Source organism: Pseudoliparis swirei, chromosome 24, assembly GCF_029220125.1.
Source record: "Pseudoliparis swirei isolate HS2019 ecotype Mariana Trench chromosome 24, NWPU_hadal_v1, whole genome shotgun sequence".
Taxonomy (NCBI): Eukaryota; Metazoa; Chordata; class Actinopteri; order Perciformes; family Liparidae; genus Pseudoliparis; species Pseudoliparis swirei.
The window spans coordinates 26,122,434-26,194,522 of record NC_079411.1 but is presented as its reverse complement, the minus strand read 5'-3'; the positions used below and the strand labels follow the sequence as shown (position 1 = coordinate 26,194,522).

The 72,089-nt window shown below is 43.9% G+C and overlaps 4 protein-coding genes across 4 annotated transcripts in view; 3 read left to right on the top strand and 1 right to left on the bottom strand.

The window, feature by feature from the left end:
* rnf38 (ring finger protein 38) overlaps positions 1-14,281 on the bottom strand; it is a 26,475-nt gene extending 12,194 nt beyond the window's left edge. The window contains exons 1-2 of the mRNA XM_056410157.1: positions 14,210-14,281; positions 12,458-13,163 (exon numbers count right to left, since the gene is read on the bottom strand). Coding sequence (XP_056266132.1) covers positions 12,458-13,076 — 619 coding nt within the window. The 5' untranslated portion in view covers positions 13,077-13,163; positions 14,210-14,281. The remainder of the gene's footprint in view (positions 1-12,457; positions 13,164-14,209) is intronic.
* A 9,293-nt stretch (positions 14,282-23,574) lies between these two features.
* On the top strand, positions 23,575-26,204 carry zgc:195282 (uncharacterized protein LOC100192223 homolog). Its single transcript, XM_056409602.1, is given in 5 exon segments — positions 23,575-23,617; positions 25,688-25,733; positions 25,735-25,780; positions 25,899-25,953; positions 26,194-26,204. Coding segments are annotated over 5 exon segments (201 nt in total).
* Positions 26,205-29,534: 3,330 nt separating this feature from the next.
* pi4k2b (phosphatidylinositol 4-kinase type 2 beta) lies at positions 29,535-44,665 on the top strand. The gene is made up of 12 exons (XM_056409918.1): positions 29,535-30,083; positions 36,181-36,329; positions 36,495-36,569; positions 37,158-37,238; positions 37,461-37,580; positions 38,393-38,524; positions 39,547-39,700; positions 39,906-39,970; positions 40,324-40,426; positions 41,785-41,918; positions 42,018-42,077; positions 43,457-44,665. The coding sequence occupies exons 1-12, from the start codon at positions 29,720-29,722 to the stop codon at positions 43,628-43,630; spliced, it is 1,611 nt and encodes a 536-aa protein (XP_056265893.1). The 5' UTR covers positions 29,535-29,719; the 3' UTR covers positions 43,631-44,665.
* Positions 44,666-70,450: 25,785 nt separating this feature from the next.
* Positions 70,451-72,089, top strand: part of cpz (carboxypeptidase Z) — a 9,288-nt gene continuing 7,649 nt past the window's right edge. The window contains exons 1-4 of the mRNA XM_056409994.1: positions 70,451-70,662; positions 70,961-71,012; positions 71,120-71,442; positions 71,889-72,089. The exon at positions 71,889-72,089 is cut by the window's right edge and continues 15 nt beyond it. Of these exons, the coding sequence (XP_056265969.1) occupies positions 70,569-70,662; positions 70,961-71,012; positions 71,120-71,442; positions 71,889-72,089 (670 nt within the window). The 5' untranslated portion in view covers positions 70,451-70,568. The remainder of the gene's footprint in view (positions 70,663-70,960; positions 71,013-71,119; positions 71,443-71,888) is intronic.

The window sequence follows — 72,089 nt, the reverse complement described above, 5'->3', positions numbered from 1 at the left end:
GAGAGAGAGAAGAGACTGGGAGAGAGAGACGAGACTGGGAGAGAGAGACAAGACTGGGAGAGAGAGACGAGACTGGAAGAGAGAGAAGAGACTGGGAGAGGGTGAAGAGACTGGGAGAGAGAGAAGAGACTGGGAGAGAGAGAAGAGACTGGGAGAGAGAGACGAGACTGGGAGAGAGACGAGACTGGGAGAGAGAAGAGACTGGAAGAGAGAGAGAGACTGGGAGAGGAGACGAGACTGGAAGAGAGAGAAGAGACTGGGAGAGGGTGAAGAGACTGGGAGAGAGAGACGAGACTGGGAGAGAGAGACGAGACTGGGAGAGAGAGAACAGACTGGGAGAGAGAGAAGAGACTGGGAGAGAGAGACGAGACTGGAAGAGAGAGAAGAGACTGGGAGAGAGAGAGAGAAGAGACTGGGAGAGAGAGACGAGACTGGGAGAGAGAGAAGAGACTGGGAGAGAGAGACGAGACTGGGAGAGAGAGACGAGACTGGGAGAGAGAGAAGAGACTGGGAGAGAGAGACGAGACTGGGAGAGAGAGAACAGACTGGGAGAGAGAGAACAGACTGGGAGAGAGAGAACAGACTGGGAGAGAGAGAAGAGACTGGGAGAGAGAGACGAGACTGGGAGAGAGAGACGAGACTGGGAGAGAGAGAGAGAAGAGACTGGGAGAGAGAGAAGAGACTGGGAGAGAGAGAAGAGACTGGGAGAGAGAGAAGAGACTGGGAGAGAGAGACGAGACTGGGAGAGAGAGAAGAGACTGGGAGAGAGAGACGAGACTGGGAGAGAGAGACGAGACTGGGAGAGAGAGAAGAGACTGGGAGAGAGAGACGAGACTGGGAGAGAGAGACGAGACTGGGAGAGAGGTTTTCACAACTGAATTCCTTAATTCATATTTCCTCTCCAACCTTTAAAAAAAATTAATGGATCGAGTTAAATAAAGTTCACATTAGTGACAGGGTTCTTACACATTTTGACCAATGGATTTCCAGGACTTTAAACCAAATGTCCATGACCAAACTGAAATCTCGGTATAAACATGAAAAATGTAGAAAATGTTGCGTATTGAGAGCTATCGCTGGCTTATATTTTGAGCGTCTTTCTTTAAAAAACATATTAATTATGTTAAACTCAGCGTAAATGATGTGATTATAACACATTTCCATGACTTTTTCAAAACTTTTATGATTGAAGTTTTTTCCAGGACTTTCCCAGGCCTGGAAATTACCATTTTAAAAATGCCATGACTTTTCCAGGTTTTCCATGACCGTACGAAACCCTGTAGTGGGCTAAAAAAAAAGGGTCTGTTTTCACCGAGTGCTGGTGATGCGTTCGTGGGACTCGGCTCGTTTAAAGCGTCTCTGTCCGACGCTCATTCAAGCGTCACAAAAGGCAAACGCACAAAAGGCACACTTCTCTCTGGCTCTCTCCGAAGGCGGTCGCATTTTTTCTCTCCCCCCCCCTTCCCATGACCTTCCCTGCTTGGCTTCTCTCGTCATGTCTTGTCTGTCTCTATACTGGAGAGACTCTCTACGCATCGCTCTTCGAACTAAAAACCATGGACGTAATCAACTGGTCCTTAAACGCACTGACACCATCTTCTCGACGAAGCTCGGGTTCGGGGAACCTGCCTGTCCTGCTGGGACGAATGTTGCTGGATACACGATGGACGCTGGGCGTGGCGGGTCTTGTGCTCAGCACCACTCTCCGTGGAGGACGTGAAGACATCTACCTATTCGGAACTATGATTACAGGATTTCTGCTGTTTGGATTTGGCGCTGCCCTGGCTTATCGGAAAATTAAGGAAACGGTGACAGCTGTAAAAGCCCCTAAGGCTGCCCGACATGATTGACGTTGGGTAGAGTTGTTGGCACTCAGACTGTGGCATTAAACCGCCAGAATGATAACATCGTGGAGAAGCTGACTCTGCAAATGAAAGTGGATCGATTTGAAATCCTATTGGGAAGCGGGAGGAAGATGGAGGAATAGTGGTTGCGCAAAATTGAAATGCAGCTACTGGAAGACCAAACAATCCCAATCTTATCTGCTTTGCTCCCTTACCAGGACGGGCCTTGGCCAAGGCCGTTACTGGAACAACAACTCCCGAAGATCACTGAAACGAGAATCTCTCATTCCTTCCCCTATCCACAGACACCTGTGGTTGTTTTCTCCCAGGACCCTTCAAGGCTATCTCCATGGCAACGACCATCTTATGGACTGAGAACTTTGTCTGTTGTGGCCTGGGGAGGACGACATAACAGGCCACGCTTACGAACTTAACATACACTGAAATGCATTCACTACCCCTCCCCATCCCACGCCTCGCCTGCTTCGCCCCCAGTGTGACAGGACGGGCCTGTGATCGGCGCTGTAATGGCTGAAGGACCGGGCTGGCTGCTTGTCGGTGCTGGTCACCTCCTGCCCCAATGGCTGGGCTTAGATCACCCAGTCTTTGGCTTATCTCCCTCCCCCTTCCTACTCGTTGCAATTTATGTTTAAGATGTATGTGCTTATGTGCTAAGGTGTTTTTCCTGCTCCCACACTGTACCCTAGGGAGCACAAGGTCACAGAGTCAGCACAAGGTCAGTGAGACAGCACAAGGTCACAGTGAGTCAGCACAAGGTCACAGTGAGTCGGCACAAGGTCACAGTGAGACGGCACAAGGTCACAGTGAGTCAGCACAAGGTCAGTGAGACAGCACAAGGTCACAGTGAGTCAGCACAAGGTCAGTGAGACAGCACAAGGTCACAGTGAGACGGCACAAGGTCACAGTGAGACGGCACAAGGTCACAGTGAGTCAGCACAAGGTCAGTGAGACAGCACAAGGTCAGTGAGTCAGCACAAGGTCAGTGAGACAGCACAAGGTCACAGTGAGTCGGCACAAGGTCAGTGAGACGGCACAAGGTCACAGTGAGTCAGCACAAGGTCAGTGAGACAGCACAAGGTCAGTGAGACAGCACAAGGTCACAGTGAGTCAGCACAAGGTCACTGAGTCAGCACAAGGTCACAGTGAGTCGGCACAGGCCTCACGTCTTTGTTTTCTACACATTCAGAAATATGCTTTACTTGCTCCTGCGTGTTCAACATTTTATAAACAACCCGTCTAATGTTCACACGTTCGGTCTTGTGGGAGATTTTTTTGATTATGTTGTATGTCAAATACATCAGGATAAAATTATATTATGTAACCCTAACTCCAATAATTGCCAGAAATGTGGGACTTTCACACACTGGCAACGATTACTCAACTATTTAAATCAAGTTAATGATACATTTTTTAAAGCAATTCCATTTAAACCAAACAATGATGTGTATCTGCATATTTACACTCAAAGTATTGACCAATGAGTTGTGGTGTGTGTGTGTGTGTGTTATTTTACCAATGTTGACAATGCCTTGTGTTGACATTGATAGACTTCGTGCGGGGAGACTCCTCTTAATCTACACAGTGCGTTTAATCCTTTTGTTGTTATTGTTCCTATTCAATGACAACATGTTTGTGAGACGCGGTACTGACCATGTGTACGGCACAAAAGTGACAAAACACATGACACACACACAGTAATCCTGGATTAGTGAAGACGATGATCCCGCCGCCTGCATCACGGCTCAGACCTTCACTCCTTTGTTTTGCCACAGTCCTTTCATCTTTGTATCGTCTTTTCCGTTCATCCGGGGTTTTGTTTTGCCCGCCGTCGCCGTGGCGTTTAGCCGGGGACGTCCTCGACCACAGATGGTGGCGGCGGTCCACCGAGGGTACGCACTCCCAAGGGCACTCCAGACAAGTCTATACCTTCACGTTAGATACGAAGAGCGCCGAGCCGGAAGGGAAGAGACGCTAGAAGGACTTTTTGGAAGAAGAAAAAAAGAGCTTTTTTCTTTTTTTAACCCCTCGGCTGCCGTTAGTGGGATCTCTCCTGCTCACAGTCTCCTTCTTTGAAGAGAAGCTGTCATTGACAACAAAGAGAAGAGAGAAGAGACTGGGAGAGAGAGAAGAGACTGGGAGAGAGAGAAGAGACTGGGAGAGAGAGACGAGACTGGGAGAGAGAGACGAGACTGGGAGAGAGAAACGAGACTGGGAGAGAGAAACAAGACTGGGAGAGAGAGAAGAGACTGGGAGAGAGAGAAGAGACTGGGAGAGAGAGAAGAGACTGGGAGAGAGAGACGAGACTGGGAGAGAGAGACGAGACTGGGAGAGAGGTTTTCACAACTGAATTCCTTAATTCATATTTCCTCTCCAACCTTTAAAAAAATTAATGGATCGAGTTAAATAAAGCTCACATTAGTGACAGGGTTCTTACACATTTTGACCAATGGATTTCCAGGACTTTAAACCAAATGTCCATGACCAAACTGAAATCTCGGTATAAACATGAAAAATTTAGAAAATGTTGCGTATTGAGAGCTATCGCTGGCTTATATTTTGAGCGTCTTTCTTTAAAAAACATATTAATTATGTTAAACTCAGCGTAAATGATGTGATTATAACACATTTCCATGACTTTTTCAAAACTTTTATGATTGAAGTTTTTTCCAGGACTTTCCCAGGCCTGGAAATTACCATTTTAAAAATTCCATGACTTTTCCAGGTTTTCCATGACCGTACGAACCCTGTAGTGGGCTAAAAAAAAAGGGTCTGTTTTCACCGAGTGCTGGTGATGCGTTCGTGGGACTCGGCTCGTTTAAAGCGTCTCTGTCCGACGCTCATTCAAGCGTCACAAAAGGCAAACGCAAATAAATCCAGCTCCCTGAATATGGGCTCACTTGCAAATTGTCGGAGACGGCGGATCGAGTCAGAGACGAGTCATTCAGCCGGAGTCGCTCCGGAGCGACAACACGGAGGCTACCCAACAGGTTTCAAATGTTTGGATGACATAATGTTGACTGTTGGACCGACACGCGATTTAGTTTCTTCACTCGGGCCGAGCAGCCGGGGAGCGTTGTCCATTGTTCACTGTGGGGGGGGAGACAAGTTATTCTCCTGCATCTCTAGGACGATTTTAGAAAATGCGAATAGGGGCTATTACGTGAATATCACACACACACACACACACATGTCCAGTAACTCCTGTAAGAGTTCATCGGTGCAGCCGTCTATGAAGCATTCGTAGTTCTATGTATTTTCCGTGTGATTTTGTGTGTATTTTATTCTATTTTAATGTTTTGTTCCATCTGGACTGCGAGTCTCAAATAAAAGTGTGATTGATTTTGCTCGTATAGAAAACGGGTTGCGATTGTGAGCAGGACTTTTATTTATGGTGTATTATTCAAACCCGACGAAATCACATGTTTGGACTTCAACGAGTAAAAAAAAATAAAAAATGTTTTAAAAGAGCAATAAACTTTACACGTCTCACAGACTTAGCACTCCGCCATCTTCACTGAAAGAAAAGAGTGTGATGCTGCTTCTGAAGTGACAAAGTTGCGGGTGGTGTAAGAGTGGAGCGCGATAGAAATGTAGAAAAAAAAATTGAATGCTGAAATAAAAATGATTGTAGAGAGAAAACAACCAGGGAAGAATATGTGGCGAACAAGAATAAAAAAGGCAAAGTGGCGCTACAGAAGAGGACAACGATGGAAAAAATGTACATGAAAGGAGGAAACAAGAGATGGGAAAAGATAAAGAGTGTAGGGGGGGGGGGGGTAAGGAAGGCGACTGGAGGCAGAGACAGCAGTCGCAGAGAGAGGGGGTTGTGGCTTCCCCTCTTGACTGCTATTGATTTTCTGTACGCCTCAGAGTGCATCAGCTATTTCTATCCATTTCCTCCACCTCTCCCTCCCTTCCTCATCCCTCTCTCCCATCTGCACTCAGCGCAGACACTCTCCTAGCACCTCCTCCTCCTCCATCACTTCATCACCATCCCTCCTCCCTGCCACCGATCCATTTCCCTATCTGGCGGCCTGTCTCTCTCTCTCTCTCCCCTCTCCCCCATATACTCCCCCACTTCTTTATCTCACAGCGTCCACATTTCCTTGCCTTCCGTATCGCTCCATCTCTTCCCGTGATCTCCCTCGGCCTCTCCGCTTGCAGACTTTTCCTCCATTAAACTTCCCCCCCCCTTTCTCGTGTCACAAGCAGAAGAACACTGGGGGAGAGCGGGTGAAACGAATAAGTGGCGGGATGGAGAAGACGATAAGTGACAGGCTTACGAAAAAAAGAAAAAAGAAGGAGGGAAAAAATGCACCAGCTGAACGGAAACAAATTGGAAAATGGACGGCGACATTGTCGACTGCTGCAGAACTTGTAACCAATTTACATACAGAAAGACAATTTCAGCCAGGCATACGTGTAACACACACACCTCTCACATCACCCCTCCTTGTGAACACATGTCACAGCACACTTCACACCCGAGTGTAAAGCCGAGTAACAAGCCGGCGTACACGTTTAGGATGAGGCGTGCGTGCGACGTCTGCCCACCCATTACCTGCCCAACGCCGCTTCACACGGGCCTGATGGCAAGCTTCAGTGTGTGTGTGTGTACATTTAGAAATGGTACTGATTTTACCTCTCCCACTTCATCCATCCATCCCCCCTCCATCTATTTATTGTTCCGTCCTCATTATCTCTCATCATCTCTCCCTCTGTTGTGTTACGGCTGCAAGAGGTTGCTCCTCAATCATGCACTTCTTCTCTAGTCTTAAAAACTATATATTAATAATATATATATATATGGATAAATATTGCATTTATATATATATTGCATATATATATATTATTTATTTATATATATTTTTATTTATATATATGCGCAGGTCTTCCCACTCGGCATACTTGATTGTGACGTTATTATGGGATTGCTTGGGCCAAAATGAGAAAGCAAAGAAAACGAGACACAAAACCGTTTTTCCTCAAACCTAAAAAGTATATAAAATACAATAAGGAACTAAATAAATGCAATACTGTCCGATATACTTCCTAAACCAACCAATCGCAACCGGCTTGATTCACACAGCACCGCAAAAAAACAACAACACACTGTGCATTTTGTTCTACTGAAGGAAAGCCTGTGAGCTCCAGAGACCCTTTCTGGGTCGCCGCCAATTTATATAATTTGTGGCTTTAACTCGTTTACACGTAACCGCCTATATTTAGCCTGAGAAAGCCAAACACATATTGGTTGTGCGTCAATAAACGTGTTTCTTTCTTTGTCGTGAGTCACGACTGCAAAACGCACACGAAATATTTTCCATTCAAATATGCGTTTGGCTTATTCTGCATGTATGCATATGCTTCTGACAATCCTGTTCCTGCTCCAGGCCCACCCAGGGAGCAACTAAAGACACACACACACCTTATTTGTTCTCACTCCTTCTCTCCTAACAATCTCCCTCCCTTCCCGATTCCCCACTGAAAGACAGAAGCCAGCTGAGCCGGAGCATTAGAGGAGGGACGGTAACGCACGGGGAGGCAGAGACGGACTCGCAGGACATATTTCATATTGCATATTATCTTCCATCATGAATCTCAACACAGACTGAGCCATCAACCCACCGGGATCAGACAATCTTACCACAATAAAAGACACACACGGTGGCTTTTTTTGTGCAACAGGTACATGCGGACTGTGAGAAAATGTTTTAAAAAGACCGATATTGTCAGCATCTGCTAAAAACTCAACGTTTTGCCAAATTGTGACATTTAAAAGCAAGTTTTCTTTCTGTAAGTAGACAAAACAATTGTTGTCCTTGAGCAAGGCACTGAACCGCCCCCACAGTTGCTTCACCCTTAATAACTAAGGATGAGTTAAACACAGAAGAATTCCCCCACTGGGGGATGAAAAAAAAAAGTGTACATTATTACAAGAAGTTGATATAGGGAAGCACAAACACGTTATGTTGAAATGCAGAAGAAAAAAATATACAAAAATGCTGAAGATGCAAACTTTTGAGACAGATATTGCAACACAAAGAAACTGGAGTTCAAAATGAAAGCGTGAGCGAGGAAAGCGTTGTTTACAGGGACACAGACATGCCCTCAGACTGCAGTTACACCTATAAAACACCTATATGCACGAGCAGCTGGTTACACCTATAAAACACCTATATGGTGACACCTATGTCGGTGTAACCAGCCAAAAGCATCACGTCAACCTCCACGATCACGAGGAGGGATTGGACTTATCCGTCAACTCGTATTCATGTTCTACGTTAATGCATTTCTACATACGACCTGCATGATGAAAGCATTTCACTGGCCGTCTTTGTATAATCACTGGACATGTAAATAGAGCTTTGTTTCCTCCAGTGAACTATTTGTTACACAAATCCAGGAGGAGCACAACAAAGCGACGTCGGCGACTGCGTCGTTTACGACAGCGAGTATAAACTAAGCTTAAAGAAAAGGCGTGCTTGTTATTATCTGTAACTGAATCGTCTTTTAGGTTCAGTCCTGCCGCAGGTAACCATGGCATCAGTTGTGGCATCATAATAATATAAAGTCCAGTTATAGAGAGGATGTGAAAGAGTCCAGCAGACATGGGAAACAGGGATGTGCACCCATGACACAATCGAGCCACGTCCATCAAGCTCTCTCCCTCCCCCCCTCAGCCCATCTCTCAGCCCCTCTCTCCCTCTCCACCTCTCTCCCCCTCTCAGCCCCTCAGCCCCTCAGCCCCTCTCTCCCTCCCTCTCCCCCTCTCGACCTCTCCCCACCTCTCTCTCGCTCTCTCTCAGCCCCTCTCCCTCTCCACCTCTCTCTCTCCCTCTCTCTCAGCCCCTCTCTCTCTCCCTCTCCCCCTCTCAGCCTCTCTCCCCCTCTCCACCTCTCTCTCTCTCCCTCTCTCTCCCCTCTCTCCCTCCCTCCCTCCTCTCAGCCTCTCCCCTCTCCCTCTCTCTCAGCCTCTCTCTCAGCCCTCTCCCTCTCTCCTCTCCCTCCCTCACTCTCAGCTCCTCTCTCTCTCCCTCTCAGCCCCTCTCCCTCTCCACCTCTCTCCCTCCCTCTCCCTCCCTCTCTCCACCTCTCTCGCTCTCTCAGCCCCTCTCCCCCTCTCCCTCCTCTCAGCCTCTCCTCCCTCTCCTCTCAGACCTCTCTCTCCCTCTCCCCCTCTCAGCCTCTCTCCCCTCTCAGCCTCCTCTCCTCCCTCCCTCCCTCTCACTCTCAGCTCCTCTCTCCCTCTCTCCACCTCTCTCTCCCTCTCTCTCTCTCTCCCTCTCAGCCCCTCTCCCTCTCAGCCCCTCTCTCCCTCTCTCAGCCCCTCTCCCTCCCTCTCAGCCCCTCTCCCTCTCTCCCTCTCTCCCCCTCTCAGCCCCCCCCCCCCAGGGAATCCTCTCTTGCTTACCAACGCGTCTGCTTTGTTGTTTATTTGGAGCGACACGAGGAGAGCGGGGGAACCCCCTGCGACTTGGTTCGATGCAAGTGAAAGAAGAGTTTCTCTTCAAACCTGTAAGGGGGGGGGGTTGCCTGGAGACAAGACAAATGAAAGTATAATAATACAGAAACAGGAGTGCATGTTTCCACCTCTGTTGCTGGCAGATTGATGGAGGGGGTGAAGGTAGAGTGGCACTAGCGTCTGCCCCTCTGCTGCTTTGGGCAATCCATTAAAACGATCCCTCCATTAGTCAAATGGGAGGAGGCCGGAGCAAATGGACCGGAGGGGTGCAGAAAGGGTTGGACTGATCCAAAGGGGAGGGGGGGGGCTGTGGCTAAGAGACGACAGGCTGTGACAAAGGTGGGGAAGGATAGAATAGCAACGGCTACAGAGGATGATTTATCCACATAGAGCCATTTGGCATTCGGTGGGAACCTCAGCTCAAGTGCGTCTACATGTCGGTGCTTCTCCTGTACATTTTGCACAAGTGGGCTCTCTTATTTATTTATTTACCTCATTAGACACGTTAACGTCCTAAAATGTTACGCACAAGTGGTGTAAATGCTAAATGAGATAGAATGACAAAAAGACAATGAGAGCGCTACAAACTGAAGATAACGGGCATGAAAGAACGAGGCACAAAGAAACCAGAAGTTTCAGAAAGGACTACTACAGAGAGAGAGGGAGAGAGACACAGAGAGAGAGAGAGAGAGAGAGAGAGAGAGAGACAGAGACACACACAGAGAGAGAAAGAGGGAAAGGGAGAGAGAGAGCGAGAGAGAGAGAGAGGGAAAGAGAGAGACACACACAGAGAGAGAAAGAGGATAAGGGAGAGAGAGCGCGAGGGAAAGAGAGAGAGAGCGAGGGAGGGAAAGGGAGAGAGAGCGAGGGAAAGAGACACAGAGAGAGAGAGGGAAAGGGAGAGAGAGAGAGACACACACAGAGAGAGAGAGAGAGAGAGAGCGAGGGAAAGAGAGAGAGACAGAGACACAGAGAGAGAGAGGGAAAGAGAGAGAGACACACACACAGAGAGAGAAAGGGGGAAAGGGAGAGAGAGAAAGAGAGAGAGAGAGAAAGAGGGTTTGAAGAGAACAGGATATCATTATCTTTCATGCCGAACGCAGGTGACTAGCAGAAGGAGAATGGACTGAGGATCTCTCCATCTCTCTCCCAACAAGCAGGGCCTCTTCTGGAAATGGAAAGTGGGTCTAATAATAATAAAGGAAGGTGTGTCGTGTCCGGCTGGCCAGCTGCTTCGCTCGTGGAGAAGAGAACATTCAACTGTAGCTTCGCCCTGGAGGCCTCCTCTGGCCAAGTTTAATGCAAATTGCACTCAATAAAATAAAAAGCTAATGGAATCCGTTTGTTTGTATTTCTAAATTAAAAGCAACCGCTTTACTTTTGCAGCGACAGTTTCATCGCTTTCGCTCCGTGTCAGACGTTAGCGTTTGTATCACTTACAGATAAAAAATAAAAAAGGATAGATACCAATTCATACACGCATAAATACCTAGATTTCTTTTCTATATTACTGTTCTTTTATGCCTGTTTTTCCAGGTCTCATTGAAATTAATCCAGATAATGAGTGTCGGTGGAATCTCTAGCCAGTGCCGACCCCTCCGGATCGAAATCCATTTGGATGGAAATACAATCCAGTCATTCTACCCGTTGATTGGTGCTGTCCTCCATCACGGCCAGGCCACGGTGACAGAGTGCGGGTGGTAGGTCACGGCGGCCTGATGAATTCTGCAGAAGGCTACTTCACCGCTCGCTTTTTACCTTCCCGATGTCCCTTTCTAGCACAGATATACAAAACATAGAGCTTCATGATTTCCCTTAAAGTCCACAAACATACATTAAGGTGTCCCAGCCCACAGTTGCTCAGTCTGTGGTGGACATGCATGCAGGGACCTTTTGAGACGGCACAGACAAAAACATAAGCGCTGTAAGTCTGGTCAAATATTGTTGCGTACATTAAATTAAATATATTTCCCTGTGTAGTTGAATTATGTGGCCAAAACCAAAGATAAACAGCTGAAGTGACTAAGTTACAGCACGAGTTGCTTACTGAGCAAAATGACAGTGTATGTTTAAGTTATCATGTAAAATGAGTAAGAGTAGTTATTCTAAATGTAAACAGAATACTGTTGGTACATGAATCCGCCAAATGTATATAGTCTGTGTTAAATACTGTTTGTTTGGGCAATAATCCTTAAAAAGGTTAATCTCAACAACTAATCTGTGTTATGATTCGTACATAACGAATGCAACAAACAAACAAAAACATCTTTACATTGTTACTTTTTGTATTTTTTAAAAAGAACAATAAAGAAATATTCCCCAAAGCACCACAGAAGACACGCGAAACATGGCCCCCTCTTTCTCTCGCTCTACTGCAAATGCAGCGAGCGGCCTTCAGGTTTTATTCAACCAATGTAGATTTAACCCTTTTCCAAAACTTATCGAACCCTGGAAATAGCCTTTTTTTCTCAGGACTGTACAAACACCGCTTTCTATAGAGGCCATTGGCATCCTTTTTCATAAAACATGACATTGTCCAAAGTAAGGACGGTGGAAGATTTAGTCTTGTGATTTTAGGATGTGAAAACAGCTATACAGGAGCATGAATAGAAAAGAAATATATGAGGTGTGCCTGTTTTCTCAAGTACAGGTGACAGCGCTGAACTGTACAAGTTAAGAGAAAGACTAGCCTGTTCACACTGCACGGCCTGTTTCCTAGTCACATCAATGTGTGTGTAGTTTACCCAAAAGACATTGTGTTGAGAAAAACGATCTGGGAAACCAACTATTCACAGCAATTTGAGTCCACATCACGGACTACATTACTGCTGTTAATGTACCTACTATATGTGCACCACAGCCGTACTGCAGCTCTGTCACACACACACACACACATTATTAGAATACAACAAATGTGTTCACACACGCTGGTCCTGTTCTGTCATGGCAGCCCGCTCCTCTCAACTTGCCTCTGAAAACATCCCCAGGGCATTTCACACCCCGACATCCATCACTTCAACACGGCATGGAAAAGGGGAAAAATTCGATTTACCTCCATCGGTCGAGACTTCCACCGCAACGTATACGTATAGTTACACATTTACAATGACAAGCGGTGGACATTTACCTTCCGCGGGGATGCGGTGCGCTCCGGGAACCGAAGGCAGCCGGTGAATGCCGGGGGAGGCGTTACTTCCCGGGGCTCGCGGCTGGTTCTCCGGGAGATTGCCGTGAGCTCCAAACGGTGCGCAACCGGCTCCGTGTTGCTGTGGGTGTAGTTGCTGCTGTTGCTGCTGGTGCTGCTGGTGGTGCTGGTGGAGATGATGGTGGTGGTGGTGGTGGTTAGATCCCATGACTCCACTGCCGGTAATTCCACTGCCATTCCCGCCACCGTACTGCTGGTAATATCCAGACCGAGAACGCGATCGAGTCCTGGGGGGCTCCATGGCCATTTGGTGGGGGTGGAGCGGGTGGAAGAGAAACGAGGAGGACGCGACCGGCGACTGCGGCGGGGAGCCGCTGGTGGATCCCGGCAGCGCGAAGCCCCTCGCGCCGCTCTGGCTGTAGCTGTAGCCCGGTGCCCGGCCCCCCTCCGCGCCCCCGTACTCTGTCCGCTCCGCCGACTCCGCCGCCCCCGCCTCGTCGAATAAATCAGCCCCTTTAGGGACAGGCTCCGGGGTGGAGGGCAGCCGGGGGCAAACTCTAGGCTCCCGAGTCGTTGGCTGTCCGGTGGCTGCGATTGGCATTTCCTTTCGGGGGATTTCCTCTTTTTCCTCCTGAGTTTTTCTCTCTCTTCCTCTCACAGAAAGAGCTTTTTTTCTTCTTCTTATTCGCTGTTCACGAAGACAAAAGTTGGAGAGTTAAACTGAGCTCTTTGGTTCCCGTGTTCGCACTAAAACACTTCACGGGTAAAAAAAAAAAAAAAAAAAAGCCGTTATAAAACACATTTGTCTTCCAACTTTTGAAGTAAACGCTCTCACACTTCCCTTGAAGTTTGTCTACAAGTAACGTTAGTAAAAAATAAAAAAAACAGCGAGAAACTGGTTCAGCAACTAAACGTAACGTCAAAAAACAACGTCGTCCGTTACTAACAACGTCCACAATGTCGCGTCCTAACGAACCACCACTGTGACCGTTTTTGACAGTAAGGTGTAAGCCGACGAGGAGCCTCTTTCGCCGGGGGTCGTAAACGTCCGACCCCCGTGCGGTTCACATGTCGGTTAGCTCACAACAACCCCGGAGCAGCGAGTCCCCGGAACGCGTTAGCTCGATAATGCTAACGCGGAGGGGACATGCTAACGCTGGTGAAGCATAGAGGGGAAAAAAACGTTTGTAAACGCACATTACGATTATTCCTACAACAGCCGACTTAGCACGCTCGGTAGCTTTCTCATAGCCGATTCAAACCCCGAACTAAAGTTTAACGCAACTTTGTCCACTTTAAGAGCCATTTAAACTTGTTTAGCCAGTATGCGTAATGTCGTTTACCAGCGTTAGCTTGGCAGGCTCAACCAACCGCCGCCGCTCCTCCGCCGACCAACACGGAGAAAACCCCCGTCGCTAGCCACCCACGCCTCGAATCCCTTTAAATCGCTTGATAAATAGTAACCGAACAAAAAAAGGCTTTAAAGAAACTTATTCGCGATAGATTTCATTGAGTTAAGGTGACCCGGTGATGTTTTCCCAGCTGGGCGAACACGGAGAAAGATACACACACACACACACACACACACACACAAAAGTGGTCCAAGCTAAAATTACAAAGAAAGAACCACGGCTAAAATTAACACGATCTTAAGGAATGACCCCGCCTCTGAGTCTGCCATTGAAAAACGGGCTTAATTTCCCATACCGAGTAGTTATTTCCCCAACACCTTACCTGCGGTGTGCTCTCCTCGACTGTACTCCCGACTCGAATCTGTCGATAATACCGCGAGCCCAGCGTGTGAGTGTTTGCTGTATGCCAACGTGTGTGTGCGTGCGTGTGTGCGCGCGCCCAGTGTTCGCTTGGTGTCAGCGTGAAATGTGACAGACCGTCAACGCTCAAGTCGGATTTCACCAGGCGCGCCCAATCGATACCAGATTTTTTTTTAAAAGTGTTTGTAGTTGATTTGAACACACGGCTCTCCCACACGTTCGCCGAGGTGAAAATAACACGGAACTATATTCGAAAGTGTTTTTTACGGTTATTTTGCGTTCACTTTATTTCCAGAACCACGAGTTTACTCGGCGGTGTGAATTCGTCGCGGATCGGTACTCGACTATAAAGCCTGGTAAATCAGAAGCTGCGGATAGCAGAGAGAGAGGCAGGCTAAAAGGGGCTTTAAATTATTTATTTACAAATACCAAGGCTACCCATTGCAGCTGTTTCTTCTGGAGCTGAAAGTTCGCATTAAAAAAAACAGAAGTAGTTTTCTGTGATAGCAAAAGTTGCGTGCCATTTTTACAGTAGCTAATAAAAAAAACACAACAAAGAAATTAAACAGTGAGGTACAGAAATTAGGTTTATTCACCCCACGTCTAAAATAAATTGGCCTAATTAAATATTCACCATCTAGGCTAAACGAGACGAGCGAGTCTGCTTGTGTGACCCTCTTGCTTTCCTCGCGAGCCACATTTTTCACGGATAGAACAAGTTTGTGCATGTGTCCTCATGTCAGTATGCTCTGATGGTAAAACGTGGCAATTTCTCATAGTTGCATAGCAATGAGTGAGGCGAGAGAGAGAGAGAGAGAGTACTTGTTTGTTATGTCCTGTCAAAATCAGGATATGGGCATCATATTTAATATCTCTGACATAAACTAGTGTGAATGATGACTCCAGATTTTCTATGCATCGTCTGTGTGTGTGAGGGGTGTGATGGATGGCATATGAAGGGAAGCATGATATCAATCTGTATGTCCTCACACACACACACACACACACACACACACACACACAATCTAAACTCATCCCAGTCCATCTCACCTCCCGTACTATATTCCCTTGGTCTTGTTCTCTCATTTCACACACACTTCAAACCCAACCCATCAACACTCATCCTAATACACACATACACACACACACACACACACACACACACACACACACACACACACACACACACACACACACATTCTCTCCTCATTACACTCCCTTTCCCTACTTTGATGATATGCAAATAACTCCTCCTCCTTCCTCCACCCCCTCTCCCGCAAGCAGCAAGCCTATACGCACACACAGACACACACACACACACACACACACGCGCGCGCGCGCGCGCACACATCACACACAAGCTAATGCGCTGTGGCAGCGTCCACAGACAGGCGGGGAGGATCAATTTTTCACCCAGTGTGCTACCGATATTCTTCAGATAAGGCCACAGAAGAGGGGAGGAGAGGGGGTTGGTGATGGGGGGGGGGCAACAGAGATGCGGATAAGGGAAAAAATGTCGAGAGAGGGTGTAATGAAGGGGAGGGAGTCTGAAGAAAGGGTGTTCAGGAGAAAGGTTGAGTGGGAAACTGATGAAGGACTGGGGAGCAGTTATGGGGAGGATGAACACGGGTGAGAAAGTATAGGAGGGTGTGGAAAGTCTCGTGGGCGTGCGGGAGGGAGTGAGGGAGGGAGGATGAGTAAGTGGGTTAGGGGTTGGTAGGAAAGGGGGATGGGGTGCAGAGGGCTCTGGGGGATGGGGTAGGGGATGGATGGGGTGGTACGGAAAACGAGGGATGGTGTGTGTGTGTGTGCGTGTGTGTGTTTGTGGAGGGAGGGTTATTTTGCTGACGTGCTCTCTTATTGGCTTGTTCAAACGCTGGGGGAGGGGCGGCCACAAACCCTACTCCCACCAGCTGTAGGGAAGAGCAGAGAAACAAAGAGAGAGAGAGAGAGAGAAGGGAGGGGGGAGCAGATATGTGTTTTAATGTTGATATTCTGGTCTAATTAGATTCCTGTCAAAGTGGCGGAATGAATGGTGCTGATCAGATAGAAATGGGCGTTGTAGAAGAGGCAGCCGGCTTTGTTTCAGTTGGAGAAATATGTTGTTATAGTGCACATAAGGGCTCCTTGATCTATAATTAAATTTCACTTGAGAGGAGCAAATTGGCGTCGCTGTCTGTTATATCCACATTCAGACTTACATTTATTTGTTCGACGGGGAAAAAAAGAGCGAGTGCCTTCAGAATTTGAGATGACACACGTCGTTGCTTTGATGCCTCCAGGGCTACCACATCACTGGAATATGTTTTTTTAAGGTATATGTAACAGTAAAGATGTTCAAATGTTTTAAGTGGTTGAAATGTAGCCTATGTATACGGAACAGTACGACGTCTTCCTCGTGTCCATATGTGGTGTAAACATATTTACGTGTCCATACTAATCAAAGAATATTAATGGTAAGCATGGACAGCATAGAACAATAAATACCATTCCAGCACACACACAAGAAGGCAGATTGAGAGCCATGTGTTCACGGAGCCCAGCTGAACCTGGCCTGCTAAACCAGTCCGCTGGCTGTGACAGACTGACAGGCAAAGGAAATAAGAGAGGGTGGTGTGTGTGCGTGTGTGTGTGTGTGTGTGTGTGTGTGTGTGTGTGTATAGAAGATAAATTGAGACAAAGAGGGAGATTGACCAATGCAACCAGACATAAGGAAAAAAGATAGAAACGAGAGGGATGAAGCAACGTAGAGAAACATCTAAAGAGAAAGAGAGTGGGATGCGTACTGTAGTCATAAATGGAGACTTAGAGAGAGAGAGAGAGAGAAGGAGAAGAAGAAGCCAAGCATTCTGTGGCTTAGCCAGACATGGAGCGGTGGGACGTGGCTGGCTGCGGACCCTTTGGCTTCACTATTAAAGCAAGGACGAAGATAAAAAATCACAGTAAAAAAAAAAAAATGACATAGGGCAAAGAGCTATGCCAAGAATGCAGGCAAGAAGCAACACATTTGGTTTTTTTTTTCTTCTGCCCGTCTCTCTGTTTCCCCGAGCCGATCTAAACAATCGGGAACGGCCACGAGAGCCGAGCGCGATACGGAAAGGACCCAGAACGTCTCCGGTGGACTCTTGAAGTTTCATCGGACTCTTAAACCCCACCCCCCCCCCCTCTTTTTTTCTGGTTTCCTCTTAAGTGGCTTCTCATTCCACACAAGCTTCTGTTTAATACACTGTTAATCTTTATCAGCTGGTTCCAACTCTTCATTGAAACTTTACGATTTACACCCCAGAAAAGGAATGGTTCATGGCTGCATCGTTCAATCAAAAGGAAACATTTTAAATGCCTTGGTCCATCATTATTAATTTAATACAAAGTTCTGTGGGTTTGATCAGTGGTGCTCTGCATGCACTGAGTTTTTAATGACTTGCCCATCAGCCACACACAGTATGTGGCCACTACTCGTGCTAACATTTTTACATTTCAAGATCATTATCAGTCAACAGCCACAAGCAACTCTGTGAGTCTGTAGATTTTGTCCTTTTTTCTTCTTTTCTTTTGCATTATGTTGTCATGCTTTTAATGTTTCACGTGAAGCACTTTGAATTGCCTTGTTGTTGAAATGTGCTATACAAATACACTTGCCTTGCCTTGTACTTATGCACTCCGATGCTTTGAGCTCAATGATAACATGATTACAATCCTACTACAAAGCTAACCGTTGCCAAGTTTACAATCTTAGTTTGCTAACATTGAAGTAAAAGTACAGCTGAGATTGATGGCAATGTCAGGTATTTGATTACAAACCAAAGTATTCGACACATTAAATACAGAAAACGTATGAAATCTCCAGATAGGCTATTGTAAATTGTCGCGAGAGGGACATGAAAGTCTCAACTAAAACATTTTCTGTTGCGATATACATGAGCGTAAATATGATTTGAGAGATGTTTGTAAGTTTACTGTACAAAAGGCTAAAAAAGGGATTAAAAGAAGATGTATTTCTATTGTAGGGGTCCATTATGGAATAATGTTGAAATGGATATAAGAATGGTAAACTCATTTTTGGTTTTCAAAGGAATTATTTATAAAACAATTCTTGAGAGTTAGAAGTGTGATTGAAATGAATTTATATGGAAGATGTATGTGGATATATATATATATATTGTTTTTTTATTTTCTTTGTTATTTTTCTTTATTTTATATTAATTTTCTGATTTATTTTATAATAATTTAGGATAGGAATATATAAGCATTTTTTGCTTCTACCTATACCTTTTCAGTCTTTCTGTTTTGTATATTCTATAGAATAATATTGTATTTTATTTTATTGACTGAATAAAAATACACAACAACAACAACAACAATACACAACAGATATTTCACTGAATAAGTGGACATGTGACCTGTTGGTGGCGCTAGACGACAGGTGTCAAACACAAGGCCCGCGGGCCGAATCCGGCCCACCAAGTCATTTTATGTGGCCCCTGACGGCTTGAAAGACATCTGATCACCTTTTTTTCGAAGAATATCCTATCCTATATTTGAAGATTTCAAATGAATCGGATTTCTGTGATAATATCAAAGATATGTTCGTATGTACAATATTTCTACACTCAAATAAACAATAATCACATGCAAAGAGATTTATTTCACAATATGTTCGGGAGTAGTTTATACAGAGTTTCAGGTGCAACTGGCCCTTTAAGAGGGCGGCCATGATGCCGATGTGACCCACGGTGAAAATAAGTGTGACACGCTAGATGAAAAGTACCAGATTTCCTGACAATACAGCCAATGGTTGTTGAGGCCTTTTACTCAAAACCATGGCGGTCAGGAGATCTACCAACATGCGTAGGATTCATCCTTTGGAGACCATGAATGTTAAATTAATGAATGAATTTCAAGGCCATCCATCTATTAATTATTACGGTGTTTCAGTGGGAGCCGCCCAATGGGCCGACCAGCACAAGCTGGGCTAAGCGTCTCAACTCGGCCGTTACTGTGTTTACTATAAGCGGTTGTTTGTGTTAATGCTATCGCAACAACACATTGATGCAAGACGTTTAGTTCTTGGTGTTACCTGTTTGTGTTTGATATTTCATGTGCCGTGTTTTCCATTTGAAAGTCATAGCGGCATCAACACCTGTGTAATTTCTGTCACTGGCACACACACATAAACAAAGATCGTTCCTGCGTGGGTTTTGCTCAGAGACCATACAAAACAACAAAATATCCCATAATGCAATCTGACTGACCCATTTACTCAGATAGCTTCTAATCATGGAGTAATAGTCGCAATGCCACAATCATATCACTCGAGGCACGAGGGGACTGAGAGGCTTTGCCAGATTATTAATGAAAAACAAGGACTTGTTTTTCTGACTTTTCCATCCACTGATACCCTAAGTAGAGGATTATAGCCTTTTCGATCATGTGACTCCAGAAAAAGAAGCTGTCACAGAGGGGGATATTTGTGTGAAAACACCACGTCGCACCAACATATCTGACTTGGCGTGCCAGATGAGCACCAGAATGAAACGATAAAGGTTCAGGGATTTATTTTGGCTCGGGTTAGAAAAGATGCTTCAAAGGAAGCGAGGAAAAATAATTCGGAAAACGGATGTTTTCACGTCAACAACTACCGATATCAGAGCCGTACCCCAAAGTAAATCCCCTCAGAGGTCGTTTGGCTATCTTCATCTGTCGAATGTTTGAAACGCTGCTTCGTTTAGTTTAACCGTGAGTGTGTGTGTGTGTGTGTTGTGTTTCAAAGCTGATTGTGTGTGTGTGTGTACATGCAGCTGAGAAGTAACCCCAAAAGCCATGTCATATTCTGGGCTTGGGGGAGAAGGGAAGATGCCAAGAAGTGAAACGTGATGACGAGTGGGTGTGTGTGAGAGCGAAGGGGGGGGGGGATGCCTTTTTTGCTGTGTGTGTGTGTGTGTGCGCTCTCATATGATCAAGAGTGCACTTGTGTGTGTGAGTGTGTGTGGGTAGAAGGAATCCTTCCAGACGTTTTCTTTCCTCTTCCTGTGTCCCCCCCTCCCCCCCTCCCCTTCTAATTCTCCAAGCCGGCTCGGCAGGGTTTGGCCTCGGCGAGAGATCCGACCGACTCGAGGAGCCGCCAGTGTTTCCTCTCTCTCTCTGTTTCCACCACTCACTGAATGTTACTATAAATCCGGTTCACACACACAAAACATTCCCACATCTCTCCATCCAGTGTGTGTGTTTGTGTGTATCTCATATGACTTGGCAGAAGTGAACCATGAGTGTGTGTGTGTGTGTGTGTGTGTGTGTGTGTGTGCCAGTGCGAGAATGTGTGTGTTAAGAGTTTTTGGCAGTTTTCTCAACGGCAGCCTCACCAAAAAGATCCGCTGGGAAATGTGGGTTTTGAACGCCCCCTCTCTCTCTTTTCTCTTCTCGTTTCCTTCCTCTCTACATTTCACAATGACATCGCCTCAACACTCTGCTCTCTCTCTCTTTCTTTTCTAATTCCTCCCTTTTTTCTCTCTCCACATACACAACCTGTGGAGGTCCTCTCCGCTTCTCCATCTCGCTCCGATGACTCCAATCTTTTCTTTTTGTCTTCTTTTCTTCATATTAACTCTCTGTTTCTCTCTTTCAAAAATGATGACGTCACGGTTTGCTTGAAGAGACATTGTAAGGTGTGTGTGTGTGTGTGTGTGTGTGTCGGCCTCCAGTTCAGGATGTAACTCTCCTATAAGCGCTGTCCACACACAATGAATGCAGTGAATGCTGATGGAGGGACATGATAGGTTTCCCTGTAGGGAAGGCTGGTCAAATGAAACAGCTACTTGATATTCCATCTCTTTTGCAAAGCATGACACACAGGAGAGGCATGCTGGCAAATATGCAAATGAAGAGATACTTCATATGGCCTTCTGTAGTTCATCTGGAACAGACGTGATAGACGTATCTTTTTTATGTGAGGGCTGTGAAAATGTACCTTAAAACAACCAATGTTGTCAATACATGTGTGCACATGCGTGTGTATATATATATATATATGTTTCTATATATATATGTATATATATAATGTATTTATATGTATATATATATGTATATGTGTATATATATATGTGTGTATATATATGTATATATATATATATTTATATATATATGTTTGTGTGGATATATATATTTATATATATATATATATATACACACACAGATTGTGAAGTAATTAAGTACATTTACTGTACTTAACTTTCATTATAGGCTACTTTACACTTCATTTCAGAGGGAAATAATCTACTGTTTTACTAAACTATATTTATCTGATTACTGTAGTTATGATTTGGATATATATATATATATACATAATCATATACATATATATATGATTATATATGATCAGTTTATACAATAAGAGGAAGCAATGTATGACATTGTGAGTGATGGAAATATATATATTTTAAAAATAATTCTGAATACTGCTGTCAAATCACAATGACCTTAATTCGGTTTAAATAACTTTTTGGATACTTTCAAGTAGTAATTCATTCTTTTCTGCCTTATTTGGGCGGCTTTACCTTTAAAACATGTTTCAACATATATTGGTTTCATCTGCTGCAAAATTGTACATCCTTAGCTCATGAGCAATAACACTTCCATCAAGTTTCATCAAAAATAAAACTAGTTATTTCATAGTCCTGCTGACAAACAGACAAACAACAAACCAACTGAAACATAACAACCTTGGCAAAGGTAATAATGTGTATAAATATACATTTACAAGAAGCTTAATTACATTTTAAACAATATGTAAAGTGTTCATCATCAGTTGTTGACTATATAACCACTTCACAACATTGTTTTAATCACTAAATTCAACATCACTTTTAAACTGCTTTGTTACTAGTGTAAGTGATTTATTGCCCCTCCCTATTTACAAGTTGATTCCTATTCTTATGATGTATAATAATGATATTATAATAATAACATTTAAAAAATGACTCCATCGATTTATCGTCTCAGTCCGATAACATTGGGAGTTTCACAATAGACAGATTTAGTTGAACAAAGTTCTTACACACAGATATATTTTTTTATTTTTTTTACTTCAAAATATGACCCAGCCGACAGAATCAAGTACCATAACTTAATTATAACATAATCTCATCAGACTTCAGCAGCTCTGGAGACCGCCTTCACATTTCAACTAACAGCGACGACATCAAATGCCGACAAAGGTCATTTTTCACAACTTTTTATACTCACTAACATCAGCTGCAGATGTTTAACGAAATATTGTGTGCCGGAGTCAGACTTGCAATGGAGAAATTTAACCTTGACGTTTACCGAAAGTTTTTTTTGCAGTCGTTTGTGTCTTTCGGTCATTCATAAGCAGGAAACCCGTCCTATTGGCGGCGATGGGGATGGAACCGCCCAGACCTCCAGCCCAGGGGCCTCGTTCAGCCCGGGGGCCTCGTTCTCTGCTCCGGGAAGTTCAACAGAGTTCATCTTCTTTGTCCCCGCTGAGCTGAGGCCGGAGACTGTCTCCATCCATGTCTCGCTCATCTCTCCTCGGGCCCCCCCTGTCCTTCCCCGGGCCTACTTCCACCTATCCCGAGGGAATAACACACACACACACACACACCTCCCCCTCTGTCTGTCCCTAAAACCAACCCGACCTCACCCTGCCTCTCCCTCTGCTCTTTGGCTGCAGCCTCTTTGTGTGATGTCATTGAGGAGAAGTGAAGCCTTTTGGTTCGTGTGTGTGTGGGAGTAGAAAGTTGTGTGTGTGTGTCTGTGTGAGTCAGCGAGCATGTGTGTGAGTATGTGACAGGAAAAGAGAGAGAAAGAAAGTGAGTCAGAGAGGATCGACAGAAAGAAGGAAAGAAAGGCACGAGTGTCAGGTTTCTCTTTTCAATTCGGAGGCTCGACTTCTTTTTTTTTAATCTAGAAAAGAGGGCGAGGAAAGGAGGAAAGGAGAGAAGATGGCTTGGAACTTGAGCTGCTGACAGCTGTTTTTATCCCTCCTCTCCTCCCCACCGCTCATTCTGCCCCTCTCTACAGTTTCAAAGCACTCGTATAAACACACATATATACAACTGCCCGTAAAGTGATGCCTATATATTCTATTGGCTTCATATATGTTGCCAAAAAGAGGAGACGGTGCGATTAGAGTCTTTTTCTTCTACTTTTCGAATCACATCTTTCTCTCTCTCTTCTCCCCGTGACGTTTCACTCGCCACATCCTCGTTTTGACTTCACAGGACGCCGACATCACCGCCGTTCAACGCCGGTCCCGTCCATTTTATACACTTATGCTCATGCAGTAGATGCTCTCAATAATTATACACCATCATGGTGGGCTACTGTCCAATATGTGGGAAGCCTGTCTACTTTGGTGAGTGTGACCCCCCTAAATCTTTACTCTATATACAGGACTGTCTCAGAAAATTAGAATATTGTGATAAAGTTCTTTATTTTCTGTAATGCAATTAAAAAAACAAAAATGTCATGCATTCTGGATTCATTACAAATCAACTGAAATATTGCAAGCCTTTTATTCTTTTAATATTGCTGATTATGGTTTACAGTTTAAGAAAACTCTAAAATCCTATCTCATAAAATTTTAATATTTCCTCAGACCAAGTAAAAAAAAGATTTATAACAGCTGAGTGTTTGTCAAGGCTCAGGAAACCCTTGCAGGTGTTTCGAGTTAATTAGACAATTCAAGTGATTTGTTTAATACCCTACTAGTATACTTTTTCATGATATTCTAATATTTAGAGATAGGATATTTGAGTTTTCTTAAGCTGTAAGCCATAATCAGCAATATTAAAAGAATAAAAGGCTTGCAATATTTCAGTTGATTTGTAATGAATCCAGAATGCATGACATTTTTGTTTATTTAATTGCATTACAGAAAATAAAGAACTTCATCACAATATTCTAATTTTCTGAGACAGTCCTGTATATTCCTTTATCTTTTTGATTGTTTAAATCTCTCTCTGTCTCTCTCTCACTCTCTCTCTCTCTGTATTTATCTCTCTCTCCCTTGATCTTTTCTTTTACTTCTTTCGCCTGTAAAGGAAAAAAGTATTAATGAGAAAATTCCAGTTGTATTTTTATTTTTTTAAAGTGTCATAAAAGTCACAAAACTGTAAAAAAAGTCTACTTGGTAAAAAAAAAAGTATAACGACCAGGTAAAAATGTATACTATTAATAATAAACCTTTCTTACAGAATACATTAGAACCTGCCAAGCACAGGTGCAAGAAACAATGTGAAAAATGGGCCGCATTCCATTTCGTTGTAACAGCACTAAGTGCATCCTGAGACATCGTTAGCATCATTCGTTACACCTGTGCTATTCCTTCTGAAGTTAATACATCTGCCTTAAAAAGTCACAAAACGGTCAAAAAGCAAATGTATACTATTAATAATAAACCTTTCTTACGGTATACATTACAACCTGCCAATAATTTGAAAAATGGGCTGAATTCCATTTAGTTGTAACAGCACTAAGTGTACACTGAGACATCGTTAGCATCATTCGTTACACCAGTGCTATACCTTCTGAGGCAAGTTAATGTATCTGCCTTGAAAAAAGAGGCTTTGATGTTAATTTTACGACAAGTCACAAAACGGTCAACAAGTAAATGTATACTATTAATCATAAACCTTTCTCACGGGACACATTAGAACCTGCCAAGCACAGAAATACATCATTTTCCATTTAGTTTTAACAGCACTAAGTGCATGCAACTGAGACATCGTTAGCATCATTTGTTACACCTGTGCTATTCCTTCTGAAGTTAATATATCTGCCTTCAGAAAAAGAGACTTTGATATTGTTTTTGACACGCGCTGCCATGTTTAGTTGATTTATCTGTCTCTGCTCTCTCGTTGGAGGACAACAAGAAGGCCTCCTCGTTGGCTTTCACCTCTTACAAGCGTGCACACACACACACACACACACACACACACACACGAAGCACGCACATGTTTCCATGAACAGGATGTGGGGCTATAGCCAAATGAGCACACACACACACACACACTGCGTTCTGGGTTTCTAGTCGAGTTTCTCCCACACTCAGATCTCTTAACTGTTAAATGCACAGCAGCACTTTACAGCAAGTGTTTTATTGTTTTTATTTTACAAGCTATTTTTTTTAACTTTTCCGACTGAAGTTATAAAACCCTCTGCTGTGTACTTAACTCCTCCGTCAACACACTTTCTGGTCAGTGTGTACTTATGAAAACCAGCAGCCCGTATTCAGAACCAGACATTTAAATATCACTGTTTTTTTGTAAATGACTGTAAATTTAAAAATATAGCTATTTTTTCCTGATTTCAAGTGATTGTCCCAAATGTCAGTGAGTGCAGAGGGATCGCATGCAAACGCTAAATTCTTCTTTCTTTTTCGTGAAATATCTATAAAAACATGAATCATTATGTTGTGGTGCAGGTGAGAAGAAGAGGTCCTTGGGGAGGGACTACCGCCCTCTTTGTCTCGTGTCAAAAGTGCAACAGACAGCTGACGCCTGGACAACATGCTGAGGTATGTGTGGACAATGAGTGTAAAAGTAAAATATGTAAACATGTAAAAGTTTGAAAAAAAGAAAAGAAAAGTGATATACATGAATGAGAAGGATGAGGCAGTGTATTTGTATTTTCAGTATGATGAAAAGCCGTATTGTTCCCACTGCTACCTGAAGATGTTTGGTCCGAAAGGTACTGGCTTCCCACACACACACACACACACACACACACACACACACACACACACACACACACACACACACTTTCAAGTCAAACATGATTGTGTCGTAAAAGATATAAAAACGAAGAAAAAAATATAGAAATAAAAATGATTGTAAATTAATGAATCAATTGGGAACGTGGGAAAATAATCGCAAATTAAACACATGCAGTTTCTGAATGTCTTTTCTCTGTGTGAATATTTCTCGACAGGTAACAGGTGACATGGCACCGTGCGGCTCCTTCATAGACACCGGGCGGACATGTCATGACACAATAAATAGATAAATATGAACGATAAACAGATATCTAACTGTACTTGTCTATCATTTACACATCCACAAACATGAAGTATTTATAAATGTGTGATGACCACTTGGTGCCACGTGTAAAGGTGATTATTCCCTTGTATAATGTCAATTAATTTAGATTATATATTGTAAGTTTGTATGAATAAATGTGTTTTTTAAACGTCAGAGTGTCTGAGTGTCTGTGGTGTGGTGGACTTTGTAATCAGGAACACGGGGTGGATGTATATGCTCCCAAACTAACAAATAATCGAATCCCAAGACAACACACGTGCACATACAAGATAAACAGAATGAGTTGAGCTATAGGGTTCCCCCTCTCTCCATCATCGAGCAACCGGGGGAAAGCAGAAGGAAAGGAAGGAGGGAAGGAGGGATGGATGAGGGTGCTTGCTCTTGGCAGGGTAAACCAGATCCTATGCCAGCAGAATCTGCTGGAGTGGGTGCTCCAGTGAGGCGAAGACAGATCTCACACACACACAGACACACAGACACACACACACACACACACACACACACACACACACACACACACACACACACACACACACACACACACACACACACACTCACATGCATTCATGCACACTGCTGCCCCTGAAGCAGTGTGTCTTGTGACTGCTGCAGGAGGCTTGTCACCCAGTGGTGGGTGAAGTACATTGACACAAACACACACACACACACACACACATGTCGAGGAAGAGGTGTGCTGACGTGCTTCCCTGTGTAAAGTGTCATGTGTCACACGAGTGACATTTCAGGTGTTTGTCTTTGTAGGATGGGATACAGAAGGAAAAGATATGAAGGATAAATGAGGAAGAGGTGGAAACAATATGAAAGCTGAGAGACAAAGGAAGAGAGAGGGATGATGGGATTATTTTAACGTCTGCAAAGAGTCTCTCCAGCATGTCTTTGAACCTGTCCGTCTCCCTCGCATCCCCCTAGAACCTCCTTTATCCTCCCTTTTCTTCAATCCATGCACTCCCAACCCCCTTGCTCCTTTCATATCTCCTTCACCCCCTAACCCCCTATACCTTGATAGATCACATGACTGCTGTGATACCAGCTGGCTGACTGCTCATTTGCATGTGCTTCAGCTACTTCTCTTATTAGGGAGAGGGGTGGTGGTGCCGAGATATAGGTTGAGAGAGGCTGAGAGGGTGAAGGGAGAGCGGGTTGCTGGGTGATGGAGGGGCACTGTGTGGGCTGACATAAATAGAGGGAGAGAGACCATGGAGTTATCTAGAAAAGAGGGAGAGATGGGGGAAAGTTAAATACCGGAAGTCTCTAAACAGGTGCAGAGTCTTCTTGAATATATATTAGGGCTGTCAGCGTTAACGCGTTAATCTATGCGATTAATTTGGCCGCGTTAACGCACAAAAATTTTTTTTTTAAAACCGCGGCAGTACGGTTTGATACTGTTTCCGTTTTTAAAACAATTATTTCTCCGCGAAAATAAGGAGCAGAAATCAGTTTAACTCGTGGATGAATCAGTCGGGTTTCCTCCTGCTCCTCCTTCCTCCCGTCTCCCCCTCTGATACACAGAGGAACGGAGGGGCGACGTGTCGGGTGACGCGGCGCGGAAAGAACTCGTCACACGAAACCTTCACCGTGATTGGTCAATCCGTTTGTCTGTCAACATTTCGGTAAAAAACAACAACCAATGAACACTCAGTAAATCACAAAGGACCTCCACCACACAGGTTAGCATGGACGGATTAAGAAACCACGGGCCCCTGGGCCTGGACGTGTCAAGGCCCCCCCCCCCCCACCCGCAAAAAAAAAAAAAAAAAAGAGGTATAAAATGCCCCCAGCCTCCAGAGGGTTAACGTGACATATTTGAATGTCAGTCAGTTATCAAGGCCACTGGTTCTGCTGTTCAGTGTTAAAGATGACAGGACCAATGGGGTCTCAATATATTTTTTTTTTTTACTAATCTGATGTTTCACTGAAGAAACAATTTATCATCCACGATATTAAATACCTCGCTGGCACTTTATAGGTAGGAGCCTCTTTGAAAACACAGCTCTGTGTGAAGTTTTGTCTTTAAAAAGAAGGAAAACACTTTTAAGCGCGATTAATTAATCGCAATTTCAAAATGTGCGATTAATTAGTTACTTTTTTTTAATCGATTGACAGCCCTAATATATATATATATATATATATATATATTGGATATATATATATATATATATATTGGATATTATTCCAACATGTCTCCATGCATATATATATTATAATAATAATAAATGATGTCAAAAGCAAAGGCTGATGGGATATTTACACTTTATTAATTGTTTTAGCATATATATATATATATATATATATATATATATATATATAAATGAAGACATATATATAATACTCTGCACCTCTTTGGAGACATATTGGATTAATATATATATATATATAGGATATTATTCCAACATGTCTCCATATATATACATAAATAATAATAATAATAATAATACATGTCAAAAGCAAAGACTGATATTTACACTTTATTAATGGTTTTAGCATATATATATATATATTAATAATAATAATATATATATATTAATATATATATATTAATAAGACTTCTTTGTATGTCCATGTGTGGTCCATCTTAAGTTCCAAGGTCATGATCCTATCCCTGACCAGACAATGTGGACACGTGGTGAGGTACAACAAATTTAATAGAAGCATTTTTACGTTCAAGAAAAAGAAAGAAAGAATGTTTCTCAGGAAAAAGTCACTTTGCATGGGACTCGACACTTTGCATTCGTCTTCATCTGTGTTTCACTGTCGACATCTAGCGGCCATAGAGGGTAGCACATTTAAAAAGAAGGCAACCGGTGACGTGACCGGCATCAGGATACTCATGTGTCAAGTGTCTTGAACATAAAGTACAACATAATAAAAATACAAGTTATGTTTGTGTAAAAGAGCGTCACTTAGCAACAAAGCTTTCGCCCGTTACTTAATTATAATTTTAATAAGCTAAGATTTAGGGAAATAAAACCTAAAATTGTTATAGATTGTAAAACATTTAGTTCACGGCCTGCATTAAATATTTTCTATGTGAAGTTGACATGTGTGATTTCCATAATACATTTGTTTTTGCTAACGTCAAGCGCAAAATCTGACCGAGAAATTGCTCTTATGTCATAACATGACGCGAGTTTTCGGATTTCACAAGGAGCACGTGATGGCAACGTTCTTTCCAGAGGTGTTCGTTGCGCGCATGCGCAGTGATCAACTAGGAAGCAGAGCAGAGCCGACTATCTTGACGGATTATGTGGACATATCGGTGAAAGCAAGCGGCTCCCGAGGACCAGACACTCGCGGACAATAAAGGGAGCCTCTTAAAAAAAATGGACGACTGACAGCTCGAGGCGAAGTTGGCGTAATTCAGTGAACATCGAATTGTATGTAAAAACTGAGCCACAATGATGTCAGAATGCGACCCGACGGAGGCGGAGAGCAGCGAGCCCGCGCCGGACACCGGAGCGTCGACGGCGGCGTCGCCAGCTCCGAAGGAGTGCGTCTTTCACCCCTCGGACCCTCCCACGGTGTTATTCGACCGGAACGGGATCGGTTTGGGACCCGTGACGAACCTCGGAGGTGCCGTTCGTATTTCGGACTCGTGCGAGAGCTTCCTGACCGAGCTGGAGACGGACGGCTCCGGCGAAGAGGCGCTGTTGTTACCGTGCTTGGCCGGAAGCGCGTCGTCTCCGCGGGGTGTGGGAGAGAAGCGGAGCAGGCGGAACAGACGCAGCTCGTCGTCGGATAAAGACAACCTGTCCTCCCCAGGTAATTGTTTTGTAATTGTTTTTTTGTGTGTGCATCAATTCCATCGAGATGTCACTAAAGTACACATCAAAGTTCGTCCTGCTCAATAGGAGGTGTTTTTGGGTAACAGGTGTTTTTGGGTCACATATGGTTCAGTGCAACATGACTGATTATTGCTAGGTTACTAGATACCAGTGAACGTAACGTGGGTGACACTGAGGAGTGTTTACCCTCCTGTTACCTTCACAAAACCTCCAGAAAATGATTAGAATTAATATTGTTTCCCAAGTTTAAGTGTCAGGTACTTTACGTTTGTTTGTTGACGACCTAAATAGCCCTTTAAATAAATAAAAAAGTTGATATTTACCTTCGCATTGAAAATGCGGAAGGTAATGGTTTGATCGCCGTGTATTTATTTATTTATTTATTTGTATACGTGTTACTTGCATAACTCAAAACGTATTAAACAGAATCGCATGACATTTGGTGGGATGATTGGTTACTATCCGGGGACCATTTGATTAGATTTTGGGATCAATCGGGTCAAAGGTCAAGGTCATGAAAAGGTCAACAATCTTCTTTTTACCACAGCACGGTCATTTTTTATCCAATTGGCATGCAACTAATGCCAAAATGTTCATAATTCAATGCCCAATCTTGTGATATGCGAAGGTATGCGCTCTACCGAGTGCCCGTTCTAGTTCTTATATGTTTTACACTGAGAAAAACAGCCTGGGGTCAAATTGACCCTGAAGAACACAGATGTTGTGTACAGGACATTTAAAACATATCATCATGTGCATTTTAGGTTTTCCCAGTTGTCCCCAATAAATTAGGAAAAGTCATGAAATATGAAGCAAAAAAATTTATGTCAATCATTTTTTTTATAGACGTTAAACATTGAATGGGGTCGAATTGACCCCAAAGGTAACAGGAGGGTTAACCAGTTTATTGTGGATCCCCAATATCTGATTAGGGGACTTAAAGCGTTGGATAACTTGTTGCTCTGCCCTAGGAAAGCACTTTGCAACACTATAAAAACTACACATGCACATTATATTTAAATGCATTAGTTTTGTGTGTGCATGTTCTTTAGATGATGCACCTCCAGCTGTAATAACACGTTATCTCCTGTGGATGATAAGAGCTGGGGACCTTTGACCTGGTGACCCCAAACACAACGTGGAGGTTCAGCCACGGGTACAGACAGTACAGGAATAGTTTAGTGTCCTCAATGTAAACATGATATAATCATCACACTCTCAGAAATCTAGATGTGTCGTTGTTATTGTGTTTTAAAATACTTGTTTCCGTGTTAATAGCAATCCGGATCAAGCTAGTTTTTGTTACGCAGATGTCTTCGTCAGGATATAGACTTTAAAAATTAATATATTTATTATTGCATATTTGAAAAAGTTAAATGTTGGTGGAAAAACAAAGAAAAGGGGATCTATTCAGTATTCACCATGGAAGCGGCATGTATTCTAAAAAACACTCATTTGGATTTAACACCACTCGCCCTCATACCACCCACCTTTTTTAGTGTTTCCTTTTATATTCACTCACAGTTCTCTCTCTCTCTCTCTCTCTCTATTGTGTGTTGTTCTCTAATGTTCTATCCAGGCCAGAATTCTATAGCAACAGGTAAAAAAGACGCACTGAGCCTTCCCATTTCTTCTAACCTTTACAGTGTTAATACAATATCTCTCGGGGACTATTCGTGACTCCGAATGTGTACAGAACAAAATATTGTAATTCCAGACCCGAACACGGACGCTTTGTCGTACATAAAAGGTCACGCCACGCTCCGATGCAAATTCTGTCGGTTAAAATTCTTCCATGGAACAATGGCGCTCGGGCATGTGACTCCTTCTGGCTAAAATGTATATTCATACAATCTGCCAAACTGCATTGTTTCTTCTGTCCATACATGGCTTCTTTTCATCAGAGTGATGACTTATTGCAATGTGCAGGGAGAAATATCACCGTTGTCTTATTTTAAATGACGCTAAATACATTTAATCTTGCTAGATTTGCATACATTGAATAACGTATTCAACGTGTAACGAGTAAAACACGAATGAACTAGAACGGGCACTGGGTAGAGCGCATACCTTCGCATATCACAAGATTGGGCATTGAATTATGAACATTTTGGCATTAGTTGCATGCCAATATGGTAAAAAGAAGATTTTGACATTTTCATGACCTTGACCGTGACCTTTGACCCGATCAATCCCAAAATCTAATCAAATGGTCCCCGGGTAATAACCAATCAGCCCACCAAATTTCATGCGATTCGGTTGAATACTTTTTGTGTTATGCGAGTAACACGCATATAAATAAATATATAAATACACGGCGATCAAAACATTACCTTCCGCATTTTCAATGCGAAGGTAATCAAGACTTTGAGCTCGCAAATGGCTTTTGTTTTCCAGTTTGTATCAGAGTTTCAACGTCCCACCCGCTGCCAGCCGGTCTCTAGAGAGTGAAGACGCTCTGTTAAAAGGACCGAGGTCACAGAGGTGGACATTAAATATACACGGGGCGTTTATACAAGCAGCTTGTAGGTCAGTACAGCGAGGATGACGACGATGATGAAGAAGAAATAGACGCGTGTGTTTACTTTCACGCCAGAGTGTCCTGCCTCCTGCGGTCAAACTGCACGATGATGTAATCACAGACTTTCATCAACGGTACACTCCACAGCAAGCACACAGCTGAATAAACACACTGAATCTATTGTTGTACATTAAATGATTAAGGTATTATAATGCATCCGCTGTGTTTTACATACAGAGACATTTGCGTTGTAAATATAGAGGAACTCTGCCGTACGTTATCAGGATCTCTTTACGGCTGTTTTAAATTACACATTATAATTATCTTTATGGAAAGACAGAGCGGTTTTTATTAATCAATCAAAAATATACCCACACTTCTTGTAGCAGGATGGCAGACTGTCGTCATTAGAACGTGTGAATACACCAATTACACCGGTTCAGCTTCAGGGAGGTTGCTGCATTAACTTGTTACACGGCTTTCTAATGTTAATCATTTCAGATGGTATCGTGCCTTTGTATGTTTCCTTTGTAATATTTCTTCACCACATATATTCCTCCCACCACATGTAAGCTGTGTTAGTCCGTTAATCGTTAGCTTTTTTATACTATATATATATATACACAGCTGCTTTTGATACGATTGACCATTCCATTCTTATCTCTCGCCTAGAGCACTGTGTGGGTATCAGGGGCACTGCCTTAGAGTGGTTCAGGTCCTACCTGTCCCAGCGATCTTTCTCTGTTAGGCTTGGTGACTTTGCATCGTCTTCTGCCCCCCTATCCTGTGGAGTTCCCCAAGGTTCCATTTTAGGGCCCATTTTATTTTCCATATACCTTCTCCCCCTTGGGCTCATTTTTAGAAAACATGGCGTCTCCTACCACCTTTATGCGGACGACTCCCAAATATACATACCCCTAAAGAAACGCATTTGCTCTCTGACGCCCCTGGTTGACTGTCTCAATGACATAAAGGCCTGGATGGCGCGAAACTTTTTAAACATAAATGAGAGTAAAACGGAGGTAATTGTGTTTGGACCAAATGGCGATGTCCCCTCCATTGACCTGGGTTCCCTGCAACAGTATGCAAAACCCATGGTCTCTAATCTGGGCGTTAAAATCGACAGTGCTTTTAAATTAGATAAACAGATAAACTCTGTGGTTAAGTCCAGTTTTTATCACCTGAGGCTGCTGTCCAAAATTAAACCGGTTTTATCCGCTTCTGATTTTGAGCGTGTAATTCATGCATTTGTTTCTACGCGTTTAGATTACTGTAATGCACTTTATGCCGGCTTAAACAAGACTTCGCTGGCCCGCCTGCAGCGTGTGCAAAACGCTGCGGCTCGGTTGCTTACAGGAACCCGCAAGTACGATCACATCACCCCAGTCCTGTCTTCCCTCCATTGGCTTCCTGTCCACTTTAGAGTTCATTTTAAGATTTTATTGTTTGTTTTTAAAGCGCTTAATGGGCTGGCCCGTCAGTACATCTCTGACCTCATACAGGTGTACACCCCCTCAAGGGGTCTGAGATCGGCTGACCAGCTCCTCCTAGTAGTCCCTAAAACTAAGAAAATTACCAGAGGAGACCGGGCCTTCTCAGCAGTAGCCCCCAGGCTCTGGAACGACCTGCCCCCCCAGGTCAAATTGTCGCCCACCCTCCAAACCTTTAAGTCCCGTCTGAAGACCCACCTCTTTTCCCTCGCTTTCGAGTCAGTTTGAGCTATGTTTTGTATTGATTTCTCTCTATTTTGTTTGTATGCCTTTTATCTACTACTGTAATATTATATTTTATTATTATGCTATGCTTACTGTGAAGCACTTCGTTAAACCCTCTGTTTTTAATATGTGCTATATAAATAAATTGGATTGGATTGGATATATATATATAATATCTCAGCCGTCTTGATCCACCCAATTTCCATTAAAGGAAATTATATATATTTGTTATATATTTATTTATTTATTTATATATATATTATACCTCAAGACTGTGTATATATATATATATATATATATTTATAAACAGTATATGTATGTGTATATATATGTGTGTATATATCTATATATATAAATAAATAACACATATAAATAATTTCCTTGAATGGAAATATATAATTATATATATATATGTGTGTATATATATTTAGACGTGGTCATAAAATCCTCTCTGGCTTTACTTTCATGATTTAAATAATGTTAAAGTACATACGAGGCTTACCGAGAGCCAACTGGAGCAGAAGACGAGAGCAGCGCCTCCTGATACATTATTCCGGTGGCTCTTTAGCACTACTCCTGCACCTCGGGATGCACAGACCTTCAAAACATAAAAGATGCATCAGAATGTGGCTTTGAGGAAGAACTCCAGTGAAGGTTCTGCGGCGGGTGGTTTTTAGGTGGAAGGCATACACACATCACCCATCATAGGAACAACATGAGCATGATGGGAGTCCTTTGACAGTTCCAATGGTCATTAAAAGACTATGATAGGAACATGCAATGTGCTGGTAGGTGGGCCGCTTCCATAACATCCTGACATGCATCGACTATTTAAATGATCCGAGTCCCCGGTGTCGTTCTTTGTTTATCTTCCTTCTATTCTCCCATTCCCTCCTTTTGTATGTTCTTCTCGCTCAGACCCCCTTCAAGTAAATTAGCTACAAAGCTATCGTTGAGTTTCTCCTCATCTCGCTGTGACAAAAAGGCAAATTGACTCTCCTCCTGTCCTTTTGTCCTCTCCTCCTGTGTCTGACCGCTCCATCCCACTAGTGTGACTTAAACTGAGCATATGGAGACTTTCTGTCAGCTGACCACTATGTAGAGAGGGGTAGAGAGGGGTAGAGGGGGTAGAGAGGGGTAGAGAGAGGTAGAGAGGGGTAGAGAGGGGTAGAGAGAGGTAGAGGGGTAGAGGGGTAGAGAGGTAGAGAGAGGTAGAGAGGTGTAGAAAGAGAGAGAGAGAGAGAGATATTAAATTGCCCATGTATGTGAGAGACTAGCCACCTGTCCAGGTTGTAGCCCTCCTCTTTTTTTTTACAAACTATGTTCACTTAACAAAACTAATGATCTGATTTTTACTTGTAAAATGCAAAAAGGTAGTATAAATGTTTTTTTAAAATATTCACGCGCAGGTCATAACATGTTTTATATATATATTTGGTGTCCTCTGACCCGATGGTGCTTCAAGGTTTCCCACAACACATGAATATTGTTTTTAACTGCATGGCATAAATGTAACACCATATTTTAGAAGTGGTGAGATGACGCAGTGGAACTGTGCCTTTAAAAAAAAAAAAAAAAAACCCTAACCCTTTTTTAAAAACATCTGATTTCCCACAATATAATAATAAAACAAATTGTTTTTTAAGGTATTTAAAGACACTTTACATGTTACATTCATCCACCGTAGACACGGCTTCGGGGAGATACCAGGGTTAAGCGTCTTGCTCAAGGACACATGGACTCTGGCGGGGATTGAACCCCTGATTGAAAGACGTACCGGACCCACAGTCAGCCACACGTGAATATCGATCTGCATCATTCCGGTTTTCCCGCTCCAGGTGGCAGCGGAGACTTCAACCATTTCCCCGACGACCCCGAGTTTGCGGACATCGTCCAGAGGGCGGAGCAAGCCATCGAGAACGGCGTCTTCCCGGAGCGGATCTCCCAGGGTTCAAGTGGGAGCTACTTTGTCAAGGACCCAAAAGGGGTAAGGAGGGAATAGAGGAATCGAATCGCACCTGTACGGCATTATACACACACACACACACACACACACACACACACACACACACACACACATATTATCTCCCCCCATCCAGATGTGTCCAGCTGTGCATTCCAGCTGGTGATGAAATGTACTCTTGACTTTTAGCTGACTGTAAGCGGCCTCCAAGGCGGCTCCGCTCTGCTCTCTGCCAGTCGAGCTGCTCAGAAGAGTGCAGAGAAGGTGAGTTGGAAGGCTAACGGGAGGAAGCCGGAGCGGAGAGGCTCGGTAATGTTTTGACGTACACCGCCGCCGGGAAATATCGATTATTCACTCGTGAGCAGCGTCTCTGTCGCTTTACAGTCGTTGCAGTAACTTTGAATGCCTGCTTGTTCTTTAATCGTGTTCTTATTCAAATGAACGATGTCGCGGCTATCGGGGTTCGTACGGTCGTGGAAAACCTGGAAAAGTCCTGGAGTTTTAAAATGGTCATTTCCAGGCCTGGAAAAGTCCTGGAAAAAACTTAAATCATAAAAGTTTTAGAAAAGTCACGGAAATGTGTTATAATCACATCATTTACGCCGAGTTTGAAATAATTAATATGTTTGTTTTTTTAAGAAAGACGCTCAAAATATAAGCCGGCCTACGCTCTCAATACGCAACATTTTCGAAAATGTTCATGTTTATACCGAGATTTCAGTTTGGTCATGGAAATTTGGTTTAAAGTCCTGGAAATCCATCGGTCAACATGTGAAAGAGCCCTGGGTCATGTCCCTCTGTCAAATATGTCAAGAAAAGGAATAACCGTCCTCATCGTTCTCTTTTCAACAGAAAGTCGTCGGCGTCTTCAAACCAAAGTCAGAGGAACCGTACGGTCACCTGAACCCCAAATGGACCAAATATTTCCACAAGGTGCTCGCCGCGTGCCGTCTGTGTTTAAACCATCTGGACTAGCGTGTTGTCCTCTTTCTAAAAAGTGTCTCTCGCTCTCTCTCTGTCTCTCTGTCTCTTTCTCTCTCTCTCTCTCTCTCTCTCTCTCTCTCTCTGTCTCTGTCTTTCTCTCTCTCTCTCTCTCTCTCTCTCTCTCTCTCTCTCTCTCTCTCTCTCTCTCTCTCTCTCCCTCTCCCCAACCAGCTGTGCTGTCCGTGTTGTTTCGGCCGAGGCTGCTTGGTGCCTAACCAGGGTTACCTCTCGGAGGCCGCCGCCTCGCTGGTGGATACCAAACTCGGCCTGGGAGTGGTGCCGAAAACCAAGGTGGGAGCGCTGACTGCACGGCCTTATTATATATTTCTTTATATAATATAAAGAAATATATAATAATCCAGGTCAAGATTCTCCTCATACATACAAAGCCCTTCAGAACTTTCCCACCCTCAACCTCACATCTGCCAATGCCAACCTATTGCCCCCCCCCCCCTCTCTCTCTCTCTCTCTGAAACTCTCTCCTGGATCCTCAGACATACTCCTTCACTCGCAACTTTAAAACTGCACTTTATACTTGTGCATTTTACTTTAAAACTGCACTTAAAACTCTTGCATTTCACTTTAAAACTACACTTAAAACTTGTGCCTTTTTCCTTTTAAAACTACACTTAAAACTTGTGCCTTTTACTTTAAAACTGCACTTAAAACTCGTGCATTTTACTTTAAAACTACACTTAAAACTTGTGCATTTTACTTTAAAACTACACTTAAAACTTGTACATTTTACTTTAAATCTACACTTAAAACTTGTACATTTTACTTTAAAATTACACTTAAAATTTGTACATTTTACTTTAAAACTACACTTAAAACTTGTACATTTTACTTTAAAACTACACTTAAAACTTGTGCCTTTTTCCTTTTAAAACTACACTTAAAACTCGTGCATTTTACTCTAAAACTGCACTTAAAACTTAAAACTTGCTTATATTGTTTAAATCGCTATACAAATAAAATATAATACTCCAATCAGGCTAAATTCTGAACTCCTGTCAATGTATAGAAACCGAATATTGAGTGAACATCTGAATGCACCTGGGTGTAGACGTGCGGTCTCTAACGGTGGTAATCTGTTCTTCCAGGTGGTGTACCTGGCCAGCGACACGTTCCACTACAGCGCCATCGACAGAGCCAAATCCAAGGGGAAGAAGTACGCCTTGGAGAAGGTTCCCAAGGTGGGACGACACTTCCACCGAGTGGGCCTCCCACCCAAGGTAATTCAGTCGGATGACGCAACACTCGAGAAAGCACTGAGAAACGTCGGCTGGGAACTCTTCTCGTGTCGGGGCTCGTTCGGTCATGGAGAACCTGGAAAAGTCCTGGAATTTTAAAACTGTTATTTTCAGGCCTGGAAAAAGTCCTGAAAAAAATTAATCCCAAAAGTTTTGGAAAATTCCTGGAAATGTGTTCAATTCACATGTTAATCTACGCTGAGTTTTAAATATTTAACATGCCTTTAAAAGAATGGCGCCCATAATATAAACCGGCATTCGCTCTTTTATAGTCGCACATTTTCCGCGCTGCAAGTGAACGCACCGTAACTGAAAAGACAGATTTTTTTAACTTTTAATCAAACTTTTGTCTTTCATTCATTTGTGTCATTTAAGTTTATGATGTATGCTTTGGATTTATCATTGTTGGTTTAAATACGGCATTTTCTCACTTTTTAATGTTTAAACCGAGATTAAAAAATGTTTTTGGTCATGGAAATTTGGTTTAAAGTCCTTGACACCCATTGGTCAACATGCGTTTACTCCCGTGTGTTGCACCCCTTCGGATTTACGATTCATTCTTTATGTTATATTCTAAGGCTTTTTTAGGGGGATTAATTGGAAAAAATACTAAGACGACGTACTAATAATAATTACAGTACTGGCATACTTTTGTTTCATTCATAATTTCTTTAAATGTCCTACGTTTTGCTGTTGGTTGAGGGCTCAGGAAAGGGCAGTAAAAGGAATCTGTCACACTCTGTTCCCTGAAAAGGTTTATTCAAAATAAATGTTCTAGAGGAAGCGTGCATGTCATCTCTCTGTGATTGTGATTGTGTATTCTTCGCATTCAGCACACAAATTTCCTTAAAAACTTGTGTGCAGCTTCCTGTTGCGTCACCTGAGAGCCTTGTGTTGATCTAGAGCTTTGAGGAAAGGTATTCAGGGAATAAAACCTGTACTGCTGTCACAGTGACATGCTACATGTGACATGTGACATGTGTCGCGTGTGCTCTGGCCTCCAGGTGGGCTCGTTCCAGCTGTTTGTGGAGGGCTACCGCGAGGCCGACTTCTGGCTGCGGCGCTTTGAGGCGGAGCCTCTGGCGGAGAACATCCGGAAGCAGCTGCAGTCCCAGTTTGAGCGTCTGGTGGTGCTGGACTACGTCATCAGGAACACGGGTGAGGGTGCGGTCCGCGTCCGTTTACCAAACCCAGCCGTCACGCGACTGTGTCATCTTGCCCGTATTGACCGACGGATTTCGGACGACATCGTTAGCATCGTTAGGCCTTCTGTCGGTGTGTTGCACCGAGTTTATATGAACAGCTGCCCGATTCCGGTCTTCCCCCCACCTACACATCTTCCTCTCTTCGTCTTCCTCCTCAGATCGAGGGAACGACAACTGGTTGATCAAGTATGAGAAGCCAGGAGGAGACGCAGACCGACACAAGGTGAAGTTAAATCAATAATTACCGAGGGAGTGTTTTATGGAGACGATCGCGATGCATTAAACTGCTGGAGTGATTCATTTTCTTCATGGAACAACGATAATGCTGAACACACACACACACACACACAAAGCTTAAATGCACAACACGCTGCCACTCATTCACACACAGGGGCCCACATAGGCGGATAATAAATGGATATTGTCTGACTCCCCATCATAAATCATTATGTGCCATTTCCTGATAAATGATCTCACGGTTGTTCACCCATCTTAACGTTGTTCAGGTTTTCTGGGGGCGGTGTTTGAAGATCTGTCCGTTACGACTATAATCTGATCCTCTGTCCCTCGCTGCAGGATGCGGAGTGGACGGAGAAGAGCTCCGCCTCCTGCGTCAAGATCGCGGCGATCGACAACGGCCTGGCCTTCCCCTTCAAGCACCCGGACGAATGGAGAGCCTGTACGTCTCGTTCCTCCCTCGCCGCTCGGCATCCACGTCTTTTTTCTACTTTTTGTTTGCGCCTCGTCTCGACTGATAATCGGGGAAACGGCGGTTGTTGATTTGTTTGTCGTTCAGGCTTTAAAATGACATAACAAGACGAATCCATCACACGCTACCGGAGCGTAGAGGGAACACAATGATTTATTTAAATCACATTGTCGACAATGTCGTTAATAGAAATGGAGTCAATATTAATATAATTTTTTTTCATGAAACTTTGTGTTTTTCATATTTTTAGCTGTTCTCAATCGGACGGTTATTATCAGTTAAAGGAATATATTGAATATATCTTTTTTTTATTGCGCTTTCTTGTTGACGCTTCGATGGTTAGCTTAGCATTATGACGGGGAGCCTCCGGCCCGGGCTTTTTCCAAAGGTAGAAAAGGGAAATGAATGTGTAGCTTCTGTTATACAGATTGAACAAACAAGATATGACGTATTAATTAGTGAGATTTATATACTTATATGGATTTACTTTGTCAACATTGGACGGAGCCGTCTCAACGGGTTCCTGTTGCCAGTATGTTTTGCTTAGATAACCAGCTGCTGGATGTCGCTCCACCTTACCGACATGAGAGCGGTGTCAACCTTTCCATCTGAGCTCTCGATAAAGAAAGTCATTCATTAAAAACAAAATGTATATTCATATTTTATATTAATATCCATTTTTTAACTTATTATATTTTAATAATTATTTTAATAATTAACTTATTACATTTTTATTTATTTATTACTTTTATTTTGCATTTTCAACAAAACAGAGCAATGCTTGACATATAAATAAAAAAATATTTAAAAAAAGAACGGCATACAATTTATATTTATATTTTCATAATTATTTTATTAATTAACTTATTACATTATTTTTTATTTTTTATTTTCAACCAAAAAGAGCAATCCTTGACATTTAAATACAATTTAAAAATGTTAAAAACCAGCATACTATTTATATTTTTTGAATTATTTTAATAATTAACTTATTACATTTTACATTTTTTTAAATTGTGCATTTCTAACAAAACAGAGCAATACTTGACATTTAAATAAATAAACACAACAAAACAAACGGCATACTATAATTTTATATTTATATTTTTAGAATTATTTTGTAATTAACTTTTTCTGTTCAGCAGTCTCTCTTGGATTGTTTTTTGAGGGTGTTCTGGCAAAAAAAAGGGAAAAAAGACAGTTTACAATGAATAAAAAAAGCCCAATAGAAACCCAACTTCATATAACAAGTGTGGACAGACGTGAAAAGGGGAGGAGCTAAGAGGAGCTTTGTGGGAGGAGCTTTGACTGTTGCCTCTTTCCCTCAGACCCGTTCCACTGGGCGTGGCTCCCTCAGGCCAAGGTGGCCTTCTCCCAGGAGACCAGAGACCTGGTGCTGTCCCGCCTATCCGACATGAACTTTGTCCAGGACCTCTGTGAGGACCTCTATGAGATGTTCAAGGTGCCCCCCCCCCACCCCTTATATAACCTTCACTTTGAGATTATTTAATTGTTCTGCATCAGGACACCCGCTAACAAGAGTTATTGCTTCTCTCTTCAGACGGATAAAGGCTTCGATAAAACCATGTTTGAGAGACAGATGTCTGTAATGAGAGGACAGGTGAGTTTACCTTCTGCTGCTATTGTTGCTCTTTTAAAGGAGATTTTCAATCTCAATGAGGCTTTTCCTGGTAAAATAAATTTAAATAAAGGGACACAGACGGCAGACAGTTTTCACTCCCTCCAAACTTATTTTAACTTAAATCTTTTATCTTTTATATATATATATAATATATTTCTTGAAAGTTATACTGCCGTGCAATTGTTTTAAAGTGCGTTAAAAGTTGAATTTTTTTAATAGGTGAAAGCGTGACTTTAGTATACTTTCTATATCTTTACATAAAGTACATTTCTTTGATAGTATACTTGAAATGCCATTTTAAATATATTAAACTATATTTGTCTTATAATATATTTCTTGAAAGTTATATTACAGTACAATTATTTTAAAGTGTTAAAAGTTGATTTTTTAAAATAGGTGAAAGTGTGACTTTAGTACACTTTCTATATATTTGCATAAAGTAAATTTCTTTGATAGCACATTTGAAATCACATTTTAAAGTATATTTTTCTTATGATATATTTCTTGAAAGTTATACTCCAGTACAATTATTTTAAAGTGCGTTCAAAGTAGAATTTTTTTTTTATATAGGTGAAAGTGTGACTTTAGTATACTTTCTATATATTTGCATAAAGTACATTTCTTTTATTGTATATTAGGAATTACATTTTAAATATATTTAAGTATATTTTTCTTATGATATATTTCTTGAAAGTTATACTCCAGTAGAATTATTTTAAAGTGTGTTAAAAGTAGAATTTTTTAAATAAGTGAAAGTGTGACTTTAGTATACTTTCTATATATTTACATAAAGTACATTTCTTTGATAGTTTATTTAAAATTACATTTTAAAGTATATTTTTCTTAGAATATATTTCTTGAAAGTTATACTACAGCAAAATAATTTTTAAGTGTATTCAAAGTTGATTTATTTGAAATAGGTGAAAGCGTGACTTTGGTATACTTTCTATATATTTACATAAAGTACATTTCTTTGATAGTATATTCGAAATAATTTAAATATATTAAAGTATATATTTTTTACGCCTGGGCACCTATACAGGAAATATAAAGTTGCCTCATTAACCTAACCCGCATTACTGTAAATATTTTTATAACACATATATTTGTATATCCAGTGATCATATGTGTCTTTATGGTTTAAGACTGTACAGAAGCAATTAAGAAGTGTTATTAGCAACACCTGTGCAGACACACAGTCATGAAGGGCGTCACTAATTAGGTCACATAAGTGGAAACACCTGTGTCAGGCCCTGCAAGTTCATATCAAATCCACTACAGCTTTACAACAGAGATGGATCCTCTGAATGAAAATACCTGCATGCGTCGTGACCCCCGTTTCTTTTTCCCGCCCCCAGGTGTTGAATCTGACCCAGGCGCTGAAGGACGGGAAGAGCCCCATCCAGCTGGTGCAGATGCCCCGGGTGGTGGTGGAGCGCAGCCGCTCGGGGGGCCACGGCCACGTGGTCACGCTGGGCAACGCCTTCACGCAGACCTTCCACTGCAAGCGCCCCTTTTTTACCTCTTGGTAGTCGGAGAGGAGGAAGAGGAGGGGGGGAAGAAGATGTAGGAGACTGCGCACGTCTCTTTGCCTGGAGAAGAAAAATTAGGACACGGAGGAAGCGAGAAGGGAAGTGCGACGAGGAAGCCGCTCCACACGTCGCGAAGGGAGCGTGGGCCCGGCGTCTGTTTGGTTTCCATGGTGATCTGCTTTTCCACACAGGTGGGCGTTAGCTTATTGTTAGAAGGCCAAAATGATGATATTTGTACACACCCCAGAGTACCTACTGAAAGTACCTCGCAGAGGTCTCCTAGCGGTGCTACCGGCCAAAGAAATACTTAAACATCTGTAGTCCAGGAGGTTTTTTTGCGGGAATCTAAAGGCCTGGTTTCACAGATCTCTCTCCCTCTCTCTCTCTCTCTCTCTCTCTCTCTCCAGAAAGTGATTTATTTATTTATTTTTAAATGGGGACAGTGTTGTTCCTCCTGCCTGGGGGATTAAGTCTCAACATTTGTTTTTGCCTTGTAGGAATACTTACTCACATATTTCGACGAAGTGTTTTGACGAGTTCCTCCAGAGCCGCAGGTCAAAAGCCCCAAAAGTCTTCAGCCCTCACTATACTGCCAAAATCTGTGTGTGGAAAAGGAGGATCGAACCGCCTGAAGAAAACCAATATTGAAACTTGAATACGACAATTGTGGGGGAAGGAGGACCAGTGATGAAGATATTGTTTGAATGTAATCTGTTTACAGTCTTCTCGACAGATTGCTGCTCCGAACACATTTCAAAATGCGTGAATGCTGTAACGATGAATGTATCGGTTTGTTTGGCGTGTATTTAATTCATTCTCTTGAACCTCGTGGCACACGGGGAGGGGGTCAGCGCCTCACCGGGCCCCCTTTGTTATTCACGCAAAGAGAAACACTGCGATGTTTCACACGTGCTCGATGCGCCCTGTTGTTTTTTTCTTATGTATGCGTCTTGCAAATTTCTATTCCAACTCGATGATTGTATGAGATGAAAGAAGTTGTATATTTAACATGACAAATAAAATTTGGGAAATTTGCATCTGGTTTTGTGGTCTTCATACAATGCGGACGTGTTTGTCAGTGATACGGGAACCGTGAATGACTTCCTGTAATTTACTTATTACGCTCATATCTTCAGGGTCCGTACGGTCATGGAAAACCTGGAAAAGTTCGGGAAATTTAAAATGGTTATTTTCAGGCTGGGAAAAGTCTTTGAAAAGTAAAATTCATGGAAATGTCTTATTTATATGTTAATTTACGTGGTGTATATATATACTGAATGCTTTGACATTCTCATTGTTAGTTCAAATATGACGTGTTCTCACTTTTCCATGTATACACCTGAGATCTCACAACATTTTTGGTCCTGGAAATCTATTTGGTCAACGTGTGTGTGAACTCTGTTTTCCAAGTTGAGTCCAAGTTGACGATTTGCTTTACAAACAACTCATTACCTTCGCATTGAAAATGCGGAAGGTTATGTTTTGATAGCCGTGTATTTATTTATTTGTGTGCGTGTTATTCGCATAACTCAAAAAGTATTAAACCGAATCGCATGAAATTTGGTGGGATGATTGGTTATTATCCGGGGACCATTTGTTTAGATTTTGGGATCGATAGGGTCAAAGGTCAAGGTTATGAAAAGGTCAAATTCTTCTTTTTATCATAGCACGGTCAATTTCTATCCAATTGGCATGCAACTAATGCCAATGTTCCTAACTCAATGCCCAATCTTGTGATATGCGAAGGTATGCGCTCTACCGAGTGCCCGTTCTAGTTTAATAATTGTGTAGCTGTTTTCAGCATATTCTATCACTGGTTATGAAAACACCGTGGGAGTCGATGACCTTGCGGTGACCCTGAAACCTTGAACAGACGACTTCACAACATCGTTGTGTCTCATGCAACAAACATGGAGGCTTTGATTTGACGTGTTATCTCACGTGCGCCACAAACATGTGCAAAATGTAAACTGCCCTGATTAAAACATCATGAAAACTAGAATGGGCACTCGGTAGAGCGCATACCTTCGCATATCACAAGATTGGGCATTTAATTATGAACATTTTGGCATTAGTTGCATGCCAATTGGATAGAAATTGTCCGTGCTATGGTAAAAATAAGATTTTGACCTTTCCATGACCTTGACCTTTGACCCGATTGATCACAAAATCTAATCAAATGGTTCCCGGATAATAACCAATCATCCCACCAAATTTCATGCGATTCAAGAAGATTTTGACCTTTTCATGACCTTGACCTTTGACCCGATCGATCCCAAAATCTAATCAAATAATAAACAATCAACCCACCAAATTTCATGCGATTCGGTTTAAAACTTGTTTTGTTATGCGAGGAACACGCATACAAATAAATAAATAAATACACAGCGATCAAAACATAACCTTCCGCATTTTCAATGTGAAGGTAAAACAACACACACACACACACACACACCATGCTGCCCCTCGTAACATGACACCGGTGGAAGCTCATCCATCTGGACAGATGGAGAAGAAATACAACATGATTAGCACCTGTATCAGCAAGTGTGGTGTGTGTGTGTGTGTGTGTGTGTGTCTGTGTCTGTGTGTGTGTGTGGGGGGGGGGGGGGGGGGGCTTAACACTGCCACCTTGTGGGAAACATTCATTTAGCTGAATGTGCAGTAAAGGCACGTCTCTCAATTTTACTGACAGGTCTTCTAAAACAATGATTAATATTTATTTCATCAACGCCATATTTACATCAGTCATCTTTTGAGTAAAGCTAGTCGACAACTTTTTAAATATGAGTGCAGTATTCGAGGCTGTTGCTTTACGACACAATACACCTTTTGTCACAGCACACAACAGGTGGTAATAAATAAATAAAACTATTCCAGTGTCCCAGCTTGCACAGCACTTATTAGTTTTATCACTCATTAGGATTCAGCCCTCATTAGTTGTGCTATTAACACGGTGTGCTTTACCTGTTGCTTGATACTGTAACACACACACACACACACACACACACACACACACACACACACACACACACACACACACACACACACACACACACACACACACACACACACACACACACATTAAAAACCAACACTGGAGCAACCGCTGCTTTAGAATCGCTGACGACAGAAATATTGTGTGTAATGTACTTTTCTCTCCACTAGATGGCGCGCCTCACTTCCATAGACCAGTGGACTGCATTCAGGGTCAGAGAAACAGCTGGATCCAGAGACACGTCATATGAAGGGTGTGTGTGTGTGTGTGTGTGTGTGTGTGTGGGGGGGGGGGGGGTGTCTAATTTATATAATATCTTACCAATCAAAATGATATTTTAGCCTAAAAATAGAATATATTGTCCAAAATGTACAACAAGACTTGGACATTATTTGAGATGTTAAATGTACTGTGTGTGTGCATGTTTCTATGTGTGTGTGTGTGTGTGTTCCCTTCAGGACGGTGGTCGACAGCGGTCTCCTCAGACAGAATCAGATGCTTCCTCACAGAGTGAGTGAGTGAAGTGGTTATTTCTATTACTCAGTAAATCACACCCCATGTTGTTGTTGTTGTTGTTGTTGTTTCAGAAAAGACAATTCTGCAAAGAAGCGTTACAGAGTATCAACAGTCTTTAATCTGCTGACTTCTGCATGTCGTCCATAAGTAGACAGTTTGCACACTTGCTGTGGTGTTTGTATATATTACTTATATCTATATATTTATATATATATATATGTATATATATATAATACGTATATTGCTGTTTAACCTACGTCTCCTCTGACGCCTCCCCACACCCTCCACTCCCTGACTCTCTACAGTCGCCTCTTACATTATTCAAACACATTCCAGAGGAAAATATATTCCACTGTATATATTATATGAAGCTCAAAGAATTTCAGAATAAAAGCCCTAAAAGAAGAAGCTGTGCAGCGGTATGTTTTGTCTCCGTCCATCTGCACAGCGCTTTGTTCACGTCTCCTCATCCCGTCTGCCTCCCACTGGTTTGTGAGCCATCACACACACACACACACACACACACACACACACACACACACACACACACACACACACACACACACACACACGCTGAGAACAGTGTGTCTGTTACTGGATAAATCACTTGTCTTCTCTCCTTTCTGTTGATGGAAATGCGTAAAGATTTCTGACCCCGTGAAGTTAAGGACATAGACCAACACATTGGCAGCATTTCCTTCAAAATAAAATGAAATGATGTATAATATAAAAAAATGCTCTTCGTTGGCTTGCCATGACACAATCTTAGGACAGCGTTACTTTTGTTTATTACAGATGTCTCCCACCATAAAGAAGTGTTAGGGGTATCTGAGTGTTCACTGAGTGTGTGTGTGTGTGTGTGTGTTGCTGACCCCGTTGTTTGAGAGGTTATGTGGTGTTTTTTTACTTTAACTTGTCAAGACATATAGTCACAGCAGAGAGGCGAACTACAGGGGGCACCGCTGTTAAGATGATGTCACCCAACACACATCTCACACTTTGACGTTTTATGCTTAATTTAACAATATGAATTCATTAAAATACACAAATTATACCATATAGTTCCCACAAGGCTCCAGTGAAGCAGTTGAAAACTGGATTATAGTCTGGTTAGAATAAAACACAAATGTACGATACCTAAACTGGCCACTAGATGGCGTGTTGGATGATTTTCTCCTGACGTGGCAGCTGATGCTCTGATTGAAAGGCCAGTGTGTGTGTGTGTGTGTGTGTGTGTGTGTGTGTGTGTGTGTGTGTGTGTGTGTGTGTGTGTGTGTGTGTGTGTGTGTGTGTGTGTGTGTGTAGCGTGGTGGCTGAAGCAGTACACACACAGCTCTAGTTTCTAACTGGGTGATGATGAAGCTGAAGTTATTACCAGCAACACACCCAGTGACGTCATGACCATATTCATCAAACTAAAATGTTAATATACATGTTCAGGTGAAACGTGATTTACAGTATTATCATTAGAGATTCGTTTTACTACCTATTTGTGTTCTGACGACGTCATCGGGGTTATCTCGGGCTTGGGCGTGGAGACATTAATGACAGGGAGGCCTGCGTTGTGGGAGGTGTGTAGTTTTAAAGATGTCAGCAGTGACCAATCAGGAAGGGTCTGACAAAAAAATCTGGGATCCAGCATTTTTGGACCTCAATAGAGGCTAAACATCTGGATTATCTCGATCTGTCTCTAATCAGAGCCCTGATTTAAAAGAGGTTCAACACTATTTCACTGGAATACTTTATCTTTATTGTCCTGTTTTGAGGTCTCTGTCTGTGTGCAGAGAATCTATCGGGAATAATGGACCTTCAGCTCATTCACATGTTCCCCTGATGTTTATTATTCAGATAGAGAAATAATTGTTATAAGTTATAGAAGGTTCAATATGGAGGATGATGATTTATGTTCGTTTTATGTTTGTGGTTATTATTTATTAATTTAATTAATTTAATTTAATTTAATTTATTTATTTTATTTATTTTATTTATTTAATTTATTTTATTTCTTTATTTTATTTTATTTATTTATTATATATATGTGTGTATGTGAGTATGCATGTGTGTGTATGCATGTGTGTTTGTGTGTATGTAAGTATGCATGTGTGTGTGTTTTTGTATGCATGTGTTGGGCTGTGTGTATGCATGTGAGTGTGCGTGTGTGTGTGTATGCATGTGTGTGTGCGTGTGTGTGTGTGTGTCCTGTCGTCCAACTCTCACTGTGACTCAGCTCTACGACCAAAACCACCAACCTACTCCTCACAGGGAAAGAGAGGAGAAGAAAAGAGAGGAGAAGAAAAGAGAGGAGAAGAGCACTCAACCCAAGTTCAACCCACCACCCACATACACACATAGTGTATACACACACTCAATGCGGCTAAAGGCAACAACACACAGTGAGACCCCCCAAGTGTACCGAGCTAAGTAGATCCATGTGTTGTTGTTGTGTATTTGAACTGTTTATATAACTTCTACACATGTAACATGATCTCAATGTCTACCTGAGGACGGTGTGTGTACCTGAGGACGGTGTGTGTACCTGAGAGGACAGTGTGTGTACCTGAGGACGGTGTGTGTACCTGAGAGGACGGTGTGTGTACCTGAGGACGGTGTGTGTACCTGAGAACGGTGTGTGTACCTGAGAGGACGGTGTGTGTACCTGAGAGGACGGTGTGTGTACCTGAGAACGGTGTGTGTACCTGAGAGGACGGTGTGTGTACCTGAGAACGGTGTGTGTACCTGAGGACGGTGTGTGTACCTGAGGACGGTGTGTGTACCTGAGAGGACGGTGTGTGTACCTGAGAGGACAGTGTGTGTACCTGAGGACGGTGTGTGTACCTGAGAGGACAGTGTGTGTACCTGAGAGGACGGTGTGTGTACCTGAGGACGGTGTGTGTACCTGAGAGGACAGTGTGTGTACCTGAGAGGACAGTGTGTGTACCTGAGAGGACGGTGTGTGTACCTGAGAGGACGGTGTGTGTACCTGAGAGGACGGTGTGTGTACCTGAGAGGACAGTGTGTGTACCTGAGAGGACAGTGTGTGTACCTGAGAGGACGGTGTGTGTACCTGAGAGGACGGTGTGTGTACCTGAGGACGGTGTGTGTACCTGAGAGGACAGTGTGTGTACCTGAGAGGACGGTGTGTGTACCTGAGAGGACGGTGTGTGTACCTGAGGACGGTGTGTGTACCTGAGAGGACGGTGTGTGTACCTGAGAGGACGGTGTGTGTACCTGAGAGGACGGTGTGTGTACTTGAGGACGGTGTGTGTACCTGAGACGACGGTGTGTGTAGGTCTCTTTTCTGCATCGTCCAATCAGCAGAGAGGACCCTGTGCCCGTGTTCCACTTCTTTTTTATTTCTTCTGGGTGCGATTATAAATCCTCGTGTCGGGGGTTAAGCTCAAGAGTAAAACCACAAGAAAAGAAAATAATCAGTTTTTTTTAATTTAAAGGAACAGTTCCTTTTTTCATATTTTCTTTCTTGCTCAATATTAAAAGAAAAGATTGCAGCTGTAAGACAGTTGGCATTGCGTCGTGTAAGACTGGCCGATGAATCTCATTTGAGTAATTAGAACACAAGGTAAACACTAAAATGTCTTCTTTTAGAATAAATTACACGCTGTTACTATTTATTTGCGACCAGAATCTGAGACTTCCTGGAGTTAAAAGTGTAAATAGAGAAAGAAAATGTACATTTCTGCGTGTAAACATGTTAAAGAGTGAGTCGGTATTGTATGTGTCTCCCCCTGTCTCCATGTGGCTCAACACATTGGATACAATAGACATAAGAGTTTAAAAAAATACTTTTCATCAACCGCGTGGCGAGAAATCCGCCGAGCATCTCCCAAAAAATGTTGAAGTATTCCTTTGAGATTCAAATATTTATTTATGTCACGCTCCGAGAGAAACTCTTTCCAAGCATGCAGCGCTGTGGCTTTGCACACATTCCTCCGAACTGGATGGCCTCATGCACACAGGGGGGGAAATGACACACACATACACACACACACACACACACACAGTAAAGTGGGCCCAGGCGCTCTGTTGTCAGGGCTCCAGTGTGATAGCTAAATCCTGTGAGCCCGTCCTCTGTCTCTCAACTCTCTCTTTCTGGCACACTGCTGACTCATGCTTTCTCCTCCTCCTCCCCCTACCCCCCCCCCTTCTCTGTCTCTCTTTGTTTTTTTTCCCCTCAACCTCTCTTTCTTTCTTGCATATGCATTTCTTGGGATTTAAGATACTTCAGCTGCATGTCCTCATCTTGCGTTAGTGTGCACACGCGTAGGTGATATGATCATGAGTGTGTGTGTGTGTGTGACTTTGATGTGTATAGCAGACCCCTCCCCTCTGTTTCTTTCATGTTTGAAGAAACAGCGTGTAATTACCTCCTACTAAAATCTTTTAGTGAGTGTAAAGCTCGCCGTGCCCAAAGCCAGGAGGCCCAACGTATTCTGAGGGGTACGTTTTCACTGTATATGCAAGAAAAAGCTTTTTTCTGACCTTTTTAGGAGATTCATGTGAGAATAAACAATAAGCCGATCCAAGGAAAGCATATCCCGTAATCTTGGATAGCGATGATACAAACCACATGTTCTTTATTGGCCTTGACTGAGGGCCAGAACCAAAAGCTGCTCGCTGCAGTGCAAAGACAATACGACACCAACAATGAGCCCAACGCACGGAGAGGAAGGACATGCAAATGAATCATGCAAAGAAAATTAATAAAGGTGCATTTATCAAAAAGAGTAAACTGACCACTTATTATTGCTGTCAGATTAGCTTCTTGGATAAAAATAAATAAAATCCTTCCATTTGTTATAAAGTCTAAAATGCATTCTTGACACGGCCGGACTTTGGACATGCCTGATCTAATAATGTTGTGTTACACCCATTAAATATAAATATCTTCATTTTTGTAATTGATTTAATTAAATCTATCAAACCATATTTATATTTGTGACCTCAAAGAAGAGCTTGAATTGTTTTTTTTCCGAGTGTCACTGGATCAATATCACTGTTATTGCATCAATCACAAACAGCCCAGAATATTATAAAAAGTTAACATTTAAAAAAAAGTAATAAAAGTAAAAAAGTAATAAAAAGTAAAAAAGTAAAAAAATAAATATAAAAGTAATAAAAAGTAAAAAAGGAATAAAAGAGTAAAAAGTAATAAAAAGTAAAAAAGTAATGAAAAGTAAAAAAGTAATAAAAAGTAAAAAAGTAATGAAAAAAGTAATATAAAAGTGGAAACATTATAAAAAATTATAAAAAAGATTTAATACATAGTAATAAAAAAGTAAATAAGTAATGAAAAGTACTCAAAGTACTCAAAAAGTAATAAAGTAATACAAAGTAATAAAGAGAAGGAAAAAAGAGATAAAGTATAGCGAGGTTCATTTTAATCTATGAAAAACAAATACAGTTACTTACCAAGTCATTTAGTTGGTGTGAGTCTGCGTTCATCTGGCTGCATCTTGTCAGGTCAGTCAGGAGAAAAGGCGGAAAGACGACTGGGAGCGCGAGATCTGGCACATGTGCAAAGGATAGTCCCCAACTAAACACGTTGATATGCACACTATCGAACCCATGGGGGGGGTCAACACCTTTTGCAACGAGGGCCACATTTGATGAAGTACAGATGCCCTAAAAGCGTTAAAATGAAATCTGACCGCAGCCCGGACTTTGGACATGCCTGAGTTACACAAAAGAAATACAACATTATCCGTATTGACCGATCTAGTGAACTTAGATTAAGTAGAGACTCAGTCCATTTGTTCAAGTATTTGTAAGTCTGGAAGATTCAACGACTGCTGACACTTTAGTGACTCCTAAATAAACACCGACATTACAAGAACTCCATGGAGCTGCATAAAATAAAGTAAATAATGTGTTTGTCTTTACGTAATATTGTTAAAGCCTTTAGACATTTCATGAGGACGATGGTTCTCAGAAGATGATCTTTCATTGAGAGACACCACCAGGTAACCATCACCAAAAGCAGCAGTGAGCATACGTGATGATAATAATAATAATAATAATAATAATTAAAACAAAATAATAATAATAAGCCTATTCAAATGCTGTGAAGAAAAAAAACACTAGATTAATAGCACAGGACAAACAACCTCCAACCTGACTGCATCTGTGTATGTCAGCAGTCTCAGAGCGTCTGGTTGAAGGTGGTTGATATTTATGTGCGGATGTTTTTTTTCCTCTAACGGGGCCGAGACCTATTTTTACACCCAGAAACACTCGCACGACACATTCGTTTCCCCTTTCTGTTTCATCGTCTCATCCCACATCCCTCGCGCCCCTCTCATCATCACCATCGTCATCACCACCGTCACCATCGTCCCTGTGCAGGGTGGTGCTACCGTCACCACCTCGAAAAAAAGATGCTGCACGCTCTCAGGTATTTGAGTGTTGAATAGCATTCAGAGGAGACGGATCAGGGTCACTGCTGCCAAAAAAGGAGCGCGTCTCATCTCTCCGTCACCGGGAGACGTCAGCAGGAGCAAAGAGATGCTGCGCCTTCATGTTGAACATTTATTTCATTTAAAATAGACAGCTTATATAACACACCGAAGAATTCACCGAGCCTCAGGAGGACCGAGGTTGAGGCAGAGATGGATGTATACGTCCTTCACTTGTTCAGAGGGCGGAGAGAAGTGAAGGCGACGAGGAAGCACATATGTGTTGCCCGTGGGAATTTGGTTTGTTATGTAATGACGTCCACACAGAAGAGTCACAGAACCAGTTGCGTAACAGTCGCTCTGGGAACCCAGAGGGTCCACGTGACCACGAGAGAGGGTTCCTTTTGGGATTGGGCATATTACTGACAATAATTTTTTAAAATTAAATAAATATATATATATATATATTAGGGCTGTCAATCGATTAAAAAAATTTAACTAATTAATCGCACATTTTGAAATTGCGATTAATTAATCGCGATTAATCGCACTTAAAAGTGTTTTCCTTCTTTTTAAAGACAAAACTTCACACAGAGCTGTGTTTTCAAAGAGGCTCCTACATATACAGTGCCAGCGAGGTATTTAATATCGTGGATGATAAATTGTTTCTTCAGTGAAACATCAGATTAGTAAAAAAAAAAATATATTGAGACCCCATTGGTCCTGTCATCTTTAACATTGAACACAGCAGAACCAGTGGCCTTGGTAACTGACTGACATTCACATATGTCACGTTAACCCTCTGGAGGCTGGGGGCATTTTATACATTTTACAAAATAAATTAAATTCACCGTTTAAAGTCTTTTGCATGTGACACACCCCCACGTGTTATACATCAAACATTCCAGAACAATCTCAGCTCTGAAATGAGGCTCATTGTCCTCGCGCGTGTTCTCTGGTTCTCTGACTGACAGGCTGCTAAATGAGCCTTACCTGTGAGGTGGGAGGTCCTTTGTGATTTACTGACAGACAAACGGATTGACCAATCACGTTGAAGGTTTCGTGTGACGAGTTCTTTCCGCGCCGCGTCCCCCGACACGTCGCCCCTCCGTTCCTCTGTGTATCAGAGGGGGAGACGGGAGGAAGGAGCGGAGGAGGAAACCCGACTGATTAATCCACGAGTTTAAACTGATTTCTGCTCCTTATTTTCGCGGAGAAATAATTGTTTTTGTGACACGTCTGTGGGTGTCCGCGGCGTGGAAGGATTCACACTCAGGCAGGTTTGCAGGTTTAGACACTTTATTGTGTTTCGCTCTCAGCTCGGTGTCTCCGCAGCTCCGTGTCCAGGTTGCCGGTCCTCTCCCGGCGCTAGCTCTGTGCCTATAAAGAGGACAATAACAACCCTCATCCGGTGCAGCCGAGGCCACCTCCCCTTCCGGCACCGTTCCTCGAGCCACACCCCCTCAATCACCCCCTCTGCAGCTGTGCTTCCGCACCCCCTGCCACATACCTCCACCGCCCGACTTAGGCCGGGCCAACATCCGCCTAACACTCCCCTCCCCCATGCGGCGGGAGAGGAAGTCCGCCACGACCATCTGCGCCCGGCCTATGGATCACCTTGAAATTAAAGGCTGTACGCTAGATACCAACGAGTGATCCGGGCGTTGGTATCTTTCATGCGGTGGAGCCATTGAGCGGGCGTGGTCCGACCAGAGGGTGAATGAGCGTCCCAGGAGGTAGTAGCGCAGGGAGTCGACCGCCCACCGGATGGCGAGGCACTCCTTCTCCACCGTGCTGTACCTGCCTCCCTCTCCGACAGCTTGCGGCTGATGTACAGCACGGGCGGTCAAACCCCCACCTGCTGGGACAAAACGGCCCCCAGCCCTCTGTTCGACGCATCAGTCTGCAGAGTAAACGGAAGAGAGAAGTTAGGTGTGTGGAGGAGTGGCTCCCCACAGAGGGCTTGCTTTACCTTTTCAAACACCAACTGGCACTGCTCCGTCCACTGGACCGGATCTGAGGCACCTTTCCGGGTCAGGTCAGTCAAGGGGCTGGTCAGCTCCGCGAAGTTCGGGATGAACCGCCTGTAATAGCCCGCCAGCCCCATAAACTGCCTCACCTCTTTCTTAGTCTTGGGCCGCGGGCAGGCTGCGATGGCAGCGGTCTTGTCCACTTGAGGCGCACCTGCCCGGCGCCCAAGTGGTACCCCAGATACCGTACCTCCTCCGTCCAACTGCACACTTCCCGGGTTGGCGTAAGCCCGCCTGCCTCAGGGACTCCAGCACCGCGCCAACCCGCTGCACATGCTCCGCCCAGGTGGTGCTGTGGATGATTACATCATCCAGGTAGGCGGCGCATATGCCGCGTGCGGACGCAGCACCCGGTCCATGAGGCGTTGAAAGGTGGCTGGGGCCCCGAACAACCCAAAGGGCAGCGTGGTAAATTGGTATAACCCAAACGGAGTGGAGAAGGCCGTTTTCCTTAGACTCTGGCGACAGAGGAATCTGCCAGTAGCCTTTGGTTAAATCCAGTGTCGTAAAGAAACATGCAGTGCCCAGTCGGTCCAGGAGTTCGTCGACCCGGGGCATTGGGTAAGCATCGAACCGTGACACATCGTTCACCCTGCGATAGTCCACGCAGAACCGAATAGACCCATCCTTCTTGACCACAAGAACAATGGGACTACACCAGGCACTGTGAGACTCCTCTATTACCCCCATCTCCAGCATGGCCGCTAATTCCCGCTGAACCACCTTTCTCTTGTGTTCAGGTAACCTGTAGGGCCGTGACCGCACCGCCACGCCTGGGCGTCTCAATCCGTGCTCTATGAGGTTCGTGCGTCCTGGAAGGAGAGAGAACACATCAGCAAACTGCTTTTGCAACGGGCAATGTCTGTTTTCTGGGTCCCGGAGAGACGGTCTTCACAAAGGAGCGAGGCGGATCGGTGGATTTTGGGACCTCAGGCCCCAGCTCCTCTCTCTCCGCTACCGAGGACACCAGACACACAGACTCCGCCTCCCTCCATGCCTTTAGGAGGTTGAGGTGGTAAATCTGTGTAGCTCCGCCCCTATCAGAACGCACTACCTCATAGTCGACATCCCCCACTCGCCGTGTGACCACAAAGGGCCCTTGCCACTTGGCGAGGAGTTTAGAGCTGGACGAAGGAAGCAATACAAGTACCTTCTCTCCCGGTGTGAATTGTCTCAGCTTGGTCCCTCTGTTGTACAGCCGCTGTTGACGCTCCTGGGCCTCGAGCAAATTCTCACGTGACAGCTGACCCAGTGTTCTTGACATGAACTGGGTGCCCTGGTCCGTCAGAATCTCTTTCGGGATCCCGACTCGGGAGATGACCTGAAACAGCGCCTGCGCGACACTCTTTGCAGAAATGTTGCGCAATGGCACCGCCTCCGGATATCGTGTTGCATAATCCACGAAGACTAACACAAAGCGATATCCGCGTGCACTCCGGTGAAATGGTCCGATGAGGTCCATCGCGATGCGCTCAAATGGAACCTCCATTAATGGCAGCGGCCGCAACGGTGCCCTCGGAATGGCCGGAGGGTTTACTAGTTGACACTCCGGGCAGGATGCACACCAACGGCGCACATCCGCCCGGATGCCCGGCCAATAGAATCGGATCATTATCCGGTCCAGAGTTTTATCATATCCCATGTGCCCAGCCATTGGGTTATAGTGAGCCGCCTGGAAAACCATTTCCCGGCGGCTCTTCGGCACCAACAACTGGGTGCTTTCCTGCCCTGTGTGAGTGTCACGGCTCACTCTGTATAATCTGTCCCTGATCAATGTGAAGTGCGGATATGTCTGCGCTGCGTCAGGGCGCACCAGCTGACCATCAATTCGTATCACTTGGTCAAAGGCTGAGCGTAGAGTATCGTCCCGAGACTGCTCGAGTGGAAAATCTTCCATGGAGTGAAACTCGGGAGCCGGAGGAGTCGCCATAGGAGGCTCCACCGGTTCCCCCTCCCCGTCTGCAGTGTCGGACGACCTCGCGTCACCGCTGAGCACGGCGCACACATCGCATGACCCTGTCTGCTGTGAACGCACCCCCGCCACTTTCCCCATTAATTTATTAAACCCTGGCCAATCGGTTCCCAAGATTAAGGGGTGCGTAAGGCGGGAGCTAACCGCGACCTTTACACTATGTTTTTTCCCCCCGTATCTAATTTCCACTGCCACCATAGGATACTCGTGAATGTCCCCATGCACACACCGTATTTTCACCCACAATGCCTCCACCAATGCCCCGGGTCGAACCAGGTTCTGGTGGATCATAGACTGCGCACATCCCGAATCCACCATTGCCTGGTGTATACCCCCCTGGATTCTTACCGGAACTCGGTACGTCGGTCCCGGACCGGGGGAGGAGGTCGGAGAGCCGGCCACCCGGATCACCTGGCCCACCTCCATCAATGGGCACTCCCTCCGGAAGTGACCGGGCTGCCCGCATCTCCAGCACTCCTGCCCTGGTGCCTGAAAGACCCCCTGTGGGCCAGGAAGAGTGCCGGCCCCCGTCGATGCTACTGGCTCGGGGACCCGCGGGAGGGATGTCGGCCACGGCACCGGCCGTGACGGTTGCGGCGGATGCAGCTTCCTCCGCTGGCCCGTCAGCGGCCCGCTAGTCGACGGCGGTCGATCGCCCTCCGCCTTCCCCGGGCCATGGACCGCCAGGTGGTCCTCCGCCAAGGTGACGGCAGCCTTCATCCCGTCGGCGATGGCAGCGGACCCACGCCGATGTGCGGGCCGGGAGGCCGCCGACAAACTGCTCCAGCACGATCTTCTCCACCACCGCCTGCGCTGTTGCGGAGCCCTCTGGTTGCAGCCACCTGCCTGCCGCATCTGCTAACCGCTGGCCAAATGCGAACGGCCGGTCCTCGGCCCCCAGCTTGGCCTCCCGGAACCTCCGCCGATGGTCCTCCGGGGACAGACCGAGCCTGTCCATGACCGCTCTCCGCACCTCCGGGTATATCTGCCTCGCTGCCGGGGGTAGCCCCAGTGCCGCCGTCTGTGCCTCTCCCGCCAGAAGAGGCAACAGTCGGATCGCCCACTCATCCGCCGGCCAGCCGCACGCCTCCGCTGTCGCCTCAAAGGTCTCTAGGTACGCCTGCACGTCGTCCTCCGGCGTCATCCTCTGTGGGACCACCCCTGTCAGCCTCGACGGCCCCGCCGGTTCCGGTGCCGCTGATGACTGGCCCATCAGCAACCGCTCCAGCACCCTTGAGTGCACCTGGGCTTGCTCCTGGAGCCCCCCCAGAAACTGCCTGGTACTGGCCGCGTCCTCGCTCTGCCTCGCCGCCATTCTTTCCAGCATTTGCCCCAATGCTACTAACGGCTGCGACGGTACTCCCGCCTGCTGTGCGTGTAGATCCATATCGCCTCCCCCTTTGCTGGGCTCCACTGTGACACGTCTGTGGGTGTCCGCGGCGTGGAAGGATTCACACTCAGGCAGGTTTGCAGGTTTAGACACTTTATTGTGTTTCGCTCTCAGCTCGGTGTCTCCGCAGCTCCGTGTCCAGGTTGCCGGTCCTCTCCCGGCGCTAGCTCTGTGCCTATAAAGAGGACAATAACAACCCTCATCCGGTGCAGCCGAGGCCACCTCCCCTTCCGGCACCGTTCCTCGAGCCACACCCCCTCAATCACCCCCTCTGCAGCTGTGCTTCCGCACCCCCCCCTGCCACAGTTTTAAAAACGGAAACAGTGTCAAACCGTACTGCCGCGGTTTAAAAAAAAAAAAAAAAAATACATTTGCGTTAATTGCGTTAAAATATTTTAGTGCGTTAACGCGGCCAAATTAATCGCATAGATTAACGTGTTAACGCTGACAGCCCTAATATATATATATACATATACATATACATATGTAGATCTGTGATCCTCTTGAATAGAAACGAAGCCTTTGGGGAGAGGAGGGATAAACAGCATCAGGGGAGCTGCTGGAAATATAACTATTTATATAGATATATATATATATATCTATATATATATAGATATATATATACTGTATATAATGTTTACATAGAGAGGAAACAGCTGCCCACGCATTCAGTTGCACAGATTTACAATACAATAAATATAATAAAATAAATAAAATAAATAAAATAAATAAAATAAATAAAATAAATAAAATAAATAAAATAAATAAAATAAATAAAATAAATAAAATAAATAAAATAAATAAATACAATTTAAACGTTTTTTAAAAAGTACACTTATGCTATTTTCCTTGTTATCTATGCATTGAAAGTGACATACTTAAATGAAAAAAACATGTATTGTGTTAGATTATAAGGAACTGTCTGAGTGTATTTTAGTATCTCCTCCTCCAGGAGGATCATGTGATCATATGTACACTTGTCCTATGTACACACTGAGTGTGCACATGTGTGTCTGTCCACGGTTATAACCCGTATTTAAATGAGCGTGCTGTGGCGAATGGTTTCTCACTCTAGATCATCACGAAATCCGTGCTGAAGAAGATGAAGTTCAGACAGTAATGAAACCACCAGGGATTTAGTGTTGCTATGGAGATAAGTTATTCTCTCTGTGTGTGTGTGTGTGTGTGTGTTTGTGTGTTTGTGTGTGCACTTTACCTGATGTTTTGGAGGGATGGACTAAATCTGTCAGCTTAACAGGTTCTATGTGCTAATGTTGATCCACTAGAAGGTGTTGAAAGGGAATATTATATATAAAGAAAAGGCAAGGAGAGGATGCCTCTCTCTCTCTCTCTCTCTCTCTATATATATATATATATATACAGGACTGTCTCAGAAAATTAGAATATTGTGATGAAGTTCTTTATTTTCTGTAATGCAATTAAAAAAACAAAAATGTCATGCATTCTGGATTCATTACAAATCAACTGAAATATTGCAAGCCTTTTATTCTGATTTATTGCTGATTATGGTTTACAGCTTAAGAAAACTCAAATATCCTATCTCTAAATATTAGAATATCATGAAAAAGTATACTAGTAGGGTATTAAACAAATCACTTGAATTGTCTAATTAACTCGAAACACCTGCAAGGGTTTCCTGAGCCTTGACAAACACTCAGCTGTTATAAATCTTTTTTTTTACTTGGTCTGAGGAAATATTAAAATTTTATGAGATAGGATTTTAGAGTTTTCTTAAGCTGTAAGCCATAATCAGCAATATTAAAAGAATAAAAGGCTTGCAATATTTCAGTTGATTTGTAATGAATCCAGAATGCATGACATTTTTGTTTTTTTAATTGCATTACAGAAAATAAATAACTTTATCACAATATTCTAATTTTCTGAGACAGTCCTGTATGTGTGAGATACACTCTCTCTCATATATATGTGTATATGTATATATATATATAGAGAGAGAGAGTTAATCTTGACATCCTCTCCTTGCATTTTCCTTATATTATTATATTATATATATATATATAGAGAGAGAGAGAAAGAGAAAGAGAGAGAGAGAGTATATACACTCATATATATATATATATATATATAGAGAGAGAGAGTTAATCTTGACATCCTCTCCTTGCATTTTCCTTATATTATTATATTATATATATATATATAGAGAGAGAGAGAGAGAGAGAGAGTATATACACTCATATATAGAGAGAGAGAGAGAGAGTTAATCTTGACATCCTCTCCTTGCATTTTCCTTATATTATTATATATATATATATATATATATATATATACACATGTGTGTGTGAGTGAGTGTGTGTTTGTATGTATTTACGCTCTCTTTCTCCCACACCACACATTTATATACTGACAGTTCACCACCTGGATGGTTCCACGTGCGCAAAATCACGTTGTCATCTTTTTTATTTTATTTTTTTGCGCACGTGAACTCTGCTCCTCAGTCCATCCCGAGCATCTCCATCTCTGACATTTACTCTCACGCTCGCATCACACGAGCCAGCATCGCGGCTGCACGTGCAGGCACCGCGAGGGAGAGGAGGAGGCGCCGAGTGTCGTGCGCACTGCGCATGCTCGGGAGCACTTGCTAAACTTAAAGTCAGAATTTCCAAACAGAATTTCACGTATAGTGACGGAAGAATCATTACTGGAGGAATTTAAAAAAACACCGACACTAATTTATAGAGTAATAATTGTATATTTAAAGCAACATTTAAAAGTAATGCTCAACTTCAGGAAGCCGTGGGCACATTTCAGCACTGGACAGCTCTCTCCGCGTGTCTCCAGCTGGTGGTGGTGGTGGAGGGGGGGGGGGGTGTAGTGGGGGGGCACAAGAGAGCATGGCGGACCCCCCCACGGAGAGAGAGAGAGAGAGAGAGAGATGAGCATACACTCTAAAAAGCCCAACTTCAAATTTGTTGTCCTAACACATTTTTTTATGTTGAGTCAACAAATGCCTTTGAAAAAAGTTGAACAAACTAAAAATGTCAATTTCATTAATAAAGAGTGGAATCCACTTAAAATGTTAAGTTGAGACAACTTAATATAGTGGTTTGGGCATCTGCTGAGGTAACTAAGGCCACTGCGCATGTATGTCAGTAAACACACACATACAAATACATATATAAATACATATATATATATGTAAATACATATATATACTACTTTAATCTTATATTTTAAATAATAAAATAATATAAAAATATTTTCTTTAGCCCCTGTTTAAAATACATTGGTTTTTGATACCATTGTTTGTTTATTATATTTAGATATGGATTAGATTTGGAAGGATATTGTCCATTGTTTAATGGCAGATTTGCTCCAGTTCAGGTTTTTGTCACTTATTGAATTAAAGGGAGCCTGTACCGTGAGAGCAAATGTTTCCCTGTATTTTGCTCAATTTATTTATTTAATTTAACAGACTATGAAGATTGAAATACTATAATACTAATGTGTAGGAGGTGACTCTTGTATGAAAGTGGTATATTTTAGTTTTAAAAATCTGCATAAAAATGTCTTTTGACTTTTAAATTGTATTGTTACAGAATGGGAAGAAAAAAAATGAAAATTGAAAAGAGGCGGTGAATATTTATTATAGTCTCTGTATGCTTGTTTTCTCAAGCAGCCCAGTTTCAAGTTTCAAGTTTCAAGTTTTTATTGTCACATCCCCTTTTATACAAGTATAATCGGTTTGTGAAATTCTTATGTGCAAAACACCCGACAGCAGTAGCAGACTAAAAAAAGAATAAGAATGAGAATAAACTATACAATATCCACAAAAAAAGAAGAAAGTATTAACAATATATATATATAAAACAATGTAATAGAATATACATCATGACAATATATATATATAAAACAATGTAATAAAATATACACTTTTTTGAGACAATATATATATATATGTATATACATACAATATATATATACAATATATATATATATAAAACAATGTAATAAAATATACACCATGGCCATAGATATTCACAGAATATGTTCTGGTGTATAGTGTTAATGAGGGTCTCAGTCCTTGTTCAGCAGCCTGATGGCCTGACTGAAGAAGCTGTCCCTCAGTCTGTTTGTGCGGCACTTGATACTGCGGTATCGCCTGCCTGACGGTAGAAGGGTGAACAGTTTGTGGCCGGGGTGGTTATTGTCTTTCATCATCCGTTTGGCCCTGGCCACGCACCGCTTGGTGTATATGTCCAGGATGGAGGAAGCTCACCTCCAACGATGTACTGTGCCGACCGCACCACCCTCTGTAGTGCCCTACGCTCCAGGGCGGTGCAGTTCCCGTACCAGACGGTGATGCAACCTGTCAGAACACTCTCGATGGTATTGGTGTAGAATGTTCTGAGGATGCGGGGCCATGTTGAATTTCCTCAGTCGCCTAAGGAAATACAGGCGTTGTTGGGCCCTTTTCACCACGTGAGTGGTGTGCGTGGTCCATGTGAGGTCCTCGGAGATGTGCACGCCGAGGAACTTGAAGCTGCTGACCTCTCTACTGCAACTCCGTCTATGGAGATGGGGTGTGCTCTCCTCTCCGCTTCCTGTAGTCCACGATCAGCTCCTTGGTCTTCTTGACGTTGAGGACGAGGCTGTTCTCCTGGCACCACTGTACCAGTGATCCAACCTCCTCCCTGTAGGCTGTCTCGTGTCGTCGGTGATCAGCCCCAACACTGTTGTGTCGTCAGCAAACTTGATGATGACGTTGGAGCTGTGCATGGCCGTGCAGTCGTGGGTGTACAGGGAGTAGGGGAGGGCTCAACATGCATCCCTGAGGGGCTCCCGTGTTGAGGTCAGCGGCTCTGAGGTGGTACCGCCCATCCTCACCACCTGGCGGCGGCCGAAAGGAAGTCCAGTATCCAGCTGCACATGGTAGAGTGCAGGCCTAGACCTCTGAGCTTGGTGTCGAGCTTGGCGGGAACAATAGTGTTGAACGCTGAGCTGTAGTCCACAACCAGCATTCGCACACAACAGTTCCTCCCCTCCAGGTGGGAAAGGGCGGTGTGAAGTGCCATGGCAATTGCGTCGTCGGTGGATCTGTTTTGACGATATGCAAATTGCCATGGGTCCAGCGTGGCAGGCAACATGGAACAAATGAAGTCCTTGACCAACCTCTCAAGCATTTACTGACAATCGAGGTGAGGGCTACGGGTCTCCAGTCATTCAGGCAGGTTACCTTGGGGTGTTTGGGGACAGGCACAATGGTGGACATCTTGAAGCTCTCAGGAACAACAGCCTGGGACAGGAGAGGTTGAAGATGTCTGCGAAGACTCCTGCCAACTGGTCTGCACATGCTCTGAGGCGCGCCCGGGATGTGGTCGGGACCTGCCGCCTTCCGGATGTCCACCCGCTTGAAGGCTCTGCGCACGTCAGCCTCTGAGATGATCAGCAGGCTGGTCTCCTCGGGCAGCGCTGCCTTCGGCGGGCTGCCGTTCACGTCGAACCGAGCAAAGAATGTATTTAGCTCGCCTGGGAGGGAGGTAGAGGAGTTCTCTTCACCGCTGGTTCTCCCTCTGAAGTCCGTGATTGTCTGTAGCCCTTCCACACACCTCTCACGTCATGGCTCTTGAGCTTTTCCTCCACCTTGTTCCTGAACTCCCGCTTGGCAGAGCCGATGGTCTTACGGAGGTCGTAGCGGGCTCTTTTGTATTCCGCCATATTCCCGGAGTCAAAGGCGGTGTTACGCGTGCGGAGTGCAGCGCGAACATCGCCATTTATCCACGGTTTCTGGTTGGGATAAATCCGAACCGACTTGGTAGGAACAACGTCATCTATGCATTTCTTGATGAACCCGGTGACTGAGGACGCGTACTCACTGACGTTGTTGTCCGACGCGACCCTGAACACATCCCAGTCAGCACGTTCAAAACAGTCCTGTAGCATAGACTCCGATTGGTCCGACCAGCGTTGCACTTCCTTCACAGCGATTGGTTGCTGCTTAAGCCTCTGCCTGTAGGCGGAGAGTAGATGGATGGAGCGGTGGTCCGATTTGCGAACGGTGGGCGGAGGAGGGCTTTGTATCCATCCCGGAACGGAGTGTAGCAGTGGTCGAGAATCCGCTCCCCCCGCGTGTTGCTTGTTATGTGTTGGTAGAACTTCGGGAGAACTTTCTTCAGGTTCGCTTTGTTGAAGTCCCCCGCCACAATGAAAGCAGCCTCGGGGTGTGCCGACTCCTGCTCGCTGATCGCCCCGTAGAGTTCCTTCAGCGCTATGTCCGTGTTAGCTTGAGGCGGAATGTACACAGCAGTTACGGTGACTGCTGTAAACTCCCGCGGTAGCCAGAATGGTCGACACATGAGCATTAGGTACTCCAGGTCCGGGGAACAGAACGACTTGAGAATATGTACATGACTTTGGTTGCACCAAGATCTGTTTATCATGAGACATACCCCCCCTCCACGATCTTTACCAGAGAGAGTCTTTGTTCTGTCCGCGGTGGACGGAAAATCCTGCCGGCTCGATGGCTGAGTCGGTAACCTCCTCCGACATCCATGTCTCCGTAAGGCAGATGATGCAGTTGTACTTAGTTTCCCGGTGGAATTGAATACGAGCCTGTAGCTCGCATAGCTTATTGTCCAAAGACTGTACATTTGCCAGTAAAATGGTGGGTAGTGGGGGTCGATTGGCTCGACGTCTCAGCCTAACCAGCACGCCAGCTCGCTTCCCCCTCCGTCGGCGGCGTTTGCGTGAGATCGCGCCTAAAATGGACGGAGATAGTTCCGCTACTGTTCCTGGCGGGACGTCCGAGTAAGAGTTGAAAAACTCTGGTAGGCGGCGAGCAACTGCCGATCCAATCTCCAGAAGTGTGCATCTGTCGTACGTTAACTGGCTGCTAACGTTTTGTGCAAAAATAGTCGCAATAAGAAGAATAAATAACAAAACAAAAGTTTCAAGGGAATGCCATTGTCCTTCTGTGTTGTATATATGTTCCATCATATACCATTGTGGCAGCGGGGGGTGTTAAGGCTCGGCTGCAGAGTGGGTGGAGCGGGGGTGTGGTTCAGGGAACGGTGTCTGATTGTCATCAGCTGGACTGATTGGTAATCAGATTGGTAATCAGTCCAGCTGATGACGATCTGTGTTGGTTATCTGAGTCTGTCTCCATAAAGGAGCTGGACAGACAGGAGATGAGAGGAGCGTGGAGAGCAGAGACACAGTCTGCTGTCGGAATAAGATAGATAGATAGATAGATATAGATAGATATATACTTTATTAATCCCCAAGGGGAAATTTGTCGTGACAGTAGCAGCAACACACAAGAGTAAAAGCAAAACACAAAATATAAGAAACAGGGATGAAAGATATAGAAGTATACAAGTAAAATAAAAGTAAAATACAAAACAAAATATATATGTAAATATACAACACACATGCATACACAACACACAACAACACTGACAAATCAAATACACAAAATATTAAATATAGACAGAGTGCAAAAAGCAAAGTGTGTGTATGAGTGCAGAGCAAATGAAATGAAATGTGTGTGTATGTGTAGTGCAAACAAATGAGATGTGTGAAGTGCAGATCAACATAGTGTAAGTATTCAGTTATTGCACTATGATCTGGCAAGAGGTGATCTGTTATAGAGCCTCATAGCCGTGGGCAGGAATGTTCTCCTGTATCTGTCCTTGTGGCAGCGGGCGTGAGGGACGATGGAGAAAGAACTCCTCTGTAGCTGTAGGAGGTGGTGGGGTGGAGAGGGTTGTCCAATATGGACAGCAGTTTCTTCAACGTCCTCCTCTCCACCACCTGTTCCAGGTGCTCCAGCTGGCAGCCGATGATGGAGCCAGCCTTCCTAACCAGTTTGTTGAGACGGCTGGTGTCACTGCTCCCCAGCAGACAATGGCAAAGTGCAGCACACTGGCCACAACCGACTGGTAGAATAACTCCAGCATCTTGCTGCACACGTTGAAGGATCGAAGCTTTCTCAGGAAAAAGAGTCGACTCCTCCCCTTCTTGTACACAGCGTTGATGTTGGCCTTCCAGTTCAGTCGGCTGTCGATGGAGACGCCCAGGTACTTGTACTCCTCCACCATGTCCACGTCCACTCAGAGATGGAGGAGCTGTCGCCTTCCTCCTGAAGTCCACCACCATCTCTCTGGTCTTGGCCACGTTCAGCCGCAGGTGGTTCTCATCGGCCCACTTTACAAAGTCGCTCACCACTGCCCTGTACTCCTCCTCCCGTCCATCCCTAATACACCCGACCACTGCAGAGTCATCCGAGTACTTCTGCAGATGGCATGACTCCGTGTTGTACTGGAAGTCACTGGTGTACAGGGTGAAGAGGAAGGGAGACAGAACAGTTCCCTGTGGGGCTCCAACATCACTGACCACCGTTCCAGACAGCACACAGCCCATTCTGACAAACTGTGGTCTGCCTGTGAGGTAGTCAGTGATCCAGGAGATGGTGGACGCATCCACACCGACCACCTGCAGCTTCTCACTCAGCAGCAGTGGCTGGATGGTGTTAAATGCACTGGAGAAGTCAAAGAAAGTGACTCTCACAGAGACACCGGTTCCATCCAGGTGCGACTGAGCTTATTACCGAATATCCCTCTGGCTACTTGTTGCTTATTGGTGCTTTAGGGGGGTGGAACCTACTCGTGACGGCTACACACGTGTCACAACCATGTTCCAAAGCTTGTTTCAGGCCTTGATTTTGGATTCACAAAACAGATTTTTTTCTTTATGCAGCCATTTTGATTTTAAGGATGTTGACCCTCTGCTGTCTATGTTCAAGTGTTGACACCTGGAATTCATATAGTTATGCAAACAAATGTTTAGTTATTGTTAATAAACATTTTGTGTTTGAAGAAGTTTGTTTTCTTTAACTGTTGACTTTTCCAAAGAAAACGGTGTACATTTTTAATTAATTTAAATGAGGGCAACGTTGCAAAGAATGTTGAGTGTACTCAAATAATGGGCAGTGAAATTTAGTAACAAAACATTTTAAGTTAAAAGTAAGTTCTCTCAAAACATTTAAAGTTAAAAGTAAGTTCTCTCAACAAAAAATGTTAAGTGCTGTTGATGTATGTTTTTAATCTACAAGAACACACAATTTAAAGTTTCTCCAATTTCATATTTTAAGTGTTCGGAACTTAAGTACATGAGTAGATGTAACTATCAAATGCAATATTTTAAGTAGTGTTAACTTAAATACATAAGTACGTCTGAATAGTAATGTTACGTTTGACAAACTTAAGATATCACTTTGAGTGAACTTCTTATCATAAGTTGACACAACACATTAGCCCTTAGTTGAGTGAACTCAAAAAGGCTTTGCAGCTGGTTGCCTCACTTTTTTAAGTTGACTCAACTTTTTTTTTTTTTGAGTGTGCCTGCTGCGAACCAGTACCAGAGGGTCCTGGTCGGCATCATCGGTCGGGTCCTGAGGAAGAATCCCCTCACGGCGGCCGTGCACAACGCCAGCAGCACGCTCGACACGACGGACGATAACGGCGTTGCCAGCATCACCTGAGCTCGACCTCCACGCGTTTCACCGACCCGATACCTGCGGCGCTCTCCGGGGCTCTCTGAGGAGCAGCAGCCCTCAGATGGAAGGGAGTCAGTGGAGTCAGTGCCTTGCTCAAGGACACGGATGCAGGACACTGGCCTCTTCGGCCTATGGGCTTGTTAGTTCGCCTTCTGAGGCATTGAACGCACCACATGAAGCCCACACCAGTGTGTTCACATCATCAAGGCACGCGTGTGGTTGAAGAAACACGCGCGTGTTGGACGTGATCTTCATGTTTCAGTGAAAGAACTCGAAGAAAATGTCACTCTGCTGACGTGTGTTGAAGTTGATGTTAAAGTTATAGTCAATACGGGACGCGTGTGACATGTAAAGTGAGAGGATGTCTGCAAAAAAACACAGATCCCCTGAATGCATCACGACGCTGTGGGTCATTCAAAAAATAAATAGTTGTGTGTTGTTGCATAACTGTTTTGGTTTGTGACCCTTCATCACATCCACCGAGCACAGATTCATATATTAACTAGAATGGGCACTCGGTAGAGCGCATACCTTCGCATATCACAAGATTGGGCATTGAATTATGAACATTTTGGCATTAGTTGCATGCCAATTGGACACAAATGTATCGTGCTATGGTAAAAAAAAGAGTTTGACCTTTCCATGACCTTGACATTGACCTTTGACCCGATTGATCCCAAAATCTAATCAAATGGTCCCCGGATAATAACCAATCATCCCACCAAATTTCATGTGATTCAAGAACATTTTGACCTGTTCATGACCTTTGACCTTGACCTTTGACCCGATCGATCCCAAAATCTAGTCAACTGGTCCCCGGATAATAACCAATCATCCCACCAAATTTCATGCGATTCGGTTCAATTCTTTTTGAGTTCTGCGAAAGATTTTGACCTGTTCATGACCTTTGACCTTGACCTTTGACCCGATCGATCCCAAAATCTAGTCAACTGGTCCCCGGATAATAACCAATCATCCCACCAAATTTCATGCGATTCGGTTCAATTCTTTTTGAGTTCTGCGAAAGATTTTGACCTGTTCATGACCTTTGACCTTTGACCTTTGACCCGATCGATCCCAAAATCTAGTCAACTGGTCCCCGGATAATAAACAATCATCCCACCAAATTTCATGCGATTCGGTTCAATTCTTTTTGAGTTCTGCGAAAGATTTTGACCTGTTCATGACCTTTGACCTTTGACCCGATCGATCCCAAAATCTAATCAACTGGTCCCCGGATAATAAACAATCATCCCACCAAATGTCATGCGATTCGGTTAAATACTTTTTGAGTTCTGCGAAAGATTTTGACCTGTTCATGACCTTTGACCTTTGACCTTTGACCCGATCGATCCCAAAATCTAATCAACTGGTCCCCGGATAATAAACAATCATCCCACCAAATTTCATGCGATTCGGTTCAATACTTTTTGAGATTTGCGAATAACACGCATACAAATAAATAAATAAATAAATAAATAAATACACGGCGATCAAAACATAACCTTCCGGCATTTTCAATGCGAAGGTAATGATTATAATTGAGAGATTGAGTCATTTAAAGAATCGCTGACTAGAAAAGAAGAAGCACCAAAAATAAACAAAAGTCAAAGGACGTGTGTTTGTACTTAATTTTTATCAATTTTACGCATCTGGTGATTCCTCATGGACCCCCTGGGTATGTCAAACGAACTGGCATGAACTTTCCACACACCCGGCCCCCCCCCCCAAGCCACAAGTCTTTCCCGCGTCCCCCCGCCCCCCTGTACACACACACACACACACACACACACACACACACACACACACACACACACACACACACACACACACACACACACACACACACACACACACACACACACACACACACACACACACACACACACACACACACACACACACACACACTCCGCGCGGTGTAATATGATCGCTCGCAGCGCGCACTGCGCCGCGCTGGCTCCTGGAGTCCGGGATGCTCCTCGGCTCAGACAAAGGAAGGAGGTGTTCCGTGCCGGTTCGTGGTGGTCTCGATCCTCCGGCCCACAGAACTCAGAGGTCGCGAGACCCCGACGGACTCCAACAACATGCATCCGGGACTTTTGGTGCTGTTCCTGTCCATGACGAGGAGCTCGTGGAGCGCCGCGCAGCAGACGTGTCATCCAGGAGACGAGCTTCTAGGTAAGGTTCAAACAAGTTCCTTCATCTTAAAACAAGTTATTTAACCTGAAAACAAGTTCCTTCATCTTAAACAAGTCATTGAAGGGTTCTTCCATTTTTTCCCGCTGAAAGGTTTATTTTCTATTTCTTTGGGCAGTTTTTCCTGATTCGATGTGAAAGGTCAAAGGTCAGGGATGTCGTATGTGTACGGATCGTAAAACCCTCTGAGGCTAATTTGTAATTTGTGATATTTTGCTAAATGAACAAAATGAACTGAATCTTTACACATAATAATTTCTCTGCCTCCTCTTTCCCACAGCTTCCTGTACAGAGCTCAACCTGGGCTACTGTAATGACATGGACTACTCTAGGTGGGTGGGTTGAGGTTGGTACTGACCAACAATACATACACATTCTTAAACAATTACTTTCATTATGTCGATGTCTATCCAAACTGATTGTTGGCACCGCCCCGCAGAACCATATTTCCAAACATCCTCGGCCACCGGAGTCGCATGGACGCGGAGTCCGGGCCCGAGTACCTCCTGCTGAGCGTCATCCACGGCCTCCTCAACGGGGAATGCTCCCCCGAGATCCGCCTGCTGGGCTGCTCGGTCGTCGCCTCGCCGTGCCGCGACGACAAGATGATCAAGCCGTGTCGCAGCACGTGCGACGCCCTGCGGAGGGACTGCGGCCACGCCTTCGAAGCCATCGAGATGGCCTGGCCCTACTTCCTGGATTGCGATCGCTTCTTCGCCAGTCAAGAGGAGGGCTGCTTCGACCCTCTGGCGGGGCTGAGAGGTAAACGGGGTCCGTATACGTTCATGGAAAATCTGGAAATTCCAGGTATTTAAAAATGGAAAAAGTCTGTGAATTATTTTTTTTAATCACTGAACTTTTGGAAAAGTCCTGGAAATGTGTTTTATTCAGATGTTCGTTTACGCCGAGTTTGAATTAATTAATATATTTTTTTAAAGAAAGACGCTCAAAATGTAAGCCGGCATACTCGCGGTGGAAATTGAAAAGTTTGGTCGCCATAGCAACAGCAGCTCTGGGATAACCCACTGCCATGTACACACCGAGATTTCACAGTGTTTTTTCAGTGGTTTAAAGTCCTGGACACCCATTGGTCAACGTGTGTATGACCCCTGGGCGAAGGTCACGCTGTTGTGTGCTATGTGGACCGATTCCATCACGTGAAACCAAACGAAGCTTCCTTCTCTCTCCTCTCGCTGTCCCTCCTCCAGCCAGACAGGAGCTGGAGATGTCCAGCCGTTTGCCCGAAGAACCCAGCACCATCATCCAGTTCACGTACACCTCCAACGCCCAGATGTACAGCCTGCTGAAGAGGACGGCGGCCAAGTGCGCCCATATCTCTCGCGTCTACAGCATCGGGCGCAGCACGGAAGGCCGAGAACTGCTGGTCATGGAGTTCAGCGACAACCCGG

Bases quoted from the DNA above. Each gene is read 5' to 3' on its own strand.
- pi4k2b (XM_056409918.1), top strand. From the start codon at position 29,720: ATGATGTCAGAATGCGACCCGACGGAGGCGGAGAGCAGCGAGCCCGCG. The intron at 37,581-38,392 runs GTGGGAGCGCTG...CTGTTCTTCCAG, and splicing joins GAGTGGTGCCGAAAACCAAG to GTGGTGTACCTGGCCAGCGA. The intron at 41,919-42,017 runs GTGCCCCCCCCC...TTCTCTCTTCAG, and splicing joins ACCTCTATGAGATGTTCAAG to ACGGATAAAGGCTTCGATAA.